This window comes from Eubalaena glacialis, chromosome 18 (assembly GCF_028564815.1).
Source record: "Eubalaena glacialis isolate mEubGla1 chromosome 18, mEubGla1.1.hap2.+ XY, whole genome shotgun sequence".
NCBI classification, from domain to species: domain Eukaryota; kingdom Metazoa; phylum Chordata; class Mammalia; order Artiodactyla; family Balaenidae; genus Eubalaena; species Eubalaena glacialis.
In genome coordinates this window covers 28793008-28865096 of record NC_083733.1, presented here as the reverse complement: position 1 = coordinate 28865096, position 72089 = coordinate 28793008, and the positions used below count along the sequence as shown (strand labels likewise).

Genomic DNA, 72089 nt, shown 5'->3' with positions numbered 1-72089 from the left:
CATTTTGAGGATGATGGCGCTGAGCCCAGAGAAGGGAATGAACTTCCAAGGCCAGCAGAGGAACCTGAATCCAGATTTCTTGACTTCCCAGGATGGGGGAATGCAGCTGACATAAAGATAGGGGGTGCATGCCTCAAATCTGCTGCCAGCCACCTCTGAGCCATTTGCTTCACCTGTAAGACCCTTTTACTTATTCATGAATCTCAGAACTAGAAGAGAAGTCAAGAGATGATCAGATCAGGTCCCTCAGTCTCCAGGCATGTGTGCATCCTCAGCTGTGGCAGCTGGCTTGAGGTCACCTTTCTCTGCCCTTCAGACACCAGAGCTCCTCTCTGCCACCTCTGTGTGTTCCACCACAATGGTCTGCCAGTTCTCCTTGGTGTCTTACTGCAGTCATTACTGTTTCACATTTGGTTTGATTTATTTTAACCTCTAGATACAGGTTGGCTTTGCTGCATTATGCTTTATGACAGTGAGGAGTGGGTTGGAATCAGTGAATTCGCCCTCATTCTCTGTCCTATTTCTGTGGGAAAGGTGGTGGAGGGAAGGCTCCAGCCCTCCACCCCCAGCCCCCATGGATTGAGGACAAGTACATGAGAATGAGGCTGTCCACCCAGGCTCCCCAAGTCCTAGTCAACCCCAAGGCTCTGGAGGGAAGAGTGAATGCAGTGTCCTTCAGAGGGCAGTGGGCTATACAGCCTTGGCCCAAACCCAGGCAAATGAAAGTCGCCCTTTGCTGCTTTGTTACAAATCCCATCACCTCTCCTCCCTCCTCATATCTATAAATGTGGAACATTTTTTTCCCTGTTCTAGATTCTCTTTGCATTTTATTCTCTTTGGGAAAATATGAGCATCTTTCTTTGTTCTCTTTGAGCAGTTTGTGTCTGGAATGGAGAGAAAGAGAAGAACGGGTGTAGCCTTCGTCCCTCAAGGGAGAAGGGGACTCTCTCTGTAGCCAGTGCTACGTGCCTGTGTCCCATGCGGGTGGGGAGGTGGAGAGGCCTCTGTGGGGCACCCTGTCTATTTGGGGAAATCAGACTACAAGTCAAGGTGCTTATGGCCAATACAAGATATAAGATGGACTAAACTGTGTGTGTGTGTATGGGAGGGCATCCTGAATATACACATAGCAAGAAGGGAAAGATCAGTGTGGACTCTAGTAGTTAGAGAGGGCATTATTGGAACAAGAAGTCTCCAATGGGAGGCTGACGGATAGGATTTGGGCAAGATGAGAAGAGAAGCAGGAACGGGAAGCGCCAGTGTTCAGGGGGAAAGGGGAAGAAAGCAGGGGCCCCATGCTTGAAGGAGTAGGAACAAGGCTGGAGAGTTAGGGTAATTTCAGGGGTAGATGGAAAAGGGCTGTGGGAGGGGGCAAACTGGCAAAGAACCAGGCAGGGCAGGGTGAAGGAGGGACATTTAACCAAAGCCAAGTCCAGACAGGAGGCCAGCTAGTCGGCACCAGACCTCTGATGGCCTGGGAAGGTTTCATGGGACAGTGGAACATCCGTGTCCATTTTCCAAGAGCTGTTCAGGGATGGTGGGTGGGGATGCTCAGTGAGTGGAGCAAAAAGAGGGAGGACGGGCAGTTTCTTGTGGAGTGTGATGTATCTCAAACCCCAGGAGGCCTGGAGATGTCCTCACAAATCCCGCAGACCTTCTACACAGCACATCCATGAAGAACAGGGCTAGATGGCAGGGGCAGGGAGGGAGGCTTGTCATGTCATCTCTCCCCCTGCCCCCACCCCAGGAATCCCTGGGATGAGCGAGCCGGCCTTGCCATACCCCGGGGGAGTGTCCTTGTCAAAGCGATGGCGGCCTCACCTGAAAGTAACAGTTGTGGAAGCACTTTGTGCAGAACTCTTCTGTCTCCTGCAGTTTCATTCTGAAACAGGAGAATTACCTGTTGCCCACGGGGTGAAATTCTCCATTCCTTCCCATAGCATTTGAAACTCTCAATAACTTGGCCCTGACCTATTATCCTATTCTCATTTCTCATCATTGTTCTGTATCATCATTGTTGTCATCATCACATGAGTAATTAAAATTAACTAGCTTTTATTAAGCATCTATATGTGCCAGGAATTCTTCTAGGCATTAAAAATGTAATAACATTTCATCTTTTCCACAACCATCTGGGTAGAAACTATTATTCTGTCCATCTCACAGAAGAGGCAAATGAGGCACAAAGAAATGACTTGGCCTAAGGTCTCTCCACCAGCACATGGCTGGACAGTGGAGGCATCAGACACTGAACTTCTTGTGTTGCATGCTTGCCCATGCCCGGCAGCCTTTCCCCAGGCTGTCCCCCCGGCCTGGACTGCCTCCCCACCTCTCAGCTTCTCTCCACCTGATGGACAACCACACAAGACCTACCTGCAAGACCTAGCTTAAAAGTCACCTCTGTGGAAACCCTTCTCCAGCTCCCTGGGGAGCAACTTTCTCTAGGCCTCCCCAGCACACCCTGATTATGATGTCAATCGCATCATGCTTCTGGGTTTTGTTCATGTGCCTGTTATTTCCCTCAAAGGAAGAGACTACTCTTTTTAAAAATGTTTGCATTTTTAAGGAAACATTTAATTGACATACAAAGGAACTAAAGGAGCTACATTTTGTTCAACTTCATGCCTTTCCTCTTCCTCCCCTCCCACCTCCCCAGGTCTGGTATGGAGCAGAGGTGCAATAAATATTCATTAAATGGAGATGTCTTTCTGGCCCCACTCAGCCTTTTTCCTGACCACCCCGTTCCCGACTGTTTGCTGTGTGGGAGAATCCAGACATCTTGTACAGCTGCAGCTCAGTGTGTCCCATTTTGGCTGGAATTCAAGGAGCAATTACAGACAAATAAGTATTATTACAACCGCATCAATCAACATCTGTCTCCTCAAATGCTCTCACCAGGAAACAAGAATGATCTCAGTAAGACACTGTCTTGTTTAAGCCCAAGTGTCTTTTTTGGTGCCTAGGGAGTGTGTGATCCTTGGAGGGACCCCACCATTGACCCTCTGTAACAGAATCTGTATAGTCTGTGCACGCCCCTAGAGGCAGACAGTCCTGAATTCAAATCCAGACTGTCACTTTTTCTCTCTGTGAACTTGGACAAGGGTCTTAACGTCACTGAATTTCAATGTTCTCATAGGTCACATGGAATCAATAATACTTCCCGGGGGTGTTGTTGCAATGATTAAATGAAATAGCACATTTAAAGTGTCAAAAGGTTTCCCAGGCAATTAATAAATAAAAACTTCCCTTTCCTCTTACTTCTCAATTAATTATTGCGTTCTCTCCTCTGTATTGAGGGTATGGTTTGTAATCACAAAGCTTTGTATCAGCAGCTAGATGGTAAATCCCAACCTTACCTACAGTTTGAAGCTTCTTGCAGAGCACAGAGGAACCAGTATAGAGAAGCTTTCCTGGAGAATCGAGGCGTGGTCTGGGCACAGGAGGAAGAATCGTGTTTAACATCAGATTTTTCAGATCTTTTGTGGGGCACTAAGGTATCCTGGAGAAAAGGAAAACTGGGAATTAGAAGACCCCAACCACGAAACTCCCCCTGTTTTATGATACCACCTTGGGAACCATCCATGATTTGTCTGCAGGGGAAGTTGCCTGTGTGATGGAGGCCTGGATGCGGGGCTTGGGGACTGCCATGCGTGGCCAGGGCAGAACTTTGCTGCTGTAGTAACAAGAACTTCTTGTCCAGGGCAACTGGCTCATTTGGCAAACTGTTTGGAAAGAAAGCTTACGAAACTTCAGACTCAGGTGCCTCCATTTGCGTGGAGCTTAGGTATGATAGAATTTGGCTTTTTTGGCCAGTCCATTCAATTCAGTTTAATAAAATATCCTGATACCCTCTTTAGGTCAGACATAGTGGTAGCAGTGGGGATCCAGGGAAGGATAAGATAAATTGCCACTCTTGCAGTGCTCACTGTTTCTAGAATGATGTATGGGGAGGTATGAACTAGAAACATGGGGTGCTGACTTCTGCTTAGGACCAAAGGGAGGCCTGACTTGAGACTTGAAGGATGAGGGATTTGTTGCTATTATGTTGTGTCAGGTGAGTATTTTCACTTTAACAGCCAAGAAAGTGTCATGTAATGGTTAAGGACAGTCAGACATACCTGGGTTCAATCCCAGCTCTGTCACTTATTAGCTGTGTTACTGTAGGAAAGTCACTGAATTTTTCTGAGCCTCAGTTTCCTTTTCTGTATAATAGGAATAGTGATAAAAACTTCTACTTGAAATGTTTTTTTGTGAAGATTAAGAGAGACAATGCATATAGCACACTTACACAGTGCCTGTGTAATCATCTAGTAGCTGTTGGTGGTGATAGTGTAATTAATTTACTCTAAGAGGCCCGGGAATGGAGGAGTTATAATCTTAGAGTGAATATACACTTGGTGCTTTATGATCCTCGTCTCTTGGCCTTCTCATATTTTCTACAAAGCTCATAAATTCTCTCCCCACTCTGCCATCAGGAAAGACTGGTTCTACCAGACTTCAGTTCTTCACTCATCCTGGTGCCCTTCCTCTTCCAGGACTGGTAGGAAATAGGTTAACAGAGAGAAAACACAGGCACAGCCACATTTCATTGCTAGCTTGGACTTTGGCTTCAAATTCCAATGAAACCACAGTGAGCTGGATTGGACCCTTCTCATGATCAAGTCAATCCTTCATCTCCATAGAGAAATTAAAGACCGAAACCTCCTATTCTTCAGGGGTTTTTTTGTTTTGTTTTGTTTTTTTAATTCTCCTCAGTCTCAGCCATGAGAGGCCTCACTCTGGGGTGAGTGAGTCTGGGTTCCTTATTTAGCAGGTGCTGTGTTCAAATCATCTCACTATGAGTATAGATTTTTCAATTTCCCCATAGTTTTCTGTCAGAAAACTTGTTTCCCCCTGATTTTTCTGTCAGGTTGTACTTTATATATTTTGAAGCTATGTTATTGGGTGTGTACAAGTTCATGGTTACATTAACTTCTTGCTGGATTTTTTTAATCATAGAGTGTCCATCCTTATCCCTTTCATGTTTTTCAGCATAAATGCCATATTTCTCTACACTTTCATTTTCAATTCTTTTAAAATTTTGTTTCAGGTATGTCTTTTATAAATTACATGTAGCTAGATTTAAGTCCAATCTGATAACCCCCAACTTTTAATAAGTGAGTTTAAGCCATTTCCATTTATTAAGATTACTGTTAAATTGGTTTTATTTCTGCAGTCTTATTTTATATTTCCTACTTTACATGCTTTTCCTTTTCCCCCCTCTTTTACTGCCTTTGGTTTGATTGTCAGTGTTTTCTTTGTTCTCCCCTTCTTCCTTCTTCTGTTAATATGTATTCTCAGTTTTGTTGAGGTTGTTGGCTACCTTTCTGTGATGCTGTTTGTGTGTGTGTGAGTTTTTGGTTTTTTTCTCTCTGTGCTCATCACTCTCTAGTTGGTGTGTGTCTGTGTATGTGTGTATGTGTGTATGTGCTGCTTTTATTCAGCTCCCTGGGCCCCCAGTTCAGATCCAGACCTTATGTTTGTCTGTGACTGTGTGAAGTCTCATTCTGTATGGATATTGCAAATTTAAGTGACTGAGTTAGCAGATCACAAGTCCTGGTTGCCAGAGTGTCCTATGCCTGTCCAGACCCATCTCAGATAAGCAGTTTAGGATGGGCTGTGGCCCATTCACTCTAAGACAGGAAAATAGCTTTCCTTAGCTCAGATTCAGGTCTGGGAGCCTGACTTTGGTCTCCTACCTGCATGAGGAGTTCACTGCCCCTCCTAGGCTTCAGGAGTTGAACTTGGTTCTTGCTTCAGGTCTGAAAGTACAGTAGGTCTGCAACTTCTCTGTGTACCTTTAAAACAGGTCCTGGTCTAGGGCTCTGTGTCCTAAGGGGTCTTAGTTCAGACTGATGACTAGATAGATATAAAATGACCCTTCCCCAGGCTGACCCTGTCATAATTGTGAAAGAGGCAGAGTTAGTCTTTGTTGCCTTCTCTTCCTTATCTTTCTTTCATCGCTCCTCTCCCATCTTTCCCTCTCCTCCCACTACTTCCATCTTGACCTGGATTCTTCTGGTCTGAAAAACCTATCTCCTCATCTGAGGGTCTTGAGCTTTACCACCCCTTACCCTCTCTGGCACATTTGTGTTGTAAAGAAGGAATCACCAACGGTGGCATTTCAGGAATAGGTAAAGATGGAGTTTTGGATGATGCCCTCTATGTTTTCCTATAAATCAGAGGGTGTGAGGTTGTATCTGGCAAGGACCACACTTTTTTCTCCTGAGTCCCCTTCAAACCCCACTGAGTCCAGGCCTCTGACATCTGTGGATGGTGCCTCTGATAACCCCCACTCCATTGTGAATATCTTCTCAGGAAGGTTTAAATAAACAATGATTTCATAGGATGTTAGTCAGAACTAAGAGATAAAACCAAAATGATCTCTTCTTTCATTTGCCTTCATGTGTCCTATGGAAAGGTCCTCAGAAGGTCAGTTCTGATGGCCAGTGAAGTTGTGCCATCACTTCCCACCTGAGGGTGGAAGACAGCCCTCCTGGGGACTTGGCCAAACTGGACAGAAGGCAACATGTAAGAAAATTTCTACTGCCCATTCCATGTCCCGTTGATCCTTGCCTCCCAAAGTGTCCAGTCACCATTATAGAGCTCACACTTCTCATTCCCTGCCACTGGTGCCCTGGCCTGCCAGGTGATGGAGCTTCTGTTTCATTCTAAATAGAGCAGAGGATGTTGAAAATCTTCCGTGGCTTCTGGCAGGTGAAGGATCAAAGTGGTGCTTGGCAGCCACAGGCACAATCAAAAAGGTTAAGATCAAAGGGGATGGGCTCCGTTTGAAAGTGAACTCTCCTGTTCCTCATTACAGTCCTCACCAAGGCTTCTATCATCCTCTGCTGCAAGGAACAAGGATGAGGAATTTGGGCTGCGGCTGGCTGCTGAAGCCACGTGCTGACAGACAGACAATCCCGGAACAGCTGCAATGTCATTGTAAGCCTTGAAATTAAAATAAAATCCATTGATTTATAAGAGGAAAACAGGGTCAACACTAGTGGGGTCAGAAAAACCAATTCCAAGAGCCCTTGGGTTGGCCTAAATCCTACATATAAAATGGGTGATGGAAGTGTTTGCCATGGAAACCATCAGAGGGAAGCTGAGGGAATCCAGGTCTTGACAGGTGATTGCAGCCGTTGTTGCTGGCACACAGCACACCAGGGGAAATAACTGAGGCCTCAATAAATAGGACATCTGGAGAGGCCAGAGCCTAGGCTCAATGTATTTTGTAAGGGGAAGGCTTCCTCACTGAGGATGGGGAATCTGCTTTGCAAACTGTATGGTCAGCAGCTTTGTGTATTTTGTGTCTGTAGGAGTTTATTTTAGCTCTGTGGTGAAGCTTTTTTTTTTTTTTTTTGAACAAAACTTTGAATAGGGTGCCCACAAGGTATTTGCTTGCTGGCTTTATTTCCCTCCCTGCCTGGGTATGGAGAGGTGAGCAGCACTTCCCCTGACTCAAGCAAACCCCTCCCTCTCTTTGTGCCTCAATTTCCCCATCACACAATGAGGATGCGAGATTAAATGAGCACTTCCCAGATGCACTTTTTAGAGAAGTGTTTGAACAAAACTTGGCTGAGGTATTGGGCGGATGGGACTTAAGTGTCCTAGTACTAAGATGAGTGTGTGCAGGTTAAATTCAAGTTGGCACGCAAACTGCCTCGGCTTTTGGCTGCAGAGTGAGGGCAAGCTTGACTCCTGTTCCTCACCCCAAATCTGCACAACTTGGCTTGCTTCTTCCCCCTGGATGTTCTCCAAGGTTCTTCCCAGCTCTGACAAGGAGAGTGCTGCTGTAGGCTATGTGTCCTCAGCCCTCAGAGGTAGCTGTGGCATTGCAATTTCATTTTTCCTGGAGGACAAGTTCCCCTGGACTATTGCAGACCCCTGCACAGACTTCGTTATGGAATCGTACTGGGCTCCTTCTTTCAGAGTGAAAGCCTCCTTGTCCATCTGAGGCAAAGTTATTATTCCTTAAGAGCAAAGCCTTGTCCCTCCCAAAGTGCTTCTTATCCGCCTTTTCTCTCTTGATCAACGTGAGTATTAATCTCTCTTAATTCCCTGCAGCTGGCCTTACTTTGCATGGCTGTTTGGGAATAAGGCTCTTTTTTTTTTTTTAATAGATCTTTATTGGAGTATAATTGCTTCACAATACTGTGTTAGTTTCTGTTGTACACCAAAGTGAATCAGGCATATGCATACATATGTCCCCATATCCCTTCCCTCTTGCGCCTCCCTCCCATCCTCCCTATCCCGCCCCTCTAGGTCATCACAAACCACCGAGCTGATCTCCCTGTGCTATGCTGCTGCTTCCCACTAGCTATTTTACATTCGGTAGTGTACATATATTGATGCTATTCTCACTTCGCCCCAGCTTCCCCCTCCCACCCTGTGTCCTCAAGTCCATTCTCTATGTCTACATCTTTATTCCTGCCCTGCAACTAGGTTCATCAGTACCATTTTTTTTTTTTTTTTAGATTCCATATATATGCGTTAGCATACGGTATTTGTTTTTCTCTTTCTGACTTCACTCTGTGTGATGGACTCTAGGTCCATCCACCTCACTACAAATAACTCAATATCGTTTTTTTTAATGGCTGAGTAGTATTCCATTGTATATATGTGCCACATCTTCTTTATCCATTCATCTGTCAATGGACATTTAGATTGGTAATAAGGTTCTTTTTTTCCCCCTTTTCTTTCTTTTTAAGCAAACAGATTTTCTTTTGAGTTCTGGATGAATGTCATTCCAAGTTTTCGGTGGGAAGCAGCTCTGTCTAAAACATTCTCCTGAGGCAGGGCATTAGAGCAGTAAATAGGAAAGAAGCCATTTCCTGTGGTTGGAGAAATGAGTCTGGTAGGAGGCTTCTGTGTTGACAGGAAGGGTTATAGGGATGCAGGGGGTCTGTGTTTCAGGTCTGGATCCATGCTTACTTGCTGTGTGACCTTGGAAAATCCCCTTATCCTCTCTGGGCCACATTCTTGCCATCTGTGCAGTCAGGAGTTTGGATTTGATTAATGATTTGCAATACTTAAGAATACTTTGGAATCCTCTCTTAAATTTAAATCTATAGAAACCCAATATGAATCATGTGAAATCGCTATAGGCTATATCATGTGGTTTGGTTCAGGGTTTCTCAACCTCCACACTATTGACCTTGGGGGAGGATAATTGTGGGAGGCTGTCTTGCAGGATGGATAGCAGCATCCCTGGCCTCTACTCACCGGATGCCAGTAGCACTCCTCAAGTTGTGACAACCAAAAACGTCTTCAGATATTTCCACATGTCCCCTGGGGAGAGGGGCAGAATTGCCCCTGGTTGAGACCCACTGCTTTAATCTAATAAAACAATTAAAAGGTGAGAGTCTCCGTTGAAGGGGGATGGGAGGGAGTGTGACATAGATCCATTCTCTGTGGCCCCAGAGGCTCTTCTGACACACCAGTGTTTCAGGAGACACAGTTTAAAAACTTACTGACTCAGAGTCCTGATTGTCTCTTAGCTCAAAACTACTATGTGAATCCAGGGTCCCCTTTCCAAGTCAGATTTTTAATTGGAAAGGCAGAGGAGGGGGCTAGTCAGCAACTTTCTCAGTGCTTCCAGCTCCCATTTCATAAGGATGTGTAGCAGTGCAAGCTGCTTTTTCTAGGCATCCTCATTTGGACACCTTCTCCAGGAAACCTTCCATCATAATGCCAATGAAAGAACATACTCTCAACTCCTGTATCTATTCTGAAAAGGACCTGTCTATTCTGTTCCACCTAACTGAGCTGTCCTTTCCCTGCCACAGGCTCAGGCACTCAGGCTCTTTGAGATGCTGGCATCTGGACCTAGGGCGGGTACTTGAGTATGAGGATCTTCAGAAAGGCAGGCCAAGCCTGTTCTGTGCTTGACCAGGCTTGGGGCTTGGCAGGAAACAAATCTGGTGTATTTGGATCCACACTGAGTCATATGAGGTGCCTCCAAGGCCCCCACCACAGAACCTCCGTCTCAGCCTCCATCTGGTTCTGTCACACCGGTTATGGGACCTTGGTCAAACCTCTACTTCCTCATTTACAAAATGCAGCCATTAAGATGTCCTTATAGGATGGCTGAGAAGAGGAAATTAGATTACCTACTTAAGTACCTACACAGTGCCAGGTACACAGTGTTCTCTTGGAACGTGGTTATGAGTGTGACGATTTCAGTGTTGGCACCCCGCCCCCAGTCTCCTTGCTCAGACTCTCTTCCCAGGAAGCCCCCAGCCTCTCCCATGGTGGTGGAGACCGGCTAGACTGGGGCAGGGGCTCCTGGGCCCTGGGTACCCCCCAAGGACATATCTCATTATGAGGGCAAAACCTTTCCTCCATAATTAGAGATGAGGCTTCAGAGAACTTCTCACTGAATTTTAATTTGCTAGTCTATTGAAACAACCTCCTGGGGTTATACATTCATTCCACTGATTTTTTTTTTTTTTTGAGTGTTTACCATGAGCCATTATACTTTATTTGGAGGCTTCTTCCTTTATTCTCAAGTGTTATTTGCCTTTATTTTGCTTCAATTATGTCTTTCCCCAAATAAAAATAACCATTTTTTTCTGATTATAAAAATACTACCTGCTCATTACAAATAAAGTTTCAAACAATACAGAAAAGTATGAATAAAAACTACTCCAATTCGTATTTTGAAGATCTACCCACTTTCAACATCTTGTGGCCCACCTTTCAGAGTTCCTGGATGCACCTACACATGATTTTACATGCATGCACTCAGGAAATATCCACTATTTGCTTTTAACTTTTTATTGAAGTGTAACCTATAACATGTATGTGGAGAAGTGCACAAATCCTAAGTATACAAATCAAACTTTGACAAATTTTTGCTCATGCAACCACATCACACAGATCAAAATATAGAGCATCCGTAGCACCCCAGAAGCCTTGCAGTCATTACCCATCTCACCAAGGCAACCACTATTCTGACTTCTGCCACCATAGATTGATTAGCTTGACTGTATTTGAACTTTACATCATGGGACTAATGCAGTGTGTAATCTTTTGTGTCTGACTTTTTAAGTTTGACATTGGGAGAGATTTATTTCATGGCATATAGTAGCAGTTCATTCTTTTTATTGCTGTATGGTATTCCATTGTATGGCTAGACCACATTTATTTATCCTACTAATACATTTATTTATTCTACTGATGTCAGAATTTTGAGTTGATTTCAGCTTTTTACTTTTACAAATAATGCTGCTAAGCACAGTAAATTAACTTTCTAAAGCCTAATGGTAAAGACACATTATCATCTGTAAGTACCTCTTAAACCAAAAGGAAACATGGAGATAGCTACCCCATGCTGGGTCTTGATTCCCCTGTTGTACATTGAGAGGCTAAGAGGAAATGCTCTCTTAGGATCCTTCCATCAGGGAAATGAGGGGATTCTGGGAGCGCATCGCTACATCCAAGCACCTGCCTGGTCCCTCTTCAGTTTAAGGCAGATGTATTAGTCAGGGTTCTCCAAAGAAACAGAAACAATAGGATAGATATAGAGAGATATATAAGAGGAGAGTAATTGTAAAAATTGGTTCACATGGTTATGGAGGACAAAAAGTCCCACGATCTGCTGTCTGCTGGTGGTGTAATTCAGTCTGGGTCTGAAGGTCTGAGAACCAGGGGAGCTGATGGCATAAGTCCCAGTTCAAGTCCAAAGGCCAGAAGCTCAGATGTCTGAGGGCAAGAGAAAATGGATGTCTTAGCCCATACAAAAAGTAAATTTGACCTTTCTCCACTTCTAAGATGCCCACCCACACTGGTGAGGGTGGACATCTTTACTTAGTCTACCGATTCATATGCTAGTCTCTTCCAGAAACACCCTCACAGACACACCCAGAAATAATGTCTTACCGCTATCCGGGTATCCTTTAGCCCAGTCAAGCTGACACGTAAAATTAATCATTACAGCTGGCTTCCATAGGACACATCCCTTCAGTTTGAGTGTTGATGGACATCTCCTAAGAAAGACAAAGCAAACCTTCATCTTGGACCCCCTCTAAGACCCTGAGTCACTTAAAGGGTCCCAGGACCATTTCTTCCCCTTCCCTGAAAGCTCCTGCCACCCCCCAGCCTTGGAGGTGTCTTGGCCTTTGGTCAGAATAAAGAACAGATCACTTCCCCCGTGTCCCACTTCCTGCTGGTTCTCCCCTCCCCTGCTTCCAAGCAAAGTGCATTGTTTCCCACAGAGGACAGCAGGGAGTAGTCTGTGGTAGTTAGATGCTCTCGGCATGGGCCTCAGACAAGCAGAACACTTAGCAGTCCCCTGGAGGCACAAGCTGGAGAAGAGCAGAATGAGAGCTCTTTGCACATGAGTGAGCAGGCCGGGCCTTACACAGGGATGTGGGAATGCTCCCGTGACCCCAGCCAACAGAAAATCCACCTCTGTGAATTCATCCCTTGGGATGAGTACCACCCACCCTGGGCAGGCTGATTAGGAATTGAAACACAAGCTTTCTAATAGAGTTTTACTTTCAAATGCTGACTCTACCATTCAGCATCCAGGACCTTGGGCAAGATAATAACTTTTTGAAACCACAGTTTTGTCATATTTAAAATGAAGATAAACCCTATCTCCCAGGGTTGTCATGAGGATTAAATGAGACAATGCATGCCACCCTTTTGGTCCACAGTGCTTGCATATTGTAAGGTTGGCACCCTGGATCTGCGTGGAGAAGAACAGTGGTCAGGAGTCAGGAACCTGGGTTCCGGTCTCAGCCTACCCCCTATAATCCTGGGTGGCCCCATTGCTCTGATGAGAAGGTTGGCTTTGGTCATCTCTAGATCCCTTCTAGTTGTAATTCTCTTGGAATCTGTGCAGCCATAGTCATTGCCTCCAAAAACAAAGTGCAATGTAGAATAGGGGGTGAAACTCAGGCTTAGAAGTCAGGGAACTAAATACTTAGCTCCCCTAAGCCTTAATTCTCTCCTGTATAAAATGGAAGTAATAATACCCATTTCATATAATTGCAGGAAGATTAAATAAAGCAGTGTATGTAAAGCACTTTACACAGTGAAAGCCATGATAATAACAAAACCAGTAAATATTACATAATGATTGTATAATATTAATATGATCACTGATAAATAATTTAAATAATTAATTTCCTCCAGTGGCAAGAAGCTGAACTTGTAAAGCTTGACTTCCACAGCAGTCATTGACAGTAAAAGAGAATGTTGCTATGTAACTACCCCAAACTTAGTATAAAAATATAATGTTCTTTATTGTTTATAATGCTAAGTTAGCATGCAGAGACCTCACTCTACACAAATGGTGAGAGAATTTAGCCTGAACTCTTTCTCGGTTCCCTAACCCCCTACCCAGTTCTGGAGATTGGGTAATAATCCCTGGAATTCAGTGCCAAGGAATGGGTTGCGGTAAGAGGCTTGCAGGGCTATCTACTTCTCAATCATTGGTTCACATGGGGTTCAACATCCATCATCCAGTGGCCCTACAGGCCCAGAAGATCCATGCCCTCTGTGGGTTATATTTGGGGCATGGGATTCGGTTTGTGGGGTCTTGTGCCTGGGTGCGTATTACCATTCCACCTTGGGGCCCAGGTCGCTGCCCTCCAGCTGGGAAGCACGATGCAGACCCCCTCTGTTTAGGACTCATAGATTTCTCCTCTCCACTCTTCTCTGCTCCCTCTGGGACCTGGCCTTCTGGAAACAATAGTCTGGAACTGAAATGCTTGGCAGGAATCGATTCTTTTTCTGCCTTGCCACACACTTTCTTTATCTTATCATAAGCAATAAGAGCATGCTAATGACACAACATTCTGTCTCATGAATTTTAGGTTTTGGATATGGTAGCCTCCAACTTCTACATAACAACTTATGTCTCAGTTATATATTGTCGTGTGACAAACCATCCCAGAACATAGTGGCTTAAAAAAATAACCATTTTTTCAGCTCGTGTTTCTGTGGGTCTGCAATTTGGGCTGGGCTTACTGAGGCAGTTCTGCTGGTTTTAGCTAGACTTAACTCATGCATCTGTGGTCAACTGCCAGTCATCTAGGAGACTCTGACTGTGTGGGTTGGGTGGCTGTCAGTTGGAGCAATGGGGACTCTGGGCCTGTGACTCTTATTGTCCAGCAGGCTAGCCCGACTGTTTCACACATGGGGATGGCAGGGTCTCAAAGGGCAGCAAGAAAAGGAAAATCCCAATATATAAACACTTTTCAAATCTCTGCTTGTGTTATATTTGCTGTTGTTTTGTTGCCCAAAGCAAATCACATGGCCAAGCTCCAAGTCACTGTAGAAGAAGAGTTACCCCTCCTTCTGATAGGAGCTGAAACACTTATTCTCCCTTGACATGGCCCTGCAACTTCCTGGGGTTAGATGTCATGGTTTGAAGCTCAAAGTGGGAGCATAGGATGGAAAGTACCCACGCTCAAGGCTAGGGGAAAATCAGACTAGGGGCTGCGAGCTCCCTGCTCCCTTCCCTGTTGAAGCCATTGGTCCAACAACTATGAGTACAAACGTTTAACTTTATTAGAAACTGCCATGCAGTTTTACAAAGTGGTTTTTACCATTTTAACTCCTCCCAGCAATGTATACTTGGCATCCTTGCCAATACTTGGTATAGTTAGATTTTTTATTTTTAACCTTTTTGGTGGTAAATAATGATACTGGGGTTTTAATCACATTACTCTGATGGCTAATGATATTGAGTGCCCTTTCATGTGCTTATTAACTATTTGGATAGATTCTTTCATGAAATGCCTGTTCAAGTCTTTGAATCTTTCATGAAAGAATTAATTAGGTGATCTGTGGGAATTTTTATACATTCCAGATATTATTTCTTTGTCAGATATATATATTGTGAATGTTTTCTCCCAGTCTGTGGGTTGTCTTCTCACTTTCTTAATGGTGTCTCTTGATGAGCAGAAGTTTTAAATTTTGATGAAGTCCAATTTGTCCACTTTTTTCATTTCTGATTTGTACCTTTTTGTATCCTCTCTCAGGAACGTTTTGCCTATTCTAAGACCATGAGACTATTCTCCTACATTTTCTTCTAGAAGCTTTATAGTTTAGTTTTCACATTTAGGTTTTGATCTGTCCTAAATTAATTTTTGTGTGTGATGAGGTAGGGACCAAGTTAACTTTATAGTAAGTCTTGATTTCTAGTAGTGTAAATCCTCCAACATTTTTAAAGGTCCTTTGGTTTTACATATAAGTTTTAGAATTAGCTTTTCAATTTACACCAAAAAAAAAAAAAAAAAAAAAGACTGCTGGAGTTTTCACTTAGATTGAATTCACTCTATAGATCAGTTTGGGGAGAAATGACATCTTAATAATATTGAATCCTTGAATTCATGAATATGATTTACCTCTCCATTTCTTTAGATCTTTAATTCCTCTTAGCAATGTTTTGTAGTTTTAAGTCAGATGTCTTTCAAATCTTCCATTAAATATATTCTTGAGTATTTGATTTTTTTGATGCTATTATAATTAGCATTTAAATTTTTCATTTTCTGATTTTCATTGGTAGAAAAAGATTGATTTTTCATATTGAAAATGAATATGTTCTAACAGACTAACAGACTGATTTTTGTGTAGCCATGGTAACAAGTCACCACCAGAACTGGTTTTAAACTTGTTCAATTGATCAGTGACAGCTTGCTTCAGGGAATGTGCTTTTGCAAATCAACAAATTGTTGTTAGCTCCTAGCTTCTGAAAATCAGCCCATCAGGGGCAAACTCACTTTAATAAACACACTTCTGAGTGCCAGCCAATCAACAGCAGTCTCACCCAAGTAAGCATGCTCCTATAGATGATGTCAGTACACTTATGTTATCTAAAATCCACCAACCCCTGAACTCCATTGTCTAATTGGTCCTTGTGATTTTTTCCTTTGACCCATGGGTAATTTGGAAGTGTATTCCTTGATTTCCAAGTGTTTGGGAATTTTCTAATTATATTTTTGTTATTGATTTCTGCATTATGGTCAGGGAATATATTCTGTATTATTTTAATACTTTGCAATTTATTAAGACTTGCTTTAGGGCCCAGCATGTGGTCTATGTTAGTAAATGTTCCATGTGCACCTGAAAATAATAATCTGTGGTTGTCCATCTAATATATGTCAATTAGGTCAAATTGATTAATACTGTTGTTCAAATCTATATCTTTACTGATTTTTTCTGATTATTTTATTAATTATATAGATAGAGCTGTGTTAAAACTTCTAATTATGATTGTAACATTTTCCATTTCTTCCTTTAGTTCAATTTTTTCTTTATGTATCTTGAGCCTCTGTTGTTAGGTACATACACAATTAGGATTTTTATATCTTTCTGATCACTGTATTTTCTTTTCATCTACTAAAAAAAATGATATTCTTTATCTCTGGTGATATTTCTCATCTTGAAATCTACTGTACTGAATGTACTGAAAATCTGTCTTAAATTGCAGTGCTTAGTCTGTTTTCATTAAACGTGTTTACTAATAGGGGTAGACTAAAGTCTATCATCTGACTATTGGTTTTGTTTTGTTTTTTTCCCATCAGTTCTTTTGCTGTTTTTGTGGTTTCCCCTTTCCTATTTTCTTTTAGATTAATTGAGTATTTTCTATGATTCTTTTTTTGGTCTCTGCTATTGAGTTTTTTAACTACACTGTATAAGAAACTTAATATAACATAATTATCTTTACCTCCCCCATTTGTGCTATTTTGTCACATATTTTACTTCCGTGCATCTTAGAACTCCATAATACATTTGCATTATATTTGATTTATCATTTTCTTTCAGCCTGAATAATATCCTGTAAGGTTGGTAGTAATGTTTCCACTTTCATTACCAATTTTAGTATTTTGAGTCTTTTCTCTTTTTGTCTTGATTAATCTAGGAAAAGGTTTTTCTTGTTTTGTTTTGTTTATTTTTTTTCAATTTGCTTGGTTTTTTCAAACAACTAGCTTTTGGTTTCATTGATTCTCTTTATTGTTTTTCTATTCTCTATTTTGTTTATCTCCACTCTAATATTTGTTACTTTCTTCCTTCTGCTTGCTTTAGATTTAGTTTGCTCTTCTTTTTCTAGTCCCTTAAAGTGGAATATTAAATGATCTATTTTGGATCTTTCTTCTTTTTCAATGTAGGCATTTATAGCTATAAATTTCCCTCTGAGAACTGCTTTCACTGCACCCCATAAGTTGTGGTATGTTGTACTTTGGTTTCATTCATCTCAAAGTATTTCTTAATTCCCTTGTGATTTCTTCTTTGACCTATTGGTTGTTTAAGAGTGTCTTGTTTAGATTTCACATATTTGTGAATTTTCTGAATTTCCTTTTGTTATTGATTTCTACGTTCATTCCGTTGTGGTAGGAGAAGATACTTTGTATGACTTCAAACCTTTTTATGTTATTGAGACTTGTTTTGTGGCCTAACAAATGGTATACCTTGGAGAATGTGCCATGTGCACTTGAGAAGAATGTGCATTCTGCTGTGTTACATAGAATGTGCTATATATGTTTTTTGTTGAGGGATGGGCCCTTGGAATTCCCTAGTCCATTTTCTCTGATGTCACTCCATATCTCCTGAAGAACATCCTTTAGTCCTTCTTGCAGTGTGGGTCTGCCAGTAGCATAGTCTCTCCTGAATATGTTCTTATTTCTTCTTCATTCTTGAAGGATATTTTCCCTATGTAAAGAATTTTACAGTGACAATGCTATTTTTTTCATCATTTTGTTATCTTTTGCCTTCCATTCTTTCTAATGAAACTAGCCATCATTCTTATTGTTCTCCTCTGGAATCCAATATGTATTTTATTCTTTGGCTGCTGGCAAGATTTTTTTAAGCTTTGGTTTTTAGCAATTGATTGTGATGTGCTAAGGTGTAATTTTTGTGCATATGTTTATCCTGTTTTGGATATGTTGGGATTCTTAGATATGTGGGTTGATGTTTTTCATCAGTTTTTCAACCAATATCACTTCAAATATTTCTTCTGGGTTTGGATTATTCCAGGACACATTTGAGTAAAACTCCCCTTTAGCTATCAAATTGGATAGAAAAGCACATTCATAATTTTAAACTTAACATTTATTAAAGACTTGCTCTGTCAGGCTCTAAGCTGGTCATTGATGGTAAAAGGTAAATCTGATGTGTCCCTGCCCTCATGCAGTCCATATCCTGGTAGGAGAGGTAGATCTGAGGCAATATTAAGATCTGGAAGTCATTCATTGAATGAAAAGGTGACTGAGTCCCTAGGAAAAAGGGCTCTGCAAAATTATGGCAAGTATATACAGTGATAATTTCCTAGTTCTTCTCCAAAAGGACTTATGGCTATTTACTTGGGTGACTATGTCAGCAAACATTTCCAAGATTATTGGACACAGAGTTTGAACTGACATTAATATATGGAGACCCAAAGTGTCATCATGATGCCCTTATCAGAGTGGGGGCCTATAGAGGGACAGGTAATAAATGGAGTTCCAGCTAAATTCTAGCTCATAGTGGGCCCACTGGGTCAATGGACCCCACTCAGTAGTCATTTCTCCAAGTGCCCAAGTACATAAATTGGGATTTATATACTTGGCAATTGGAGTAATCCCCCATATTGGGTTCCTGGTTTATGGAGTTAGAGCTATCACAAAGGGAAGGAGGGAAGGCCAAATGGAAACTTCTGACCTGCAAGAATCCAGGAGGCCCCCACTCCATGGCCAAATAGGAAATAAAAAACAATATTGTATCCTGCAGGAGGGATATGGCATAGATTAGTGCAACCATTAAGGGCCTAAAAGATACAGGGGTGGTAGTTCCTCTCATATATCCATTTAATTCAACTGTCTAGCATCTGTAGAAACTGAATGGAACCTGGAGAATGACTGAAGACTACAGTAGAGTAAACCAAGCAGTAACCCTGATCATAGCTGCTGTGCTAAATGTGGTGTCCTTGCTTGAGCAGACTAATAAAGCCTCAGCTACAAGGTATGTAGCCATTGATTTAGAAAATGCAGTCTTTTCCATTCCAATTTAGAAAGAAGATCAGAAAAAGTTCACATTTTCATAGGATGACTAATATTCATTTATAAGGCTAAGTCTCCACTGTCTGTCATAATATAGTCCAAAGACATCTAGACTGCCAGGTATCCCACAGAACATCATACTCGCCCATTAAATTTACAACTTCATGCTGATTGGACAGGATGAGCAAGGGGTGGCTAGCATTCTGTAGGCCTTGTGCTCCAGAAGGTAGGAGATAAATCCTGTGGAAATTCAGGGGGTGGACACTTCACTGAAGGTTTTAGGAATCCAGTGATTAGGAGCATATGAGGATCTTCTCTCAAAAGTAAAAGACAAATTTATTCAAATTGAAATTCCTAACAAAAAGAAGGAAGCTAGGCTTCCTTGGGTTCGGTAGGTATGACATTTTATACCGAGGCATGTGGCTCCACCGCAAATACCAGGTGACATGAAAGACTGCCTGCTATTTGAGTGATAGGATCTGCCAAGCCCTGTGATGTTGGAGATGTCAGAGACAGGAAAAGATGCACTCTATAGAGTCTATGTCAAGCTCCAGTGGGAGAATCATGATACAGCTTCCTGGAATTCTGGAGTAAGGCCAGGCCAACTGCAGCAGAGAATTATATGCCCTTTGAGAAGCATCTCCTGGTATGTTACTGGTCCTGGTAGAGAAGAAATGCTAGCCCATGGGCACCGAGTGACCGAATCTAAAACTTCCCATTATGAGCTGGATCCTGGCTACAAATTTCTTTAGGGAAGGATTGGGGAATTGCTTATTGGTAGTATCATTGCATAGTTCTTCCTTAAGAGGACCCACATCCTTTATTCAGTGGGCTCAATAGGTTTTGAAAAATGGTGTAGATCTGGAAAGATCTGGTAAGGTATTATGATTTTTCATTGTTATGGCTGACATAAAACGTCTGCTCACCAGCACTTGACTTTTTCTGGTTTTACAAGTTAAATAATGTTCAAATTGGCTGCCCATCTATCTTACTTCTAGGAATACCATTGTCTGTTATCCACTGTCATAAATCTCTATGGGATAAGGCAACCTGGTTGCCACTCTGTCTTTGCTGCCCATTAAGGTAATTATTTCTTCCTTATCTGTAGTGGTTAAGTAGCACTAGCTGGCCTCTGTTATTTCAGATTCATTCACACTGAATCTGGATAAAGCCTATTTTCATGGTAGAATTGATTACGGTCAACCCTGACCTAACAAGGACTGTCACCATCAGGCTTCTCAGAGATGTTGGTGACCTTTACACTAGTGCATTCCTTGTTGCCCTTGTGAAGATAGCTCCTGGGTGCTCTTGGTAAACATCATCAGGTGGTGGGTTCCCTCATTTTAGGAAATAAAGGTATTCTAATTGACCCACAATCCCTAGCTTTCTGATCTCTTCATCAGGACTCTGCCATGGCAATTCTAGCATTCCCATCTCATTTACTATAGGCTGTCATCATGTCCAAGCTTCAAGGAGCCATTCCTGCAGCATGTTAGACCAGCCTGAGGCATTCTTTCCGGACAATACATCCTGAGTCATGAGAATGTGCGTTTGTATTAATCAATTCTCTCCCACACAGTCTTATGTTCTGCCCCATGCCTCAGGTCCACCACCCACAAGAGTCACTCCCACAAATGTTTTTTCAGTTCCTACCAGGACATATTAGCCATGTCATGCAGTTAATTCAGTGAGAAGGCCATTTCCTCCCAGAGAAGGAGCTATTTTCCTTGTTTAGGCTGAAACCTGCCCCTAGTTATTAGCTTGGGGAAATGCATGGAGCAGGGTGATCTTGATGAGGAAAAGCATTTTCATAGGAGACACATGTCATAGATCATGTATGCCCTCTTCTAGTGAGAAGGAGAGAGCTGCTCCTGCTAGTCTGGAGAGTTTAAGAGAATCTGGATGGTCATTTCTGAAATGTATACATCCAAACGTCTCCAACCCATGTCTCAGCGTCTTAATCATTTCTTATCTGGGACCTGACTTTAACATAGTGGATCTTTCATGGCTGCACATTCAACCTCCTTTGTAGCTCTCTCACTCTTATGGTTGAATTTTGGGTCTAACTTTCAGAATGATCTAACTATGGTTCCAGGAGGTAAGGTATCTTTCAGAACTGACAGAAGGCCTTCCAATTTTCATGGCATACTCTGTGTTAATAGCTGAGCCTGTCATTTTCTTTTAGGTTTCCAAGGAACTTAAAAGCTAGCCCAAACCACAATCCTTATAATTACCATTGCCTCTATACTTTAGAGTTAATCCATACCTTAATGCTGCCCCTCCAGCTGGAGAGAGTCTTAGTGACATGATGCCGTCTGACTGGTGAACGATCCAGTTACAGAATCCCACTGAGGGTCTCCTTCCTAGGTCTCCTCCTAGTACTAATTGACTTAGTTTGGTTCCCTGAGAGTAGAGCCTGAGGCAGAGAGGTGAGGAACCCACAAGATCAGTGTGTATTACTGAGACTGCTGCCGTGAGCAAGGAGAGACCAATTTCTCTAGGACTTCCTGCCACCTGAGCAGTGTACAGAATGTCTCCAGATGCTGGAGCACAGGGTTACTCCTGGGGGCTTTAACCGTCCTGTAATTCCAGTCTCACTTGAACAAAGACAAAGGGGAGAAGGTCCTGGAGCAGAGAATAGAAAGTCACGTGGCCCACCCATGCTTCAAGTGGCATGCTGTCCATGCAAGATGAGGCTGAGCCTGCACAGAACTGTCCACTGCAGCTATGACTTAAATCAGAAGTGGGCTGAGGTTATGTGACCAAGTGTGAGTAATGTCATCGTCGTCATCATCATCATCATCATTATTTGTGGCTAAACCAGCTATAGAACAAGGACAGAGTATTATAAATAATATAATAGAAACATGAACAAAATATATAGGAGGAAAGGGAAAAAGGAATCTCACATTTGAGAATAAAGAGGTCTATATGGAGGAGATGGTATTTCCGTGAGATCTTAAAAGAGAAGTAGGATTTCATCAGGTGAAGTCAAGGCAAAACATCCAGGAGAGGAAAATGTAATTAACAAAGACTGTATGCAGTCATGGTGTACAGTGATGGGGATGCAGTGATGGGTGTATTTACGGGGTTATAGGGATGGGGTGTAATGAGGCATCTATCTGGAATGGCAGTGTTTGGGTTTAACATGAATGTGAAGTGAGTTTGAAGGAAGATTATAAGAAGGAAACTCTAAAGGTCCAGCTCTGGGCCCATGTAGGATGAGAGGGGCATTGCCTGGTGACCTGATTCCATCCCCAGACCATCCTCCCTTTGTTTTGTCAACCTGTAGGCCAGTCTCCACTTTGAGGCCACAGGGTTGCTCTGATGCCTTCAGGGTTCCTTCAGCCTCCCCTTATGAGAGTCGGAAAGTGGGCTTTGATCTCCACTACCTATCAGCAGGGGTAGATTAGCACATGTTTTAAGCCATGCCTCAGACTGAGGTCCTCTCTCGTTTTGGTTTCTCCCTCAGGGTTTCAGCAGAGCAATCTGGAGGACAGAGAGAGCCCATCAAAGGTCTCTGTCTCTCTGGGGCCATCCAGGCCACTGGTCTGTGCTACTGATGGGGACATCACAGTCCTAGGAGGTGATATCAAGTGGTTACTCAGCTTCCTAGATGATTAAGTGATTTTTCATAGTCCAAGAACTGCAGAAGTCAGCCAACCTTCCCGATCTTATTGTTGTTCCTCATTTCTTACTTCATCCTCTCTAAATGGCAAAGCCTGCAGCTTGGTGGCAGGAAATCTGGGCTCAAGTCCCAGCTGTGCTGCTTTTCAGCATTGTGATATTTGATAATTCATCCTACTTTGCAAAGCCTCAGTTTCCTCATCTGCAAAATGGGAATCATTGCATTAAATTAGGGAATGGCTGCAAAGCATTTAGCCCTGGGTCTGGCACCTACAAGGCATTCCATACATGAAAGCTAGTACCATTGTTTCCTGACATATATTAGTGTCTCCCAAAGTGGAGGTCCTGTACATTAGGGGACACCTGAGATAATCAAAGGTGACCTAGACAGAACAACAAATAGAAGATATGCAATTAGGAAGCCATATTCTCCACAGTTCTCTTTCAATACTGATTTTGCAGAGAAGATAGACTCAGTTTGGTGGTAGCATATTTCATATATACATATATACATATATATTAGTAAGACATATGTATATATATCTTATATATACACATATATATGATATATACTTATATATCTTATATATTAATAAGATATATGTATATAATTATCTTATCTTAATAAGGTATATATGTATATATATCTTGTTAATTTCCCTTTATAACAAAGAGAGAACACCCTTGTCCCTCCAGTTAATGGGAGAAAATTACATTGCATTTAATCTGGTAAACTCAGTCCTATTCAATACTTTAAACAGTCTGTTTAAGTAACATAAGCTTTTTCAAATAAATGCATGGCCTCTCAGATTTGCTTCCCATCCTCCCTCCTCCTCTCCAAGATGCAGTCTGGCTGTATGAGTTAGGGAAAACATATATGACCATATGAGTAGAAGTGCAGAGGGAGCCTGGACCCACTTATGAAAGTCCTCTTGTTGTGGTGGTCTCCACAGCAACTTCCCTCTGCACCAGGTTCCTGGGAGGATGATGAATTCTAACATGGTGAGTTCGTGGTCTGTCCTCTTGTCTTGATCAAAGTCCATGGGTCCTCCCCTGCTAACTCAGTCCCCAACTTTGGCTCTGACCAGCACTCAGCACTGTGCTCCACCCAGGTCAAATTGTGGTTCCACTTTGTTTTCAAGCCTGGGAAGCACCTCTATAGGCCCCCTGCCCTCTTCCCCCTCCAGCTCCCAGCCAGGTTCTCAATCACCTCTGAGTTCCCTTCAAGGCCGTATCTGGGGTCCTTCCAAGGAATAGCAGATTTGAGGGAAGTGGGTGCATCAGCTGAGATTTCTCTGTCTAACCTCTTTTACTTTGTTGTGGCTGACTCACAGGTGTGGGCACACAGGTGGCAGCCTCCTCCTGGAGATCCAAGGTTGCTTTGAAACTCTCCCACCTCTCATACCTCCCACTTCGGGACTTAAGTCTAAGAGGGGGAATCAAGGCAACTTGTGTCATCCTCTGCTTTCCCTACCTCTGTTTCCTTCTCCTTCCCAAGGTCCACAATGCAGGAGGGGCAGACTATCCTCTTTGTCCTATTTTGAGACCCTCTGCACCACACCCTCCTGCTTCACCATAATGGTTGTCAGGGGAAATGGGAATGATTTTGCAGTATGACAATGCAAAACGTACTGGTTTACTCTTTTTAAAGTACTATCCAATTGCATTAGATATTAAAGATTTCTTTGATAATGAGAAGGTCAACAAAAACTAGAATAAGCCACAAGCAGTTATCCTTCAGAAGGGTAAACACACATGAAATCTGATCAGTTCTTTATTGCACATGGAATAAATTATGAATGGCATTGTAATTAATTCCCATATAGCTCACATATCCATCCCTTTTAATATCCCTTTTAATAAATGTAACATGCAAATTGCTAATGTTTTATGTAAAGGCAACCTTTCTGAATACTGATGCTGTTATTAGGAAAGGCTTTCCATGAATGCTGGCAAAAACTCCAGGCGTTTTGTTCCCCACACTGGGCTTCCTTATTCCAGGGCAATGTCAGAACCTGTTGTGCAGGGTTCAAGGCTGGCTTCTCCCAGTGCCAACCCTGGGATTGTGCATTTCCATGTTCACCACAGGTCAATTTAAATAAAATTTTAAAGGCCAAGGTCAATTAAAAGAAAGGTCAATTTTTTTAAGGTCAATTTAAAGAAAAATATCAAGTGAATTGATAGTCAAGTTAGTAGTGGGAATGATACAAATTGTAAAGTTAGGAGGTCAATGGCTGAGTTTGGGGAAACACCAGGGTACACGGAAAAAGCTGTGATGGATACATGAATGGAAAAGACCTTCTCAAGGAGAAAGGCAGTCATGTACACAACTCATTAGGAATCAGGAGGGGCGGAAAAAGCAAAGCATTGAGTTGTTCAGGAGAACCTAGGACAGCTTCTTGGAAGAGGTGGCAGTTGAACTGGGTTTTAAAGGATAAGAAGCTGGAGAAGAAAGACTTCCAAAATGTGTGGGGAGAGATGTGACAATAAGACAGTACATGTGAAGACACTTTCAAAACTGTTGAATGAGTAGTGGTATAAAGAATTAATATTATTTCTGATTGGATGCAGGGACAGAATTATAGGGCAGGGAGAATCTTTTTGGTGGCAGTGAGGGAGGGCCAGAGTGGGGAGTTAGTCTAAGAATGCTCAAGATTGTAGACAAGGTGGACATTGAAGATCCTGGTTGGCAGGGCCAGGGAAGATGCCACTCTGAACTGGCAAAGTTTGTGCCTAAGAGCCAATCACTTATCCTGTCAGCAGCCTTCTTCCTCTCCTTGGAAACTTCTCTGCCTCTCCACCCTGCTCTGGGTTCTTCTGGCATCACAGGCAGGAATGGAAACCTCATTCATACTTGGGTCTCTAGAATTTATAATCCTAAAACGTCTGCTCAGTTTTCATAAGATGGGAGACTGAGGCCCAGAGAAAAGAAAGGTTTAGATTCTGACTTAGCAAACACTACTGACCACCTACTACTATACGGCCCAGACATGAGCTAAGTGCTTTGATGTCTAAACAGCTGTAATTCCTTTGAACCTGTTACAACAAACATGTCTATAAATATTAAATGAATTAAAATATTTGTATGCTCAATTTTTTTAGTGGCAAATAGTTTTTTTTAATAGTTCATTTTGCAATTTCAGGATGTTCTTTTTTTAAATTTATTTTTTCTTGCAGTAAAGTTGAATTAAAATGTTGTGTTAACTGCTTCTGTATAGCAAATTGACTCAGTTATACATATATACATTCTTTTTCATATTCTTTTCCATTATGGTTTATCACAGAATATTGAATATAGTTCTCTGTGCTATACAGTAGGACTTTGTTGTCTATCCATTCTATATATACCAGTTTGCATCTGCTAATCCCAAACTCCCACTCCTACCCTCTCCCCCCACCCTTGGAAACCACCAGTCTACTCTCTATGTCCCTGATTTTGTTTTTGTTTCGTAGATAGGTTCATTTGTGTCATATTTTAGATTCTACATATAAGTGAGATCATATGTTGTCTTTCTCCCTTACTTCACCTAGTATGATAATCTCTAGTTGCATCCATGTTGCTGCAAATGGCATTATTTTGTTCTTTTTTATGGCTGAGTAGTATTTATTCCATTGTATATATGTACCACATCTTCTTTATCCATTCATCTGTCGATGGACATTTAGGTTGTTTCCATGTCTTGGCTATTGTGAATAGTGCTGCTGTGAACATAGGGGTGCATGTATCTTTTTGAATTGTAGTCTTGTCTGGATATATGCCCAGGAGTGGGATTGCTGGATCTTGTATGCTTAATGTTAAACCAAAATGAGTAAACCCTGCAGACAAGCTGGAAACATTTTAGATTTTTCCACCCCACCCCCCATTCACCTCCTGGGATTTATGGTCACCTCAAAGGTGGGCAGTTTGAACATCCAGACGTCTGAAATGGGCAGTCCCTTTCTTCCTTAACCCCAGTCCGTGGTTCTCATCATGCATAGGGACTGCTCTCCAGGTGTTCGCTGGATTTCAGAGGCAATTTGAGGGATTTTCAATGTTTATTTGAACCATATGTGACTTTTTGCTGAATTAAGAATCAAACCCTCAGATAAGACTCCACTGAAGTCCCCTTTCCATAATTCTTAGTGCTGTCAGTGGCATATCAGAAATGGAGTTGCAGTTAGGAAGAAAGGTATTATTTACTGGAGGACTTCAAATCTGCAAAAGTTTATGGAGCACCTGACTTGAGCAAAGTGCATGAGGCAGCCCCTTGCTCTGACCTTGAGGAAGGCCTTCCCTGCTTGTGCAGAGTTCTGTGCCCTGCTTGTCACTCCCCTGCCTCTTTTAGGAGGTGACTATTCTGGGAAACCTCCCATGCATTAGATTGATGCTTCCCAAACCCACTGTCGCTGTTGTTAAATTCCTTCCCCACATCTCCAGGGGGTGGGGCCAAAGAACACACTTTTCAACAAGTGCCCCTGATAATTCTGACTCCACCTGCCCAGCCCCAAGTATTTGGGAAGCTCTATCCTGGGCCCTTAACCCTAAATGAGGCATGGAGCCTGCGAGGGGCAGGATGGTGATGCTCCTGGGTCCTGAGGCGGATCTTCCATGACCCACCAGTACTGCAATGAGATCCTGGAATGCTGAGGACAGGCCCCAACAGAACTGCTTATATTAATAACTTCACTCCCTAGGCTTGTCTCCTTATATTTACTGTGGGGGGCCTGGGTCTAGATCAGAATTGCAGAGTCTTCATCCACGACACAACTCAAGCCAGTAGAAATGCTGTGTTGGGCTCACATGGTGATTTTTTGTTAATTGAGACCACATTTAAGAATTGAGAGATATCATAGACTTCTGGTTTGGCCCACCTACATTGTCACAAGGCAAATGTTTACTGGAGTTGAGAAGTCATTGCCCCTTTAAACAGAGCATGTGCTGTCTAGTTTTCCACAGTCCCCACGATTCCCTATTGTCTCTCCTGGCCAGCTTCATTCACTGCTTGTTTGCTGCCTTCCTGGCCTCTGTAGACATCTCAGTTGATGTCTCTGGCTTACCTGAACCCAAATGTACTTTCTGTTTCTACCATCCTGTGAGCCCAAAGCCTATCAAATTATCTTTCCCCCGCTCAAGAGTTAATCATCAGCTTCTTATGTAAATCAGAACAAGAAAGTCTTGCTTGGCCAATTCCTCCAAAAATCTTAGTCTGATGCTATTATTGTTCACCGAGCCTGTGTCCTGTGTCTGCCTGCTCAACACTTGTCTCCTAACCGGAAGCCCTTTCTTGTCCCTGACCGAAGATCCCTGAGGCCAACCGTGGCCGCGGATGTCCAGGGAGTTCAGGCGGGCCAACCAGATGAGTGGGGAGTGGGTGCATCCAGGCCAGACCCTGATCTGGGCTGTTTGGGTCCTTGCAGCTGCCACCGAGGGTGAGACACCCAGTGGGAGAGGAGGGCTCCTCAGAAGATGGGATAGGGGATTTCCCTACCTTGGAGGATTTTCCCTGGTGGAAATGAATTTACTTCTCAGGAGTCTCTAGGGGCCCATGGAGGGCTGTGTAGTAACTCAGGGCACCTGACCAATGTCCTGGTATCACTGAGAGCCCTAGGCCAGGGTCTTCTCAGGTGTGGGTAGAGCACAGAAGACCCTGTCTTGTCCTTGGGTTGTTCGCACCTTTGGGAGCTTGGAGAGCCCTCTGTCCTAGGCACTGGAGAGGGACGTGGGATGGAGCCTGTGCTTCTGTAACGCCAACTGCCCAGGGAGGACTGTCACTATTGAAATGACATTAGAATAGATAATGCCAAGAAATCTGGGTCCTGCTAAGTAAATAGTTGAGCAGCTAACTTCTCAAGGCTCCATATTCGATGTAGAAACTGAGAAGCTTGCATTGCCATTCTCCCTAAGAATTATCCTCATACCCCTGGAGGTGGATGAGCTGATTTCAGGTGGCATCTGCAAGAGAATTTTTTATTTTCATTGCTGTATATGTATTTTCATGTGTACTCAAAAGCATATACCTAAGTCATCAAAACCACAATTCCATAGATGTTATTGTTTAGAATTCCTCTAAGTAAACTTTTAAAAGTTTATTTCAATTTAATTTTAAGAAAAGATAAAAGCCAGTAGTCACATGGGTGATACACAGACATGCCAGCAATTGTGCTGGTGGGTATAAAAATGACTGAAATGTGGGAAACTTTGAGCCAGAAGATTTTTGTGGGGTCCTAGGATCTATAAAGGCTGGTGTGTATCAGTTCCATAGTAAGGGAAAGTTTGTGTGCAGCAGAAGGGAGATGGGTTCCTGAATTAAATTTTGGAAGATGGTGTGGCTTGGTGCTGTGCTCCTAGGAGAAATTAAGTGGGTACTCTGATGCAGATGACTACTAAGGGAATGTTGAAGGAGCAGTAGACATGGGTTCATTGAGAAGGAATCCAGACACTTGCGCAGCCTCTGGGTTGAGAAAGAACGTCCCACTGTGGGGAGCACTGAGTCTGGCTTATTCCCAGCCTCTTCCCTGCCAGCTCTTGATTCCTCCCTGTGTGTTTCCCTAGGGCCAGCTGCAGATGCACCAGTGAGGAACACCAGGCTGGGATGGGTCCGGGGGAAGCAAGCTACTGTGCTGGGAAGCGACATGCCTGTGAACGTGTTCCTTGGGATCCCTTATGCTGCACCCCCTGTAGGACTCCCGCGATTTGCAAAACCAGAGCCTGCATTGCTCTGGAATGATTTCCAAAACGCTATGTCCTACCCTAAATTGTAAGAGGTGGCTCGGTCCTATGGGTGGCCTGTGACCTGGGCGTAGGGGCAGAGCACATGATAAAGATCATGCAGCCCAGTGGGAGGATGTGGAGGGTCAGATGTGGGTGAGGCTTCTGTGATGGCATGGCTCCCCGTCTGGTTTAGAACAAGCAGATTCCTTGGGCTCCCTTCCAGACTTCCTGAATCTGAATCCCCAAAGCTGGGCCTGGATAACTGGATTGTAAAGAAACTCTCTAGGAAGTCTGAGGACCAATCAGGTTTGGGAACCACTGTGATGGGCTTACTGAGTCTTTTGGTTAGAAGGGGTTGTTGAAGCGTTTCCATGTGACCTCTCCCCAGGCTTAGTCTCCACACTCAGACTAGGTAAGGGCTTTAGAGTGGAATGGATACATAAGTGTGTCTCTGTGCCCCAGGGGAGCTGGGAGGGCAGGTGCTCCCAGACACTGCAAATTTTCAAACTTAGATGGGCAAGAAGTTCACAGGTAAATTTTGGAGGTGTCTCATGCATTGGATGAGAGGTGAGACTTGGAAATCGCCAAGAATCTTTTGACTCTCAGATTCTGTGAAGCCCTCAGGTTGGGCCATGTTAGTTCTTGGCATTGGGGTCCCAGGCAGAAGGAGTACCCTGGTGCCAGAAAACTCACTAAGCCACAGAAGACCCCATGTGGTCCAGAGACCAAGGACAATAAGCTGAATCTCATCTGCTTGTTCATTCATTCATTCATTCATTCATTCAACTGATATCCACTGAGAACCAACAATTAAAATATAGGGTCTAACTGGAGAAATTTCAGAAGGCTTCGTGGAGGAGGTAGCGTTTTGACAGAATCTGAAAGAAAGGGAAGAACATGAGGAAGAAGACCTGGGGAGAGAGCAGTCCAGGCAGAGGTACCAGCTTAAGCAAAGGCCTGAATGCAGGAATCTCCCTGCTTGTCTACCTCAGTTGGTTCCTGGTAGAAGGCCGGGAAATGTCCTTTTGTTCCTGTAGGGGCAGAAGGGGGAGCCGCCAGAGTAAAACCCTTGATACGCAACCCAGTGTCCTACCTTTTACAGCTTGGGGAATTGTTGAGCCACCTTGAGTCTTTATGTGTGTGTCTGGATTATGGTGATGGGGGTAGGCACGGGTGGGTGCTGGGGGTTAATGGTATAATTATTCTGCATGATGTGCTTTCTTACCCAGGAACCAGATCAAAGAGAATTATAGCTTGTTTGTTTGGGCCACCATAGGGGTTGGGGTATTATTAGACTTTGTACCAAGAGTGCTGTATGCCTCTTCTGCTCAGGCACAGGAGACCATTAGGCCTCCCTGCTGTCACAAGCACTGGTCCCTCCCAGGCAAGTTTGCTGACAGCAACTCTGGGGGTTTCTCCTTCCCTTTTTCAAGGTGCCTCCAGAACTCAGAGTGGCTGTTCTCAGATCAACACATTCTCAAGGTGCATTATCCCAAACTCAGCGTGTCGGAAGACTGCCTGTACCTTAACATCTATGCACCGGCCCATGCGGACACCGGCTCCAAGCTCCCCGTAAGGAGGCCTGCCTTGCTGGGGGCTCCAGTTGGCAGGTTCTGGGCCTGGGACCCAGGCGGAGTGGCAGGATGTCTGGAATCAGATCTAGGCCCCCATTGGGTAAAAGGGAAATGCAATCACTTGACATGTCAATAACTTTCTTAAAAAATCATTCTAATGACAGATTCACTTTATCTCCTTTTCTGATTGCTTCCTCATTGGCAGTGACTTGATCTTTGATTTCTATTTTGTTTTGTTTTTCCCCTCTGTCGGGTATTTAATGGTCTGTAAGCATTTAGAAAAGACTCTGCTTCAGAGGACTCTGATTTTTCGGTTTGGGAAATCCTGTTTTAAAGAGGAGAAATGCCTTTTTCAAATTTTCTGTTTTCAATGAAGACAGTCAGGTAATAATGTGAAATGTTTCACTTAAGAGTGTGAAAGATCGCTGTACAAGTGAGTGGAGAAGGTAATTCTACCATCTAATTTTGAACCACAACCTCTGTCACCCTCTCTCCCCTTGCCACTGCAATGGAGACTCGCTCTATTGTATCGTAACAGCAACACCTATTGAGGGCTGACTATGTGCCAGGCACAGTTCATTATGTCATCTAACCCCCACAATAACCCAGTGGGTGAGGATTATTGGACCTATTCTACAGATGAAGAAGCTGAGGCACAGGAAGGGCATAAGTGACTTGGTCCATGTTTTACACACAGTAAGTGGCAGATCCGGGTGTCAAAGCCAATGCTTTGTCCAGTTCTCCTTTTTCCTCTGTGGCTTTCTTCTCTTTTCTTGCCCCAAGAGTTGTAGTCACTAATATGACCTTAAAAAAGAGATGGGGAGGGATTTATTATTAAGTATATAAATTGTGGTAATACCATTTGAATGTTTGATGTTTCCTGGTCCCAGTTTTTCTAATCAGTATAGTAAAGCTTCCATACTTCTCTTCCCTTTTTTCCCTCCTCTCTTCTCTTTTCTCTGTAAGTAGGGAAAAGTCTTAGAAAAGCAGCTTTTCCTCTCATATATGGCTTACAGTGATTTCCATCCTCCTGTGGGTCACAAGTTCAAAGACATTTAGTTAACATTTTCTGAGCACTTGAAATATACAACATTGTTCTATGGACTTTGGATGAAGAATTTTATTTAAACCTAATGATAACCTCATAAACGAGATACTTTCATTCTTCACATCTTACAGATGAGAAAAACAAACCTCAGAGAGGTTACGGAAGCTGCTCAAAGTCACACAGCTAGTCAGTGGCAGAGCTGGGAATCAAACCCAGGCACTCATATGCCAGAAGCCACATGCTTAATCCTGGGCCTTCTTCAAAAGACAAAAACCTCTGATGCTGTTTGGAAAGGAAAGTGAGACATTCATATTTCCCTAAAGAAAGAATGTCCCAACATGCATGCGGAGGGGATATGGGTGCCTGGTGGGCTGACTGGAGAGTTCCTCTCCCCTCCTTAGGTCATGGTGTGGCTCCCTGGGGGTGTCTTCGAGACTGGCTCAGCATCCATCTTCGATGGGTCTGCCCTGGCTTCCTACGAGGACGTGCTTGTTGTGACTATCCAGTACCGGCTAGGAATATTCGGCTTCTTCAAGTGAGTCTCCCCAAGTGATTGACACCCCTGATCCCCAAGGGGCAGCTGGACAGCAGCCACAGGGGGTTCAGTGCCCAGCAACCTAAGGAGAAATGAGCCTTTAGTGACATTGAACAAATTTGGCCCAAATTAGTTAGGTAATTTTAGCGGCTATAACATGTAAACCCCCAAGTGTTAGTGGCTTAAAACAATAAAAATCTCCTTCTCACTCAATTAAAATCCAATCAAATGTTTCTGACTGACAGATGTTCTTCTGTGTGGTCAATCAGGGACCCAAGCTCCTTCCATCTTGTGGCTCTGCCCTCCTTAAGGGCCCCAGATCCTCTTGGATCTGCTGTACTTGGACAGCAGATGAAGAAAGAGCATGAAGACAGTGGTCTTTCTGGGTCAGCCTGGAGGTGGCGATTATCACTGTGTTCACATACAACTGGTAGAACTCAGTCATAATAGCCACACCCAACTGCAAAGGGGATGTGTGCCCTAGAAGGTGAGGAAACAGGGTGTGTGAGCAGTTCGTAGTCTCTGCCATAGGGCCCACATCAAGGCTCCTCAGGAGCTCACCTGAGAATAATCACTCCATTGCATGGCTTCCCTTCCCCCAGTAACATCGAACATGTTTCAGGTGCTCACTATGAGCCAGGCATGGTGTTGTGCACTCGCTATGCATCCATTATAGCTCACCCTCAGAATAATTCTATGAGAAACATACTGTTGTTATTCCCGTTTTACAGTTGAAAAATAGAGGCACAGAGAGGCGAAGCAGCTTCCCAGAGGTCACAGAATAGAGCTGGGGCTCTTGGCCACTTCCATTATCCTACTTAGAACATGGCAGAACCTAAGCCCTGGCCAGGATGCAGTGTGAGCCAAAGGAGTAGTGAGAGGCCACGGTCAGAAACTACGGGGAAGGTGGCAAGGAGTCCAGTGTGACTCCTACCCTCGAGAGGCTCTCAGTGTCATGGGGGAGATAACACAGGGACACAAATACCCTACCAGGCAGGACATGAGTAATGGTCTGAGGGTGAGAGGTGATGGAGCTGTAGAAACAGAGGGAGCTGCCAGAAACCAGCGAGGCTTCCTGAGAGAGGTGGAATTTGAATTGCACCTTAAAGATGAGGTTGGCTTTGGGGAGGAGGGGTTGGGAGAAAGCACACTTGGCAAAAGGAGCTGTCTGAGCAAAGGCTGGGAAGTTGGAAAGAAATGTAGCAGCACCTGGGCCTGGAGCAATATTTGCAAACTGGGCTTTGAGCACATAGCACGGGGAGGTGGCTACGGGGCTGCGGTGGAGGCAAGAAGGCCTGAGAGGGGTGCCCTGATTACACTTTTAGCAGATCTGTACATTGGGATTCTGCCTAAGATTCCTTCAACAGAAAGGTTTCCAAAAATTGCTTATAACGTCTGGTTCTAGTAGACAGGTAGATGAGGATATAACAGGAGATGGATGTGAAAATGTAGGGACAGGCCTGATTGGGCAAGACCTTGAATGCTAGGCTGTGCACGGTGACTGGTTTTTATTGGATAAAGAAGGAGGGACAAGGGACTTCCCTGGTGGCACAGTGGTTAAGAATCTGCCTGCCAGTGCAGGGGAGATGGGTCTGAGCCCTGGTCTGGGAAGATCCCACATGCCGCGGAGCAACTAAGCCCATGCGCCACAACTGCTGAGCCCACGTGCCACAACTACTGAAGCCTACATGCCTAGAGCCCATGCTCTGCAACAAGAGAAGCCACTGCAATGAGAAGCCTGCGCACCACAATGAAGAGTAGCCCCCGCTTGCTGCAACTAGAGAAAGCCCACGCACAGCAATGAAGACCCAACGCAGCCAAAAATAAATTAATTAATTAATTTAAAAAAAATTTTTTTTAAAGAAGGAGGGACCCAGGAGTGCCCTGCAGATCAGTATAGTAGGAAGGTCACTCCAGAGCAGAGTGCAGGCTGGGCTAGGGGCGCCTGGCCTTCAGATGGGGAGTCCGGTAGGGAGGCTGCTGTACAGCATAGGTGCAGGTCATGGGGTGAAGCAGGCTGGAGGGATTGCTAACACGTACATGGCACTTGCTGTGTGCCTGCACCGTCAGTCTTCACAACAACCATGTGAAGCAGGCACCGTTATTAACCCCATTCAGGCATGAGAACATTGAGGCAAAGCAAGTTAAGTGACTTGCTCAAGGTCACCCAGATCATAAGTGACCAGATTATGAATCAGGATACACAGAAATGGAGGAATGGGGACCAATGTGGGGCCTATGATGGAATGGAGGTAAAATTGGCAGGGCATACGTGGCTCCTGACCAGATGCGGAGGCTGTGGGAGAGAAAGGGCGGAGTTAGGGCCAGCCCAGGGGTCATGGACAGAGAAAGGGAACCAAGGGGAGGAGCAGTGTGGGGGACTGGAGGACAGAAGAGGAGTAGACTATGATCCCGGGGTTACTCTCATACACGGTGGGTACCACACGAATGTTTTGGTCTAGGCGTTTCTTTGATTCTGTGTTTTTCCCCTTGTTTCCCCATTAATTGTCCACTCATCCTGGGAAACAGGCTATTCTGCAGGGGCAGCAACATGGAACATGGTTAGGAGCATGGATCCAAATCTGCAACTTTCTAGCTCCTGGGCAAGGAATTTAACCTCTCTGTGCCTCCATTTCCTGTCTGTGAGAAGGAAACAATGAATCCATCAGTATCCTTAGAACATGCTTGCAGATATCATTGATGGGCGTGGGGGTGACGTGAGCTGTGGCTGCAGAGAAATGCAGCCACTGCCCAAACCACTTCCCAGCAGAGGGTGGTGGGGCATGGGGTGACAGAATAAACTTCCCAGTCCTTCAGTATCCCACCCTGAAGCCCCCAGCTGGTGTCTCCCACTGGCCGCAGTTCATAAAGGTCAGTCTTTTGAGAACAGGGTGGAGAATGGTGAAGAGAGGACCCAGAGGGATAAAGGAGAAAGACCAGCACCACCTACCTCACAGGGTGGGAGGATCATAGGAGCATCAGCTGTAAAGCCCTTGGGACAATGTTGTGCACGATGCTGCAGCAGCTGCTATTATTATCATTATTATTCATTTAGTCATTCATTGGAACCCCTGTGCCCAGGGAGGTCTTGCTTCCTGGTGCAGACCAACTCTCAGGAGCAGGACTTTTCTGGAATCCATGGATGCAGGGGAGCCTGTGATTACCCTGGATTGCACATATAAGATCGTCTGTGCATTTTTCTGGGGTGTGGAGCTATCATCAGATTCTCAAAGAAACCCAAATCCCAGCAGAGGGTGAGAATTAAGCCTGGTTTTCCCAGCTGCCCCAGGCCTCTGACTCTCAGCTTCTTTCCAGCTGAGGTGGCGATGCCCTGACACCAGCCCACGGCCTCTGCAACCCACTCCCTGGGCTGTGAGAAGCAGACAGCGGCCAACTGAGCATTCTCACCCTGCCTCTTGTCCACAGCACAGGGGACAAGCACGTACTGGGGAACTGGGCCTTCATGGACCAGGTGGCTGCCCTGACCTGGGTCCAGGAGAACATTGAGTTCTTTGGTGGGGACCCACACTGTGTGACCATCTTCAGCGAGTCAGCAGGAGCTATAAGTGTTTCCAGCCTTGTGAGTTCTTCTCTTTGGGACTTGAAGGAACCTCGGTGTCACCTCATTTTTGAGGTGACAAAAATGAGGACAATGAGTCATTCACATCTAATTGCTGCTTTCATGTTGAACAAACACTTACAAACACATTGTCTCCCTCGAGCCTCACAAATACATCGTGAGTTAAGGGCTCAATCTCATTTCAAGGACGGGGGGTGAAGGAGCTAGCACTCCCATGGCAGAATGCTTGACCTCCAAGTTCCTGAGGAACCTGGGGCTCGGAGAGGTTAGAAAACTTGCCCAAACCTTTGCAGCTAGTCCTTGAAACCCCCAAACCAGGATTTTTTTCCCTCTAAGTTTAGAGCTCTTAAGAGGGCTTCCTGGGAAGTTTTCTTTAAAGAAGGGCTGGGTTTTGTGTGTGATAGGTGGGGAGCCCCCTGGATAACTTTTCCTGGGTCTCCTGTGTTCTCTATCCAGATTCTGTCCCCCATGGCCAAAGGCTTATTCCACAGAGCCATCATGGAGAGTGGGGTGACCATCATCCCTTACCTGAAGGCCCCTGATTACGAGAGGAATGATGATGTAGGTATATTGTTAACTCTTCTCCAGCTTCCTCTCCTTGGTCAGGAGAGAATGTGGTCAGGTGTCCATAGACCACGTGCTTGGCTATCCTTGCTGACCATGACCAAAGGATCTGATGTTGGCCCAAGGTGACCCTTGTTGCTCCATGGAAGGGCTGGTTCAATAGCAAATCGGTCCAGGTACACAATGCACTACTGCTAGTGTGCATGAGTGTGTGTGTGTGTGTGTGTGTATAAGCATATGTGTAATAATTCTTACATCTTATCCATTACTCTTTGCTTGTGATATATAATTCAGTCCTCTGTATTATGTATGGCTTTTCTCCTGTACTAAATCTACTCCACCTAGAGTACTATGTTAAGAAAGATTCTGAGGTTGTTTCCAGCTCAGTGTGAAATAATGCTGGGACTGATAAATGCTGTCTGGCATGAGATTGTGAGGGGGAAGTGAGGCATATGCCCTAGATATTTGTCATCTATCATCTTTTCTTAGCGTTCTACCAGATAAGAGGACCTAGAGGCCAAGGTCTCTATATCTTTCATGTCCCAGCATAATGTCTGGTGTATATTAGGTGATTATAAATGTTTGCTGAATGAATGAGTTAACGAATGAGCTGATTCATTCAATGAATACTAATTAAGCCCTGGACTGTGGAGCTATCTCCTGGGTATTATTTGCTTTAGTGGTGCATTTTCTTAAACACCTTGTAGAAAATAACAACTTACACCAAGAGTGGGAACATAGAGTTATAATATGGTAAAATAAAATACCCTCAATACACAGGGAATATTGATTTTGGTAACATGATATATCAAGCTTTTTTTAGTTTGTGCATTCGCCACACACATATTGAGTGCTCATTGTTTTCCCGGCTCTGTTTTAAGACCCATGGGTTTATAAGTGGAGAAGACATATACTAACTTGAGAAGACTATAATCTTTTTATGGCAAGGATTTTTAACCTGGAATCCATGGAGAGTTTGAGAGGTGGTCCTAGAACTCCTACAGTTGTATGGAGACTCTATGTTTGTGCATTTTCCAGAGAGAAGGTCTGTAGCTTCCATTGGATTCTCAGAGCATCCATGACTCCCAGAAGAGTAAGGACCACCACTCTCAAGGGACAAGTTCTACACATGTGGGAAGTCCAATGACAGGGCAAGAAGGTGTTTAGCAAAGAGCTAGGTAGAGGAGGTGAGGACACTTGGAGTAACAGGAGTTTAGAAGAGGAAGGGGCTCATGGGGGCTGCAATGGTCTAAAAGAATATCCTGGAAAAGATGGGACTTGGGCCTCAAAGAATGAATGGAATTGGTGTAGAGATAGAAAAAGGATGCTCAGGGCATGTTCAGATGTTCCAGGCTGGGGTGGGGCTGGAGCAGAGCTGATAAGCTGAGATCGATCCAGCTCTGGTGATTGCTAAAGATGACAAGGAGGGTCAGGCAAGAGAGTAAGGATGATGCAGTGCCAACGTGTCCTCAATGTGTGCGTTCCATTATGGTCACATGGGGGTGGGGAGAGGCAGCAGGCCGGACTTCATATATAAAGCACCAACCTGGGGCTGGATTGAGGACATTTTCCAACTTTCATTTTCCTGGAGGCTTTCAGTCCTGTGCGCTGACCTGTTCCTTCTCTGGAAATAGTTGCAGATGGTTGCAGATATTTGTGCCTGCAACGTGTCAGACTCCGTGGCCCTGCTACAGTGCCTGCGGGCAAAATCCTCCAAGGAGTTGCTGAACATCAACCAGGTGAAGAGGGAGGGGAGAGTTTGGGGACAGTGTTGCCCTTTGAATGGAGTGGTAGACAAATCCTACCACTCTCTTATTTATTTTGATTTGGGACTTGGACAGATGGCGGTTGGGGATTCATAATAACGGCTGTAAAAAAACAATGTGGCATATAGAACCCTTATAGGTAATTTAAGGACATTGACAAGCCAGGGTGCTGCTTAGCTTGGATAAGACCCAACAAAATACAAAGGTTGTCTCTACATCACTGAAGGCATCTCACTGGGAAGAGGGACCACATTTGCTCCACAGGCCACTAGAAACTAAAGTCAAGATCAAGAGCTGGAAGTTGGGAAGCCATTTTGGCTTGAAATGACCAAGAACTTTCTAAAAACTCAGCTGTCTGAAAAAGGACTGGCTCCTTTAGAAGGCAGTGAGATACCCACCTCTGTAAGTATGCAAGCAGGGTCTACATGACTGCTGATGAATTTCAATCACTGGATGATTCATTGGACTGGATGATCTTTTATGTCTAATCTTCCAATCTTGAGACCCTCTGGTAGTCCTTGAGAGAATTAGGTCCTTACCTGTTCGATTCTAACATTTGTTAAATAGTTATTTGGCATGGATTGAGAATCTGCTGTGAGTTTTACTAGGGTCCAGGAAATGGGTAATAAGTTCTTGACCCAGTGTAGTGTGAAAGCTCTTTTGTGTGCTCCCTTCTACCCCCACTCCCAGAACAGAGACCTAAAAAAAATCATGAATAGAGCCAGGTGTTACTTCCTAAGACCCAAGAAATATCCATCCAGATCCAAGGCCCAGTGCTGAGGAAGATGCCTCAGGAAGATGCTAACACGAACCCACACTACTCTGGCCATCCCCTCCTCTCACCACTCTGCCCATTGCGTTTGGCCAGTGGTTCCACACTTGAGCATGCATCAGACTCACCTGGAGGGCTGTTTGCTGGGCTGCACCCCCCAGAGTTTTGTATTCAGCAGGTGTGGGATGGGGCATGAGAATTTGCATTTCTAACAAGTTCCCAGGCGATGACGCTGCTGGTCCAGGAGCCATGCTCTGAGAACCGTTGTGCAGGGGTATTATATTTCTTAGGTTATTACTATTATTATCCCTATTTAGCAGATGAGGAAATTAAGGCCCAGAAAAGTTGAGCCCCTTTGCCTAAGTGAATGGCAGAGCTGGCCAGGCAGCACTGATGTGTTGGGATGGGCCAAGAGTGGCTTATTTTTTCCTTCCTAATGCCCTTTGCTATAGTGGGTTGGCTCAGCTAGGCTAGGGTTTGGGGACAGCAGATTTCGTGAAGAGAAACAGCTGCCGATTTTTCTCTTCTTTCTTATTTCAGAAAACCAAGTCTTTCACTCGAGTGGTTGATGGCTTTTTCTTTCCTCATGACCCTTTAGACCTATTGGCTCAAAAATCATTTAAGCCAGTTCCTTCTATCATCGGAGTCAATAACCACGAGTGTGGCTTCCTGCTGCCCGTGGTAAGATTTCCTGCTGTGCCTCCTCCTGCTCCCTCAACAGCGAGGCAGCTGTTTGCTTCACACTGGGCACGCCCATAGATTTCACCCAGCGTTACGAGGGCTGGAGCCCATCACCCAGGTACACAGCTTGGGTGTACTTCTCATCTTTCCTCTCTCTGAAGGAGGAGAACTGCGGATTGAGGGCAGCCGTAGCAAGTGTCCACCCTGCTCCTCGTATAGGTTTAAAGAAACAACTCTACAAAAAAGTAAGAGAGGATTGGACCCATTTGAACTTTGTTCAAAACATTACAAACGATTGTTTCAAATAAGCACTGCTACTACCTCAAAGGTGAAATTCATACAGGTTTAGAAAACTTCAGTCCTTTACACTCTCATGTCCAGCCTTGGTTCTGGTATTTGATTTCCAAGAACGCTCTCTAAGGCAGTGCAAGTTGCAAAATTATTGAATTGTTTCATTCAGTCAACAAGTATGAACCAAGCATTTACTATGTGCCCTGCACTCATAAAAAAACAGCATTCGGCAGTGAGCAAGTCACATGGTTCCTGCTTTTTGCCCGCTTACATTCTCAAGGGGAGAGACGGGTGACATGCAAGATTGAAAGGATGGTTTCAGAGAGTCTAAGTGCTTTGAAGGACATCAACTGGGAAGAGGAGGCTTCTTTAGGGAGGGAAGCAGGGGTCGGGAAAGGCTTCTCTGAGGAGGGATCATTTGAGCTGAGGCCTGAATGCTGAGTAGGAGCCATGATTTCGTGACCCTGTAGTTTGAGAAGACCCTCCCCATTCAAAATAAGCTTTTCGTCTGTCCTCAGAAGAGCAGAGTGCTCAATTCTTAATATATCAAAGCTCACTTCTGCAGACCAACCTCTACCTTTCAAGCTGGGGGAAGTGAGGTTATGAAATACAGAAGTGTGTCAAGTTACAAGGCTGGTTGGTGACACTCTAGAATCAGAATCGGAACCCTGAGTTCACTGAGCTGTTAAAGGCATGTTCTGGTAATTATTAATTTGACACATAGAGCAATGTTTAGGGCTAAGTAGGGTTGGGGATTTTTTCCCTCGTTGTAAATGAGGCAACTGAGTCACAGGCTGTGGCTTAAGTTAGGTCTTCTAATGCTTTCTGGATCTGTGCTAGAAAAAGGAAGGCAGCTGCTACTGATAATAGCCACGCCACCATAACCACTGTGACTGAGTGCCTTCCATAAGCCAAGTGCATGCTGTCGGTACAACTTGCAAACAGGCATTATTATCCCCATTTTGCAGCTAAAGAAACTGAGACTCAAAGTGACTAATGTGACTTTCCTAAGTCTCCTAGCTAGAGAGGAGACAGCAGTGTATAAATTTTGTGTATTTAGGTTCTGCCTGTAAATGCTGAGTTCTCTATTTACCTACTGTGTGACCTTTAGGGAGCTCCGTAACCTCTCTGAACCTCTGTTCCCTCATCTATGAAATAGGGCTAATGTTATTACCCACCTCACAGGTACACATCAGGTAGCCTGGCATATAGTCTAAGTGCTCAGTAAATGTTAGATATTGGAATTATTCAAGTGGGAGAACAGAACTTGGTGCCCAGGTCTGCATGCACAAGAGGCTGCATGGGTGCTGTCATTCTGTGTGACCATTGCTGGTTGTTTGAGACCATAGGAAATCTCCAAAAACCAATCCTAGCTCCTGAACGTACAGAGAGGGTTCTTGTAGTTAAAATGTACTTGTGGATTATTTCAATGACTCTGGGAGAAGACAGATATGTTTAAATATCTGTCATGACTCGTTACCCCAAGATTTTCAGCAGAAAATGTACCAGAGAAATTCATTTGACAAGTGAATACTACTTCTACCCCCTCATGTTTTTAAGCTGTGATATTGGCTAGGGAAGGGTCATTTTAAAAATAATTGCTCGTAGCTCTTACTCTGTACCAAGCAGCCCCTGTGTTTTTAACCATCCTCTCTGCAGCCTCACTAAGCTGCCTGCCCCTGCCAACTGCTGGCTTCTGAGACCCTAATGACAAAGGTCTTTAGAAAGAGAGCAGTAAATAAACCACTAGTTTTGAGATTTTCAACCTCTCTTTTAACTTGCTGTTGAAGCCAAGTGGTGGCCTGTGTTAGTTTCCTAGGGCTGCCATAACAAAATAACACAGACTAGTGGCTTAAACGACAGAAATTTATTTTCTCAATGTTCTAGAGGCTAGAAGTCCAAGATCAAGGTGCCAGCAGGTTTGGTTTCCTCTGAGGCCGCCCTCCGTGGCTTGTGGGTGGCCGCCTTCTTGCTGTGTCCTCACAAGGTCTTTCCTATGCGTGCGTACCCCTGGAGTCTCTGCACTTCCAAATTTCCTCTTCTTATAAGGACATCAATCAGACTGGATTAGGGCCTACCCTACCATCCTCATTTTAGCTTAAAGACCTCTTTAAAGACCCTCTCTCCATATACAGTCACATTCTGGGTGTTCAGCATAGGAATTTGGTAGGGGACGCACTCAGTCCATAACATGGCCTTTCCACAGGGCAGCCACTCAGCTCCCACAAGACTGCAGGTATGACAGGGAATGGCTGCCTCTTATCAAATGTGAGGAGAAGAAACTTTGTTGCTCAACCAACCCACTGAGGCTGCTCCTTACACGTGGACCCCTGGGGGCTGAAAGGGTTCCTGCTTTTGCCAGCCTCCCCTCTGAAAGGCGGGTGCCTGGGCCCTCGGGGAGACCAGTTTCCCTTCTGATGACCTGCTGTGCTCACAGAGGGGGCACCTGCTTCTTTCCACCGAAGGAGTTTCCTGAGATCCTTGGGGGCTCCAACAAGTCCCTCGCCCTGCAGTTGATACACTCAATCCTGGTAAGTGAGCCTGACTCTCCAAGATCCATTCATTTCACAAACCTCCTTGGGTCACACACAGGGGTAGCACTGGGGGTACAGATCTTCCTCATTCATTCATTTAGTAGATCTTTACTAAGCAGAGTTCTGCAATCCCTTATCCACAATCTCAACATCCAAATCACGCTGACAACCCAAAGGCTTCTTGTGACCTACATGGCAGCCCAAATTGACCTAGACTGATACGTAGCCATTGGTCTTTATTGTTGCTATACGTTCATTCACTTTATCCCACCATATGTTTCTCTGTGGGCATATTAATATGGGGGCTGGGGTGCTGCCCCGTCCCCCCACCCCTGAACATATCACATAATATGTAGCATATGTACTGAATTATCTGTCTACGAACGGAAAAGTTCTGAATTCTGAAAACCACTTGGGACTAGGGACCCATATTCACTACATACCTACATACCAGCCAGGCACTGTACGAGGTTCTAGCAATACCGAGGACCATTACTCACTCACTCCCTGCACTAGGGATTTAGAGATATAGTTATCCTAGACACTAGGATATAGAGATGGATTTCTTTCCTTCCTTCCTTTCTTCTTTCCGTAAACATTTATTCAGTGTGTGTTTTGTGGCAGATTCATTTCATTCATTTTTTATTGAACAAATGTTTCTTATGCGTCCACATGCCCCAGAACTTCCCGAGGCACTGGGTGCAGTGATAAGCAGGCACTCCCCCTGCACTTGAGGGACTTAGAGACTGTTGCAGTGAACGGACATGACCGGGCACTTTGGTACGGTGCTGTACACACCAGAGCAGAGATGTGTTCGAGGCCCTGTGGTGCCCGCAGGAGGGAGCAGGTGGCTTCCTCGGGGAGGAAGGCTTTGGAGGATGAATTAAGTTTGTCTGGTTAATGGAGGAGCAGGACTGAGGGGAGCCGGAGGGGCTGAGAGGACCAGTTAGGAGCAGAGAAGCGTAAGGAGATCAGCGGAAGAGGTTGGCTGCAGCAGGGGAGGATGCTGGCAGCTGTTTCGTGCTATGGAAGGAATATAAAGTTTATTCTGGGGGCTGGGAACAGAAAAAGAGAAGCATGCTTTGACTTCCACTTTAGAAATAGCCCTATGGCTGCAGAGTGGCCCAGACTGAAGGCAAGGGATCCATCAGGTCCTAAGGCTTAGAGGGGATGTTTGGTGAGTCTTGGTTGTCTGGTGATGAGAGTTGGGATGAAGGTTTCAGATATTTAAAATATGTTGGACAGAGGAATTTCTCAGGCTGGATTGGAGATGGCCTCATGGAGGAGGAGGCCATTGATCTGGGCCTTAGCGAAGCGGAACATTTGAGCAGGAGGGCATTTCAAGAGGAGAAGGTATCTTGAGCTAGGTCCCAGCGGGTGGGAAGTAGGTGTGTGGGAAGCTGCAGGAGGACCAGAAGGGCATGCAGTCTCTCTTCCTCCCAGTAGCAAGGCAGGAAGTACTTTCGAAATGATAAGTAGTTTTCTCATGCAGAAGCCATAATTTTGCTCCATAACCCTAGGGGTCTGCACTGTGACTGCCCAGCTGGGGCTCGCCAGAGGCTCCACATGGCATATGTACCCCCCTTGGATACCTCAAGCACCGAAGTGTCTGCTGGTCCTATGGGCCACGCAGGGGAACTTGCACCAGAACCTGGACCTGCTGCAGAGCCCTCACTTGCTCTGGGCCTGATTAAAAGCAGTTGGCCTTCAGAGGACCCAGTGAATGTGTCCAAGCAGCATTCCCTGGCGTGGTATACGCTGCCTCCAAATCCCAAAGAAACCTATGAAGGGCTGTGCCTCTGTCTTAGTGTTAGGGGGTTGAGGTGCAGTAACTTCTCCCAGTGTTCCCCAGAGCACCAGACTCCCAAGAACATCACCAATGTGGCAGACCTTGAACCTTTATGATGTTTCCCTTCCATCCTCTGGCATTTGTGCTGGGGCCACACTGAAGGACTGAAGACTGGGAGGCAGCCTGGTGTCAGGTCAAAAAAGCATGGGATGCTCTGTTAAAGGACTTGGCAATGGGTTTCAGAGGGAACTGACAGAACTGAAGGCCTGCTCTGTGCCAGGCAGCATGCTTTTCTTTTTGTATCTTGTGTGATCCTCTGAACAACAATTGTTGTTGAACAACAACAATAAATAAACAACAATTTTTTTTTTTTTAATAGAAGAGGTAACTCCAAGAGACCAGCTCGCTTAGATCAAAGAGCAAAGGTCTGGAGACAGTGCTGGTACCAGGAGCAAGGCCAGCCTCAGGAGTGTGCAACCTGTGTAGTTCAAAGGGCCTCATGCTTAGAAGAGTCCTATACTTGGTTGAATGTTCTGTTGTCACTATCTTAAAATTCTTAGAGTTTTTGAACAAGGACCTCACATTTTTCACTTTGCACTGGGCCGCACAAACAACGTAGCCAGATCTGCCCAGGGGTGGCTGTTTCTGAAATATTTCAGAGAGGCGTGCATACTGTGATTAGAGCATGGGATTTGGATGCAGATAGACTTGTGAAGGAATCATGGTTCCACCACTTTGGACAAACCATTTAACCTCTCTAAACCTCAGTTCCCTCACCTGTCAAATGGGGCTGATTTTGATACTTGCATCGTAGGGTCACTGCGTGGATTAAATGAGACAATGCATGTAAAGCACTCAGAATTTTGCCTGCACAGGCAAATGTTTGACTGTTGTTGCTGTGTGTTGGCTATTGCTGTTGACCTAGATCTCTTGCAACCATGATGTTTTACAGCACATCCCTGTCCAGTATTTATACCTTGTGGCTAATGAATGTTTCTACAACAAGCACTCTCTGATTGATACACGAAATTGCTTCCTGGATTTGCTTGGAGATGTGTTCTTTGTGATCCCTGGGCTGGTCACAGCTCAATATCACAGAGGTGAGTCTCCTAGCACCGCTCCTCCTGCAAGGCTGGTGGCTGCAGGGACCCCTGTCGCCTGCTGACTGTCCACCTGCTCTGCCCTTCTTTTGTTTTGTTTATGGTTTTCTGAGAGGGAGTTCCCAAGGCTGTCTGGGATATAGCCCTGCATGCTGACCTTAGCAGTTCCCCTGCCTTTCAGAGTTCAGGAATGTTGATCAGTCCTTGTTGTTTATATTCCTTCCCCTTCTTCAGGACCATGTAGAAAAGTTCTACCCCTCCATATTTTCTGGGGCCTGGCCCCCACTTTCCTTCCTGTTCGGAAGTGTCTTCCCAAATATCTTAACTAGAAGGAGTAGTGGAGCAATCAGAAAGAGAAGATTACTCGTGGGGAAGCAAACCTGCCCTTCTTTCTTTTTAAAAAATTTTTATTTTTATTTATCTTTTAAATTGAAGTATAGTTGATTTACAAAGTTGTGCGAATTTCTGCTGTACACAAAGTGATTCAGATATATATATGTGTATATATATATTCTTTTTAATATTCTCTTCCATTATGGTTTATCACAGGATATTGAATATACTTCCCTGTGCTATACAGTAGGACCTTGTTGTTTATCCATTCTGTATATAATAGTTTGCATCTGCTAACCCCAAACTCCCACCCCATCCCTCCCCACCCCCCTCCCGCTTGGCAACCACATGTCTATTCTCTATGTCTGAGTCTGTTTGTTTCATAGATAAGTTCATTTGTTGTCATATTTTAGACACCACATATAAGCGGAATCTCATATGGTATTTGTCTTTCTCTTTCTGACTTTCTTCACTTATTATGATAATTTCTAGGTCCATTCATATTGCTGCAAATGGCATTATTTCATTCTTTTTATGGCTGAGTAGTATTTATATATATATATATATATATATATATATATATATACACACACACACCCCACATCTTGTTTATCCATTCATCTGTCGATGGACATTTAGCTTGTTTCCATGTTTTGGCTATTGTGAATAGTGCTGCTATGAACATAGGGGTGCATGTATCTTTTTGAATTATAGCTTTGTCCAGATATATGCCCAGGTGTGGGATTGCTGGATCATATGCCAACTTTATTTTTAGTTTTTTGAGGAAATTCCATACTGTTTTCCATAGTGGCTGCACCAATTTATATTCTCACCAACAGTGTAGGAGGGTTCCCTTTTCTCCACATCCTTTCCAGCATTTGTTATTTGTAGACTTTTTAATGATGGCCGTTCTGACCGATGTGAAATGGTATCCCATTGTAGTTTTGATTTGCATTTCTCTAATAATTAGTGATGCTGAGCATCTTTTCATGTGCTTGTTGGCCATGCGTATGTCTTCTTTGGAGAAATGTCTATTTAGGTCTTCTGCCCATTTTTTGGTTGGGTTGTTTGTTTTTTTTGTTGTTGTTGTTGAGTTATATGAACTGTTTGTTTATTTGGGAAATTAAGCCCTTGTCAGTCACATCATTTGCAAACATTTTCTCCAAGTCCGTAGGTTGTCTTTTTGTTTTGTTTATGGTTTCCTTTGCTGTACAAAAGCTTGTAAGTTTGATTAGGTCCCATTCATTTATTTTTGCTTTTATTTCCATTCCCTTGGGAGACTGACCTAAGAAAACATTGTTTTGATTTGTGTCAGAGAATGTTTTGCCTATGTTGTCTTCTAGAAGTTTTATGGTGTCATGTCTTATATTTAAATCTTTAAGCCATTTTGAGTTTATTTTTGTGTATGGTGTGAGGGTGTGTTCTAACTTCTTTGACTTACATGTGGCTCTCCAGCTTTCTCAATGCCACTTGCTGAAGAGACTGTCTTTTCTTCATTGTATATTCTTGCCTCCTTTGTCAAAGATTAATTGACCATAGGTGTGTGAGTGTATTTCTGAAACCTGCCCTTCTTTCCTTTCTCCCTTCCTTCCTTCCTTCCTCCCTCCCTCCCTCCCTCCCTCCCTCCCTTCCTTCCTTCCCTCCCTCCTTCCTTCTTGCTTTCTCTCTCTTTCCTTCTTTCTCTCTCTTTCCTTCTTTCTTTCTCCCTTTCTCTTTCTTTCTTTCTTCCTTCCTTCCTGCCTCCCTCCCTCCCTCCCTTCTTTCTTCCTTCCTTCCTTTCTTTCTTTCCTTCTTTCTTTCTTTCTTTCTTTCTTTCTTTCTTTCTTTCTTTCTTTCTTTCTTTCTTTCTTTCTTTCTTTCTTTCTTTCTTTCTTTCTTTCTTTCTTTCTTTCTTTCTCTCTTTCTCTCTCTCTCTTTCCTCTTCCCTTTATTCCATCCCCCTTTCCTTTCCTTTTCACAGATATTTTTTATCAAGGGCCTGCCATATGCCTGATACTATTCTAGGCCCTGGAGACATAGCAGTGAACAAAACAAAGACCCTGCAACCATGAAACTCACATTCTAATCAGGAAGACTGAAAACAAATAAACTAGTAAATATAGAGTACCTACTTGTTAGATGGTAATAAGTGCTATACAGTAAAATAAAGCAGGGTAGTGGATAGTAGTGACAGGGTGCTGTGGGAGGATACTGTATTATAAGGTCTATTAAACTGACAGGTAACAACCAACTCTTAAATTTGGCAGCTTGGAGGTCACTGGTAACCTTGAGAGGAAACATTTTGATGGAATGATGGAGGTAAAAGTCTGATTAAAATGGATTCAAGATAAAATGGGCAAACTGATCTCTATACTCAATACAATCCCAATCTCAATGAAAATCTCAGCAGTGGTTTTGGAAAAATGAACAAGCAGATTCTAAAACTTTATCTGGAAACGTAGGGGTAGAGAAAACAATCTTGAAAAAGAATTACAAAGTGGAGGACTTACAAGTCACCTGATTTCAAGACTTATCTTTGAGCTATAGTAATTAAGACAGCCTGCTATTGGCTGAAGGATAGACAAATAGAACAGAGTGGACAGTCCATAAGATGGACAGTTAATCAATTTTCAACAAGGCACTTAGATAATTCAGTGGGCAAAGGAAATTCTGTTCAACAAATGGAGCTGAAATAAATGGATATCTTAACATAAAAAGTGAACCTCAACTCCCTAACTCACATCATACACAAAAATTAGTTTGAGACAAATTGTAGATCCAAATGTAAAAGGTTTCATTGTATTTAAGCAAAATTTTTGCTTATCAAAATACACTGTTAACAACATCAGCAGGAATGGTGGAGGAGGGAACTTGCAAAGACTGTCCCATCACAAAAGCAGTGGATAAACTGGCAAGGACCATCAGAATCAACTTTATCAGAACTCTGGAAACAAATTGAGAATTTACAGCAAGCAAGGGAACATTTCATCAAGACATAACCTTAAAGAACTTTGTGGCATTTTAACTTACTCTGCACCATCCCCTGCTACCCAGCTAGGTGGTGGTCTTGAAGACAACAGCCCACACTTATAGTATAGGTTCCTAGTACTAGAGGGAGAAGAATGGGCCTTATTCTCAATGAATTGTGGTTGCTTGTTTTGACCTGTGTGGTGGCTCCCTAAACAGCTAAGCTCAAAAGGCTTGGTTTTTGTTTTGCCAAACTCAGAACTCTCTCAGGGGCTGAAGCAGCTACCTGATGGGCATTTTTCATAAACATCTGCAGGTGCCACTAGGGTCCAGGGATAACAAGTCGGAACAAATAATAGACAAGAAGAAAGACTGGGCAATGAGATACTTTGGAGAATAAAGGCTTGAAAAGCCCCCTCATGTTCCTGAGAATCTAGAAAGCCATGTATATGTCCATAGTGGGGAGCATGCTCAGAAAAGGCCTGAGAAGGCCTTAAGCTCTCACATCTGGCTGACCCTCAGGCTCTGCTCAAAGAGAACATGAATGCTAAAGGAACCTAATAGAAATTCTGGCATTGAAAATACAATAACTAAAAATTCACTAGAGGGAAACAGTGGTAGATTTGAGCATAGAGAAGAAAGAATCAGAGAAGTTAAAGATAAATCGATTGGGATTACCCAGTGTGAGTATCAGAAAGAAAAAGGAATAAAACAATAATAATAGAGAACCTAACGACCTGTGGGATGCCACCAAGCATGCCAACATATGCATAATAGGAGTTCCAGAAGGAGAGGAGAGAGAAAAGAGACAAAAATAATATTTGAAGAAATAATGATCAAAATGCCCCATATTTGATAAGAGACATGAATATACCCTGCCAAGAATCTCAGTGAATCCTAAGTAGGAGAAACTCAAAGAGAACCCACACAGAGACATGTTATAATCAAACAATAAAAAGCCAAAGACAAAGAGATATTCTTTTTTTTTTTTAATTTTTGGCTGCGTTGGTCTTTTTTGCTGCACACAGGCTTTCTCTAGTTGTGGCGAATGGGGGCTACTCTTCGTTGCGGTGCGCGGGCTTCTCATTGTGGTGGCTTCTCTTGTTGTGGAGCACAGGCTGTATGTATGTGGGCTTCAGTAATTGTGGCATGCAGGCTCAATAGTTGTGGCTCTCAGGCTCTACAGCTCAGGCTCAGTAGTTGTGGCGTACGGGCTTAGTTGCTCCACTGAATGTGGGATCTTCCCAGACCAGGGCTCGAACCCGTGTCCCCTGCATTGGCAGGCAGATTCTTAACCACTGCACCACCAGGGAAGTCCCAAAGAGAAATTCTTGAAAACAGTAAGAGAGAGGAGACTAATAATGTACAAAGTCTCTTCAATAAGACTAACAAGTGATTTCTCATCAGAAACCATGGAAGCCAGAAGGCATTAGAATGACATATTTAAGGTGCTTAAAGGAAAAAAAACCCTGTCAAAAAAGAATTCTACATCAATCAAAACTATAATTCAAAAATGAAGGGGAAATCAAGATATTCCCAGATAAACAAAAAATAAGGGAGTTTGCTACTAGTAAACCTGCCTGAGAAGAAATGCTAAATGGTGTCCTTAAGGCTAAAACAAAAGGACACTAGACATTATCTCAAATCCACAATAAGAAAAAAGAACATCGTTAAAGGTAACCACTTTACTTATGCTATGTTTACTTATAATATAAAAGAAAGTATTAATGTATTTATTATTTCTAACTTCTCTTTTTTCCCCATATGATTTAAAAGACAACTGCGTAAAACAGTAATTATAAATCTGTTACTGACCCACAATGCACAAAGATGAAATTTGTAAAAATAACAACATAAAGGGTGCAAAGCTATATAGGGGGAAGTTTTTGTATCCTACTGAAACTAAGTTGGCATTAATTTGAAATAGATTATTAATTGTTAACTGTAATACCCAGGATAACCACTTAAAATAACTTAAAAATATGTAGTAAAAAGAAACAGTAAGGAAATCAAAATGGTACACCAGAAAATATTTATCTAACATAAAAGAAGGCAGTAATAGAGGAATTGAAAAACAAAAAGTATATAAGACAAAGATAGGAAACAATTAGCAAATGGCAGAAATAAGTCCTTCCTTATTTGTTATTACATCAAATGTAAATGGTTAAGATCTCAGAAGGCAGAGATTACAGAACGAATGGATTAAAAAAAGTAATCCAACTATATGTTTTCTACAAGACACTCACTTTAGAATCAAAGATACAAATAGGTTGGAAGTGAAAGGATGGCAAAAGATACATTCCATGCAAACAGTAACCAAAAGAGAGTTGTAGTGGCAATACTTAAATCAGACAAAATAGACTTTAAGACTAAATAGTTACAGAGAAATTGTTACAGGCTAAAAGAGACAGAGAAGCACATTATATAAGGATAAAATAGTGAATCCATCAAGAAGATATAGCAATTAAAAACCCAGATGTACCTTACAAAAGAGCCCCAAAATATATGAAGCAAAAAATGACAGAATCAAAGGGAGAAACAGACAGTTTTACATTAATAGTTGGAGACTTCAACCCCACTTTCAATACTAGAACAACTATACAAAAGATAGACAAGGAAATAGAAAACTTGAACAATACTATAAACCAACTACATCAAACAGAAACATAAAGAACACTTCACCTAACAACAGCAGATTGTATATTCTTCTCAAGTACACATGGAACATCCTCAACTATAGACCATATACTGGACCATAAAACAAGTCTCAGTAACTTTTAAAAGGTGTAAATCATACAGAGTATCTTTTCCAACCACAGTGGAATGAAGTTAGAAATCAATAATGAAAGGAAATCTGGAAAATTCACAAATATTTATAAATTAAATGGCACTTTTTTATAGTTTAGAAAATTGTGGCAAAATATGCATAACAAAAATTTTACCATTTTAATAATTTTTAAGTGTACAGTTCAGTGGAATTAAAGTTCATTCACATTATTGTGCAACCATACCACTGTCCATCTCCAGAACATTTTCATCATCCCAAATTGAAACTCTGTACCCATTAAAAAATAACTCCCCACTCCTTCTGTCTCTATGAATTTGACTGTTCTAGGCACTTCATATAAGTTGAATCATATAATATTTGGTCTTCTGTATCTGGCTTAATTCACTTAGCGTAATGCCTTTAAAGTTCATCCATGTCATATCATGTATCAATTTCATTCTTTTCTAAGACTGAATAATATTCTGTTGTATGTATATAACACATTTTGTTTATCCATTCGGCCATCAATGGACATTTGGGTTGTTTCCACCTTTGGTTGTTGTGAATAATGCTTCCATGAACATTGGTATACAAATATCTGTTCAAGTTGCTGCTTTCAGTTCTTGGGGTGCATACCCAGAGGTGTAATTGCTGGATCATATGGTTATTCTATGTTTAATTTTTTGAGGAACTGTCCTATTGTTTTCCACAGTGGCTGCACCATTTTACATTGTGCATTTATAATGCACAGGGTTCAAATTTTCCACATTTTTACCAACACTTGTTATTATCATTTTTAAGTAATAGCCATTCTAATAGGTGTGAAATGGTACCTTATTGTGGTTATGATTTGCATTTCCCTAATAATTAGTGATATTGTTGATATTGAATATCTTTTCATGTGCTTATTACCCATTTGTATATATTCTTTGGAGAAATGTTTATTCAGTTCTTTGCCTATTTTTGAATTTAGCTGGTTTGTGTTGTTGTTGCTGAGTTTTAGCAGTTCTTTACATATTCTAGGTATATTAATCTTTTATCAGATAAATGATTTGCAAACATTTTCTCCCATTCTGTGGATTGCCTTATTATTTTGTTGATAGTGTGCTTTGCTACAAAATAGTTTTTAAACAACAAACTCTTAAATAATCAATAGGTCAAAGAAGAAATCACAGGGAAAATCAGAACATACTTTGAGATGAATGAAAACAAAACCACAAGATACTGAAACTTATGGGGCATGGTGAAAACAGTGCTTAGAGAGAAATTTCTAGCTGTAAGTGCATACATTAAAAAGAAAAAAAGATCTCAAATCAATAACCCAACCTTCCACCTTAAGGAACTAGAAAAATAAGAGCAAAGTAAATCCAAAGCAACCAGAAGGAAGAATATAATAAAGATTAGAGCAGAGATAAATGAAATAGAGTATAAAATCAATAGAGAGAATGGATGAATATAAAATTTGGTTCTTTGAAAAACAACAGAGACTTCCCTGGTGGCGCAGTGTTTAAGAATCCGCCTGCCAATGCAGGGGACACAGGTTTGATCCCTGGTCCAGGAAGATCCCACGTGCCGTGGAGCAGCTAAGCCCGTGTGCCACAACTGCTGAGCCTGCTCTCTAGAGCCTGTGAGCCACAACTACTGAAGCCTGCACACCTAGAGCCCATGCTCTGCAATGAGAAGCCACCGCAATGAGAAGCCCACACACCTCAACGAAGAGTAGCCCTTGCTCGCTGCCACAACTAGAGAAAGCCTGAGCACAGCAACGAAGACCCAACGCAGCCAAAGATAAAAGTAAATTAATTAATTTAAAAAATAAAAATAAAAGAGTGTTTATTGAAAAAAAAATAAAAGAAAAACAACAAAATTGACAAACTTTTAATCAGACTGACCAAGAAAGAAAGAAGACTCAAATTAGAAATGAAAGTGGGTGCATTACTACAGACATTACAGAAATAAAAAGGATTATTATGAACAGGTGTATGGCAACAAATTAGGTAGATGAAATTGAGAAATTCCTAGAAACACAAAAACTACAAAAACCAATTCAAGAAGAAATAGAAAATCTGAATATACCTATGACAAAAGAAATTATTGAATCAGTAAGCAAAAACCTACCAACAAAGGAAATCCCAGGACCAGTTGTCTTCACTGGTGAATTCTAGCAAACATTTAAAGAAGAATTAAAACCAGTCCTTCTCAACCCTTTCAAAAAAGTGAAAGAAGAAGGAATACTTCGTAACTCGTCCTATGAGACCAGTAGTACCCTGATAGTAAAGCCAGACAAAGACATCACAAGAAGAGAAAACTATAGACCAATATCCCATATGAGCCTAGTGGCAAAAATCCTCAACAAAATCCTAGCGACTGAATCTAGCATATTAAAAGGATTGTATACCATAATCAATTGGGATTTATCCCAGGAATATAAGCATGGTTCAATATATGAAAACCAATCAATATAATATACCTTATTAATAGAATACAGGAAAAAACACACAATTATCTTATTAGATGCAGAAAAAGCATTTGACAAAATTCAACACACATTCATGATGAAGACACTCAACAAACTAAGAATACACAGGACCTTGTTCAAACTGATAAAGGACTTATGTGAAAAACCCACAGCTGATATCTTACTTAATGGTGAAAGACTGAAATCTTTCCCTAAGATCAGGAACAAGATAAAGATGTTTCCTCCCACCATTTCTATTCAAGTTCTAGCGAGGACAAATTAAAAGGAATCTAAATTGGAAAGAAAGAAGCAAAACTGTCTCTATTCACAGATGGCATGATATTATGTGTAGAAAATTCTAAAGAATCCACAAAAAACCATGAGAGTTAATAAATTCAACAAAGTTTCAGGATACAAGATCAGCATACAAAAGTCGGTTTTATTTCTACACACTAGCAGTGAACAATCAAAAAATGAAATTAAGAAAACAACTTCATTTAGAATAGCATCAAAAAGAATAAATTACTTAGAAATTAATATAACCAAGGAGGTACAAGATATGTGCACTGAAAACTATAAAACATTGCTGAAAGAAATGAAAGAATAAATGGTTTGGAAGATTTAGATTTAAGATGGCAATACTCCCAAATTTAATGCAACTCCTATCAAAATTCTGACTTCCTTTTTTGCAGAAATGGACAAGCTGATCCTAAAATTCATATGGAATTTCAGGGGACCCAGAATAGCCAAAATAATCTTGAAAAAGAACAAACCTGGAAGACTCATATTTACTGATTTTAAAACTCACTTACTACAAGCCAATGGTAATCAAGGTGGTGTGCTACTGGCATAAGAATAGACAAACAGATCAATGTCCAGAAATAAACCTATACATATCTATGGTCAATTGATTTACACAAGGCTGCCAAGACTATTCAATGGGGAAAAAATAGTCTTTTCAACAAATTGTGCTGGGACAACTGAATAACACATGCAAAAGAATGAAATTGAACCCTACCCTCACACCATAATCAAAAGTTAACTCAAAATGGTTATTTGTAGTGAGGTGGATGGACCTAGAGACTGTCATACAGAGTGAAGTTAAGTCAGAAAGAGAAAAACAAATACCGTATGCTAACACATATATATGGAATCTAAAAAAAAATGGTTCTGAAGAACCTAGGGGCAGGACAGGAATAAAGACACAGACATAGAGAATGGACTTGAGCACATGGGGAGGGGGAAGGGTAAGCTGGGACGAAGTGAGAGTGTGGCATGGACTTATATATACTACCAAATGTAAAATAGATAGCTAGTGGGAAGCAGCCGCATAGCACAGGGAGATCAGCTCGGTGCTTTGTGACCACCTAGAGAGGTGGGATAGGGAGGTTGGGAGGGAGACGCAAGAGGAAGGAGATGTGGGGATATATGTATATGTATAGCTGATTCACTTTGTTATAAAGCAGAAATTAACGCACCATTGTAAAGCAATTATACTCCAATAAAGATGTTAAAAAAAAAATTAACTCATAATGGATCAGAGACCTAAATGTAAGAGCTGAAACTGTAAACGTCTTAGAAGAAAACAGGGTACATTTCCATAACCTCATATTTGGCAATGGATTCTTAGATATAACACCAAAAATATAAACAAAAAAGAAAAAAATTGGACTTCATCAAAATTAAAAATTATTGTGCATTAAAGGACAATATAAAGAAAGTGAAAAGAAAACCCACAGAATGGGAGAAAATATTTGCAAATCATATATCTGATAAGGGTCTATTATTCAGAATATATAAAGAACTCTTACAAGTAAACAAACAAACAAACAAACAAAAAGCCCAAACAACTCAAATAAAAATTGGGCAAAGGATTGAATGGACATTTTTCCAAAGAAGATATACAAATGGCTAATAAGCACATGAAAAGATGATCAACATCATTTGTTATTAAAGAAATGAAAATCATAACTACGAGATACCATTTCACATCCACTAGAGTAGCTACAATAAGCAAACAAACAAACAACAACAATAAATCCAGAAAATAACGTGTTGTTGAGAATGTGGAGAAATTGGAACACTCGTACTGCTGATGGGTTTGTAAAATGGTGTACTCATTGTAGAAAACAGTTCGGCTGTTCCTTAAAAAATTAAACGTAGAAGTATCAACAACCCAGCAAATACACTCCTAAGCAACTATACTCCAATAAAAACTTTTTAAAAATAGGTGGTCAAACAAAAATCTTACATGAGTGTTCATAGCAGCCTTATTTATGGTAGCCAAAAAGAAGTAACAACCCAAATGTCCATCAATTGGTGAATAGATAAACAAAAGGTGGTGTATATATATACAATGGATTATAATTTAGCCATGAAATATTGATACGTGCTACAATATGGATGAACCTTGGAAAAACTGCTAAGTGGAGGAAGCCCATAAAAGGCTATATGTTGTGTGATTCTATTTATGTGAAATGTCCAGAGTAGGCAAATCTATAGCACCATAAAATTTCCAAGGGCTAAGGGGAGGGGTGAGTGAGGGAATGACTGCTTGAATGGGTCTGGGTTTCTGTCTGAGGTGATGAAAATGTTCTGGACCTAGATAGTGGTGATGGTTGCACAACATTCTGAATGTGCTAAAAGCCACTGAATTACACATTTTGAAATTGTTAAAATGCTGACTTTTATGTTGGTGAATTTTTAAAAATTACTGTGAAGAAAATGCAAAAGCAAGCCACAGACTGGAAGAAAATATTCACAATACAAATCTGACAAAAAATTCATATCCAGAATAGAAGAACTCTTACAGTTCAGTAATGAAAAGACAAATAATCCAATTACAAATGGGTAAAAGGCTTGAAAAGACACTTCACTAAAGAGGATGAATGAAAGCAAAAAGCACATGAAAAGGTGCTCGACATTATTTGTCATCAGGGAAATGCAAAGTGAACCCAAAATGAGGCAACCATTTACACCTGCTAAAATGGCTAATATTAAAAACTCAAACCATGTACCAAAAAGTATTGCCAAGGATGTGGAATGTTCAGAACTTCTGGTGGGAATATGAAATGGTTACAATCACCCTGGAAAACTGTAAGTTTCTTATAAACATACACCTACCCTGTTACTCAACCACAGAAAAGACTTGTATATGGATATCCACAGCAGCTTTAATCATAATAGCCCAAGATTGGAAAGAACCCAAAATGTCTATCATCAGATGAATGGATAAGTAATTTATGGTATATTCATGCAGTAGCTTACTACTTGGTGATTAGGAGTCAATTATTGATACAGGCAAAACATGGATGAACCTCAAAAGCGTTATGCTGAGCAAAAGAAGCCAGATACAAAAGAGTACATATTGTGTTATTCCACACAGAGTTCAAGAACAAACAAAATTAATCAATTGTGATAGGAATAAAAACTTTGGTTTTCTCTTGGTAGAGTGACTAGAAGGAGATACAAGGGAACTTTTGGGGCGATGGAAATGCTCTGTATCCTGCTTGGGGTGGTGTTTACATGAACGTGCATGCATTTGTAAAAACTCATCAAAATGTACACTTAAAATCTGTGCTTTTTATTGTCCATACATGATATGTCTATTAAAAGAGAAAATGAGAGGAAAGGAAGCAGAGATAATAAGGCAACTGCACTGTAAGTCTTGCTAGAAGGGATTTAGAGAAATAAGCCAGTAACTGGAGGGGAAGTTGAGACCAAGAGTATGTATTGATATGTTTGTGTGTGCTTCTGTGTGTGTGTGCCCATATGTGTGTGCACACGTGTGTGTGCTTTAATGAGAGACTTTGTAAGCATGTTTGCTACTGATGGTGATGATCCAATAGAGAAAAACTGATGATGCAGAGAAAGAGGGGAAATTACAGAGCAAAGACCTTTAGAAGAGAGGTGAAGAAACATAGGATGCAACAGAGCATCTTGGTAGCAGGAAATAATTTTGTTCTGTTTTCCCCAGACAGTTGAACCAGGGTCAAACAAAGGAAGTCACAAGGAGGTAGATCTCGGATCGGTATAAAGGGTTTTTTTTTGAGAAGTAGTACTGTTGCCCTCTCAGGCCGCCCTGAGGGGTAGTGAGTTCTGTCTCCAGGGGCATGAGGGGCACTGTAGCAGGAAACACTAGCCTCACATTGTCTCTGGGCTGTTCCACATAAGAGTCTGTGGATCCCAGACTAGATGGACGGAAATGCAGGGCCAGCCCCTACTGCCCCCTGCATGCATGCCTGCCACAAACCCTTCCTACCTTTCTGCAGATGCTGGTGCACCCGTCTACTTCTATGAGTTTCAGCATCGGCCCCAGTGCTTAAAGGATAAGAAGCCGCCTTTTGTCAAAGCTGATCACACTGATGAAATCCGCTTTGTCTTTGGAGGTGCCTTCCTGAAGGGCGACATTGTCATGTTTGGTAAGAAACTGGCTTCAGGGGCTCCTGCTCTTGCAGGAACACGAGCTTGGGATGAGTTGGGGAGAAGATGAGAATCTCCACTGTTAGCGCAAAGCCTCACCAACCACAACACTATGCAGGGGCTGGGAGGACTGGCAGGGTGGTTTACAGACACAACCTTTCCCTGGAGAACGTCTCCACTCGTAGTTTTAGAAAAAGAGGCCATGAAAAAGAGGGGCCAACATTTGCTTGATGAGTGTTTTTCTCTGGACTAAAGCCTATAGGGGTGGGCACTTGGGGGCATTCACGCAATCTGATTTTTTTGGGAAAAAAAAACAAACCACTTACTTCCTTCTCTTTGACACCTGGTCTCACCCTCCCTGCCCTTCCCAGAGCTCCCGTGAGGCTACCACCCAGGGCTTTCAAAGGCAAGAACCACATTTTTCATAATTGCAGCTGAAAGTGGTCTGGATCCAGGTGATCTAATGTAAATGCTTGTGAACTGTTTCTGGTGAGGTTAGCTCATTTATTCCTGAATTTATGACCTGTTCAGTGCCTAAAATAATAAGCCAATCAGATGAGGTTATCAAAATTTAAAAAACCATAGGAACTACACACAGGAGTTATGACTAAACTATTTAGTTAAAAAATTGCACAATATAGGCTCTTAACCAGTTTATGCTAGCCTCTCCGTGAAAAGGACAGAACCTCTCCTCTAGAGTATGTCTGTGCAATGTGGTTTGTTCATTGTTTTATTTATTATTTCTTATCTTATAATGCCAATAATAACAGAACTACCTCCTAGGTTGTCATAAGGATTAAATGAAACAATTCTCATAAATCATATGGTGAGTGCTTAAGAAATATTACTATTATTATTACTCAGTAACCATCACTGAACCTGTACTATGTGACGGGCACATGGACTCTCAAAAATGGAAAAAATGAACAACATATGTATGTATCAAAGGGTTAAATTCCTTGATATCTAAAGAGCTCATAAAATCAATGAGAAAAACACAACCCAGTCAAAAACTGGGTAACAGATATAAATAGTTTATGGAAAGGGAAACATGTGGCTTTTAAACATAGAAATCCATTCAACCTCGCTCATAGCAAAGAGGATTAAAAACTAACCTTGACCAAGGACTCATTTTTCATGGATCAAGGTTGGGAAGAACATTTTACATAATGTATTTGAGCAGGTGGGGGAAAATTGACAACCTCATATGTCAGTGGAAAACTCTATCAAAATTTAAAATGCATGGGGCTTCCCTGGTGGCGCAGTGGTTGAGAGTCTGCCTGCCAATGCAGGGGACATGGGTTCGAGCCCTGGTCTGGGAAGATCCCACATGCCACGGAGCAACTGGGTCCGTGAGCCACAATTCCTGAGCCTGCGCGTCTGGAGCCTGTGCTCCGCAACAAGAGAGGCCGCGACAGTGAGAGGCCCGCGCACCGCGATGAAGAGTGGCCCCCGCTTGCCGCAACTGGAGAAAGCCCTAGCACAGAAACGAAGACCCAACACAGCCATAAATAAATAAATAAATTAATTAATTAATTAAAAAAAATTTTTTAATGCATGTAGTTTTTAGCCCAGCAATTCAACTTCTGGGATTTTTTGTGCAATTATACTTCCACATGTGCAAAAATATACACACACACACACTAAAACATTGCTTTTACAAGTAAAAGATTGAAAAAAATGTCAAGACCCATCAATACAGTACTGGATACATGAATTATATATTTACATATGTATATTTATGTGTTATATATTTATAGAGCAACAAAGAACAGTAAATGGAAGGTTTATAGGCAGCAATATGGAACTAACTCCTGGATACAATTTTAGTGAAAGAGAAAGATGTATAATGTGTGTCCACTATAGCACCAAGTGTGTTAAAAGTGTCTGCTTAAACCCTCATGCACGTCTAGACTCCTTCGGAAGTGCTCTCAAGAATGTGGTAACAATGGTTGCCTCTGAGGCTGGTAACTCGGTGACTAGAGGGAAGAGACAGGGAGAAACTTACTTTCATTAGATATACTTCCTGCATTTTGAATTTTGTGCTTTAAGCAGTGTTATATTTTCAAATAAAGAAGTACAATAATTGATTGATTGATCAAGAGAGAGAGGTGGTCTCTGTCCCCAAGGAACTTGCAGTCCCGTGGAAAGGGCAGGAAGAGCGTTGGATGGTCAGGGAAGATGTGTGTTCAGCCTCCACCATTTGGAACCATGATTCCTCAGGCAAGTCAGTATCTGCAAATACACGATGAGTGCAGTGACTTGGTAGGCTGTTAAGGATGAAATGGGAGGAAAGGTGTGAAAGTGATTCATCCAATGTGAGGCCCCTTGGGCTTCTGGCGAATCATTGTGAGAGCGGGATTTTGTGCTTATCTCCTTCAGAAGGAGCTACAGAGGAAGAGAAACGGCTGAGCAGGAACATGATGAGATATTGGGCTAACTTTGCTCTGACTGGGTAAGTGAACCTCCCAGCTTCCTCCATAACCAGGTGTTTGAGGATGAAAAATCTCACCGGGTGTTTGAGGCTGAAAATCTCTCACTTCCAGGAATCCTAATGGGGAAGGCCTGCCCCTGTGGCTGGCCTACGGTCAGACTGAGGAATACTTACAGCTGGACTTGAACATGAGCGTGGGACAGAGACTGAAAGAGCTGGAGCTGGAGTTTTGGACGGACACCTTCGCCCTGATGATGTCCTCTTCCGGAACGCTCCTTGCTTCTCTTTCTTTCTTAACCTTCCTTTCTCTGCTCCTGCCTTTCATTTTCTCTTTTGCTCCTTGACAGGTTATCTTTGTGTGATTCTGGTTTTCCTTCTCCTTCTGCGGTTTCTCCCACAATCATTAGCTTCATCTGTGTTTAGCTACTTTATGGAATCAACTGCTTTAGCTGATGTTTTGGGAACTTGGGGATGATCCTTAAAGAATTATTTTCAACGTCAAAAAATGCAATTTGCCTTGGAAAGCTACCAGATTTGTTCAATAAATCTGCAGGAGTGCTGGCCTATTAGTTGGCATCATAATGATCTTGTTACTCATATAAAATAAAATAAGAATGCAAAATATGTACAGGGAACAGAATTTAATTATGGGCTGAAAACTCTCCCCCTCTACCCAAGCATCCAAGATGAAGTGAACTTTCTAACATGTCTTGGTGTATGTTACCTGAATTATGAGTCCTCCAACCCCCATCTAGGTGGGTTTTAGCCACGAACCAAGCATGGATGTCCTGAACATCACTGCCTTGAACTGGCTCTCTTCTCTGGCTCAGGAGGTATGTCGGGGAGAGGGACATACCAGAGACCCTGCTCAGAAATGGAAACCAGACGTCCTCCAAGTTCTGGAATGCAGAAGTCAAACACCAGGCAGCAAGTTCAGTCAGAGATACCAAGAAGAAAGGATGTTTTACTGATGGGGTGGAGACTAATCCATCATTCAATAAATCTACATTGGGTGCCTGATATGTACCAGCAATAGCCCCACTGGGGATACAACGGTTAATGAAGACATACTCTCCACCAAATGGTGAGCAGACAGTAAGCAAACATTCACACAAGTGACTATCTTAAGATATAAAGTTGACGAGTTCACTCAGTAAAGGAAGGTGTTTTAAGAAAGTGTAAGAGGGGAACCTAATTTAGGTGAAAGTCTTAGGAAGCTCTCTCTGGAGAAATAACATTTGTAATAAGAAAGGATGAATTAAAGTTAACCAGATGATAAGTAGGGAGAATGTTATACATACCCTCATTCAAAGGATGCACTTTTACTTTTTATATCCATATAATTCCTGTTACATCCATATAATTTACCCAGGTAATTAGTATTTATTTCTGATTCCTTCAAAATTACACGAGGTACATAGACTAGGAGGGTCTCTGAAATGTCAGTAACTTACAGTTCTTCTGGGTCAGAGATCTTCAACTTATAGCCTGAATCTGACCCCCAGAAGAGTTTTGGTTAGCTCACACAATGTCAAATATGTTTTGGAATTAGTTTCCACCTAATTTTAAATTAGGGACGTTTCACATTAAAAGCCATATTTCCAGCTTCTCAAAATCAACAACAATAGATCCAGCAACATTAGAACTATATTCCCACATGGTAACTAGGGCTTCTGAAAGCCCATATAACACCTTCGTGCAAATTAGAAGGTATCCTTTCCTCAAAACCCTCTACAGAAAATATCTACATCTATGATGTGAATGACATGTCCTCTGAAATAGTGTCCTTGTGCAGTGCACAACCTTCATAACTGTTCCCAGCAACCCTGATAAAACAATCTGCAGGAGCTGAGGAGTGGCTATCCCTTTACAAAGGCATGAACTCTCAACTTTCCCCAGTCCTCACTATTCTCCATTGTCTTGGTCCTGGCCCATTTCACTCACTGATATTACCTGCCCCCTGAAGGTGTTTAAGTTTGGACCCCTTACCTCTCATTTTACAGTAATCTGCAAGGGTGAAGGGACTCACCCAAGATCACTTGTGAGTTAGCAGCAAGCCAACACCAGGCCTTGAGTCTCTTGTCTCTCCAGCGCAAGACTCTTCCTGCCATGCTGCCTGCCTCCCTCAGCAGATGGTCCAAAGCTGTTAGATTATCTCTAGTTTAGGTGATTTTGAGAGTTATGGATCAGTGATGTTTGAGACATTTTATGGCTCTTAAAAGAGGGACTGAGCCACATACAAGCAAGCTGGAAATTCAGTTGCCTCTGCAGCTGCAGAAGGCTAATTTCTACATTGGTATTTGGCAAAACTAACAGAACAGCTAGAAAAATACCACTCAACTCATATTTTTAAATATTATTATATTAAATGAAATTACACATTATTTATATACTGCTTGCAGTCCTAGTGTCATCAAATATGGTTCTTATTTTGGTTGGTACCTTGCAGGAGGGAGCATATATCCACTTCATCCGGATACAGGGCCCTCTTCCCTCCTTGTTCCTGTCCACATGCAATCAAATGTTTTATCAAATTAAAGTTGAAATATAAATGACAGTTGGCATCCAGGTTTCTTCATTTAATTCAGAATTTTATATGGGGTGTAAGTAGAAATACACTTGGAGGGTTTTTCCAAAATTCAATGCCCTTCCACACCCAGTCCAACTTAGGCATAATCTTCTTGGGTAGGACCTGGGAATCTATATTTTCAGTTTTTACATGTTCAGTGCACACCCTGAATAAGAACTGCTGAGCATTAAGCATGTGTCATATGTATTTTCCAAGTTGCCAGAGGGTCTTTAAAAAATCAGCTTTTATGGGGCATGCCCAAGATAGCAGAGTAGGAAGATCCCAATTTCACCTATTTTCATGGGCACACCTAAATTACACCTATTTACAGACCAACTATCAATGAGAATGACCTGAAGACTAGCAGAAAAGATCTTGTATAATTAAAGATATTAATTTTAAAAGGAACTACAATGAGATGGGTTGGAGGCGCAGAGATGTTATATAGTCAAGATCCATACCCCTGCATAGGCAACCCACAAACAGGATTATAATTACAATTGCAGAGGTTCCCCTCAAGAGTGAGGGGTCAAAGCCCCACATTGGGCTCCCCAGTCCAGGGGTCCTGCACTGGGAAGATGAGCCCCCAGAACATTTGACTTGGAAGGCCAGTGGGTCTAACTTTCATGAGAGACAGAGGGCTGTGGAAAATAGAGACTCCATTCTTAAGGGCACACACAAAATTTCACGTGCTTGGAGATCCAGGGCAGAAGCAGGAATTTGAAATGACCTGGGTCAGACTCATTACAGAAGGCGAACATCACCCTGATACTGAAACCAGGCAAAGATATCCTGGAAATGGATATCTGGAAATGCAAGTCAATATCACTAATGAACATAGATGCAAATTCCTTAACAAAATATTAGCAAATTGAATTCAACAATGCATTAAAAGGAACATATACCATGATCAAGCAGAATTTATGCCAGACATGCAAGGATAGTTGAATATCTGCAAATTGATCACTGTGAAACACCACATCAACAAATTGAAGAATAAAAATCATATGATAATCTCAATAGATATAGAAAAATCTTTTGACAAATTTTGACATCCATTTATGATAAAAACTCTCAAAAAAGTGGATGTAGAGGGAACAAATCTCAACATAATATAGGCCATATATGACAAACCCACAGGTAACGTCATACTCAATAGTGAAAAGCTGAAAGCATTTCCTCTAAGGTCAGGAACAAGACAAGGATGCCCACTTTCACCACTTTTATTCAACTTAGTACTGGAAATCTTAGCCACAGAACTTTGAAAAGAAAAATAAATAAAAGGAATGCAGGTTGGAAAGAAAGAAGTAAAACTGTTACTGTTTGCAGATGACATGATACTATATATAGAAAATCCTAAAGACACCACTGGAAAAAAATTAGAACTCATCAATGAATTCAGTAAAGTTGCAGGATACAAAATTAATATACAGAAATCTGTTGTGTTTCTATACACTAACAATGAGCTACCAGAAAGAGAAATTTAGAAAACTATTCCATCCCCAATCACATCAAAAAGAATAAAATACCTAGAAATAAATCTAACTAAGGTGATAAAAGACCTGTACTCAGAAAACTGTAAGACACTGATGAAAAAATTGAACATGACAGGCAAATGGAAAGATATACCATGCTCATGGATTAGAAAAATTGACATTGTTAAAATGGCCCTACTACCCAAGGCAATCTACAGATTCAACACAATTCCTATCAACATACCTATGGAATTTTTCACAGAACTAGAACTAGTATTTCCAAAATTTGTATGGAAATACAAAAGACCCAGAATAGCCAAAACAATATTGAGAAAGAAGAACAAAACTGGAGGTATCATGTTTCTTGATTTCAAACTCTGGTACAAAGCTACAGTAATCAAAACAGTATGATACTGGCACACACACACACACACACACACACACAAAAAGACACAGAGATCAGTGGAACAGAAGAGAGAGTCCAGAAGTGAACTCACACTTATATGGTCAATTAATGTAGGACAAAATTAGCAAGAGTATACAATGGGGTAAAGACAGCCTCTTCAATAAATGGTGCTGGGAAAACTGGACAGCAACATGCAAAAGAATCAAACTAGACTACTTTCTTACACCATATACAAAAATACTTTCAAAATGGATTAAAGACTTGAATGTAGGACCGGAAACCATAAAATTTGTAGAAGAAAACATAGGCAGTACATTATTTGACATCAGTCTTAGTAATATTTTTTTTTGGATCTGTCTCCCCAGGTAAGAGAAACAAAAGCCAAAACAAACAAATGGGGCTACATCAAACTAAAAAGGTTTTACACAGCAAAGGAAGCTATCAACAAAACAAAAAGGCCATCTATTGAATGGACAAAGGTATTTGCAAATGATATATATGATAAGGGGTTAATATCCAAAATATACAAAGAACTCATAGAACTCAACATCGATAAAACAAACAACCTGATTTTAAAATGGTCAGAGGACCTGAACAGACATTTTTCCAAAGAAGATATACAAAGGCCAACAGGCACACGAAAAGATGTTCAGCATCACTAATCATCAGGGAAATGAAAATCAAAACCACAATGAGATATCACTCACACCTGTTAGAATGACTATCATCAAAAAGACAACAAATGGCAAGTGTTGGGGAGGATGTGGAGGAAAGGTAACCCTTGGCACTGTTGGTGGGAATGTAAATTTGGTGCAGCTACTATGCAAAACAGTATGGAGAATTCTCAAAAAACTGAAAATAGAACTGCCATATGATCCAGCAGTTTTACTGCTGGGTATTTTTCCAAAGGAGACATAAACACTAATTTGAAAAGGTATATGTATCCCTATGCTCATTGCAGAATTATTTATAATAGGTAAGATATGGAAGCAACCTAAGTGCCCATCAATAGATGGACATAGAAGATGTGGTGTGTGTGTGTATATATATATATATATATGGCTGAGTATATATATATACTCCGCCATAAAAAAAGAATGAAATCTTGCCATTTTTGACAATATGGATGGACCTAGAGGTTGTTACGCTAAGCAAAATAAGTCATACAAAGAAAGACAAATATCGTGATTTCACTTATATGTGGAATCTAAAACACAAAACAAATGAACAAACATAACGAAACAGAAACATAGTCGTAGATACAGAGAACAAACAGGTGGTTGTCAGAGGAGTGGGAGTTGGGGAGAAGAGAAGAACAGGGGAGGGAGATTAAGAAATACAAACTTCCAGCTGTAAAAAAATGAGTCATGGATGTGAAATATCCAGTGTGGGGAATATAGTCAATAATTATGTGTTATTGTATGGTGAGAGATGGTAACTAGACTTATCATGGTGCTTTTTTTGAAATATATAGAAATAACAGATCACTATGTTGTGTAACAGGAGCTAACAGTGTTGTAGGGCAATTACACTTCAAAAACAAACGAGCGAACAGAAACTAGCAAACTTATATAAGAAGAGATTGTATTTGTGGTTACTAGAGGCAGGGGTGAGGGAGGGGAAATTGTATGAATGTTGTCAAAAGGTACAAACTACCAGTTATCAGATAAATAAGTACTAGGGATATAATGTACAGCATAATAAATATAATTAACACTGCCATATGTTATAAAGAAAGTTGTTAAGAGGGTAAATTCTAAGAGTTTTCATCACAAGGAGAAAAAGGTTTTCTGTTTCTTTAATTTGGTGTCTGTATGAGTTGATGACTGTTCACTAAACTTATTGTGGTCATCATTTCATGATACATATAAGTCAAATCATTATGCTGTACACCTTCAGCTTACACAGTGCTATATGTCAATTGTATCTCAACAAAACTAGAAGAAAAAAATCAGCTTTCATATCTGCCTGATGTGGATATATCACAATCTCTTTAGCCAATAGTGTGCTCCTGGATATTTATGGGCATAATTTGATGAGTAACTTTGGGAATGAGTACTTTGACTTTTTTACTTTTTTTTTTTTTTACAGTCCAGGTCTTTTATTTTCTTTACATCCATCATGCCATGAATTCATAGGGAATGGGCTCCAACAGTTCAGGCTCCTTTCCGTTGGTTCTCATGAAGTGTGCTTCTCTGGGTGGAGCAGGCTGGCGCTTCAGTTGACCCCAAATACCTTTCTCTTTGGCTTCCTTCTTTTTCTGACCATTTTCCTTCACCCGTTTCAGGAAGCTATGTCGGCTGTTAGAGTGCTTAATATGCTCGATATGCACATTAATTCTCTTGGCAAGAATCTTGCCCTTAACTTGTTTATTTATAATGATGCCAACAGTATGCTGGGTAACATTGTAGGCTCTCCCAGTTTTACCATGGTAACATTTGTGGGGCATTCCTTTTTGAACAGTGCCCATTCCCTTGATATCTACAGTATCACCTTTCTTGTAGATTCGCATGTATGTGGCCAAAGGAAGAACTCCATGTTTTCTAAAAGGCCTAGAGAACATGTAGCGGGTGCTCCTCCTCTTTCCCTTTGTGTTGGTCATTTTGGAGAATTACTGGAAGATGGCAGTTCCGGCCAAAAGGTGAGTACTTTTACTTTTTAAAATTACTTCTGGCTTCTGGATTTGCAGAAGATCAACTGGATCAAAGGCCGTCTGATTTTATTTATTTTTTAAATTTTTTATAAATTTATTTATTTTATTTATTTATTTTGGGCTGCGTTGGGTCTTCGTTGCCTCGCCTGGGCTTTCTCTAGTTGCGGAGAGCGGGGGCTACTCTTCATTGCGGTGGGTGGGCTTTTCACTGCGGTGGCTTCTCTTGTTGCAGAGCACGGACTCTAGGCACATGGGCTTCAGTAGTTGTGGCTTACAGGCTCCAGAGCGCAGGCTGAGTAGTTGTGGCGCACGGGGTTTAGTTGCTCCGTGGCATGTGGGATCTTCCCGGACCAGGTCTCGAACCTGTGTCCCCTGCATTGGCAGGCGGATTCTTAACCACTGCGCCACCAGGGACGCCCCAAAGGCCCTTTTAAAATTACTCTCCTTACGTTCTACAAATTCAATTCCGTAGGGTCACATCACTTCACACTCATCAACAATACAGGTACATGTATTTCACAATCACTTCTGCTTTTTCATCATTGTAAAAACATAAAATATTTAACACTTTCTTGTTGTAAATTTAAAAAATTATTTATTTACAGAAAAATCCTTTATTTTTTTCAAACAATCTTGAATTTGAATTACTAAATCAAACCCAAACAAAACTTTAGAGACAAATTAGCCTTCTCCTGTGAATTGCCTCTCATCCAGCAGAGGTCAGCAAAGTAAAAGGGGAAAAAAAATTCCCTTCCCTCAGGGATCCTGGGATGCAGGTGATATGATACCCTAGAACTTAGAAGGAAGAGAAAACCATACAAAATAGTTAAGTTACAAACCTATACCATTAATCATTGTCCCTTTTCCCTGTAATATTTGGAAAGGGGAAAAGTACAGTTCATTACCTCAAAAGACTGAAATGACTCACAGGCAGAACAGAGTTTGGGGCCAGCAGTTTTTTTCTTTCCTGTTTTTTCTACTTTCCCATCAAATCCCTAGGAGCCTGCCTCAGATGGGCAGAAAGTAGTTCCTTCCCCTGTGGGTCCCTGTTCTTTCTACTCTTGCCTCAATGGCCCTTTGGGCTCTGGACCTTTCTGCGTGACCCCCAAAGCCCGATTCTCCTCCCTCTCAGCCTCTGGTCTTGGCTGAAAGTCACGGGTTTCCTCTCCTGGCAGAGGTGGAACAAGGTGCAAGGTGGGCTTAGGACCTGCACCTGGGAAGCTGCCCTGCCTGGCACTGCCCCAGGTAACAAATCTACAAGATGAACCCCCTTCCCACAGCTGAGACTGACCCAGCCCACCATAGCCCTTCTGCTCTGCTAAAAGTTTGTATGTGTGCACCTCATTTTATTCCCTGGGAAGGGAGGAGTGGGGAGAGAAAAACCTGTCACTTGATTATGTCCAAATACAAGGGAATTCCCGGGCAAAGAGGTTGCTGTGCTCATGGATGGGTTGGGTCTCAAATTGGGACCTAAAGAATGGATGGGGGGATAAAGGCCAGCAAAGGTGTGTGGAAACTCGACCATAAATGTGCAGGGCGGGGAGAGGGCCAGCCCAGTGGGCAGCATGGCTGGTATTGTCACAGTTGCTAGAGCACAACTTTGAGGCTTAGGGAACAGCTTTCATACCTTGACCTGTAGGAAACAGATTTCTTTGTTTAGAGTGGGATGATTGATAAGAGGTGAATTTATCTACCCATCCATCCATTCATCCACTATCTATCATCTCTGTCTATCTATCTATCTATCTATCTATCTATCTATCTATCTATCTATCTATCTATCTATCTGGGCTCCTTTATAGGCATACCTCATTTTATTTCACTTGACTTTATTATGCTTTACGGATATTGCATTTTTTACAAATTAAAAGTTTGTGGCAACCCTGTGTGGAGCAAATCTATTGGTGCTATTTTTCCAAAAGAATTTGCTCACTTTGTGTCTCTATGTCACATTTTGGTAATTCTCACAATATTTCAAACATTCTTCATTACTATATGTGTTATGGTGATATGTGATGAGTGATCTTTGATCTATTGTAATTGTTTTACGGCGCCAGGAACCATGCTCATATAAGATGGCGAACTTAATAAATGTTTTGTGTGTTCTGACTACTCCATCGATGGACCATTCCCCTCTGTCTCTCCCTCTCCTCAGGCCTCCCTATTCCCCAAGACAAAACTATATTGAAATTTGGCCAGTTAAAAAGCCTACAATGGCCTCTCAATATTCGAGAGAAAGAAAGAGTTGCACGTCCCTTATTTCAAATAAAAAGCTAGAAATGAGTAAGCTTACTAAGGAAGGCATGTTGAAAGCTGAGATAGACTGAAAGCTAGGCCTCTTGTGCCAAACTGTTAGCCTCATTGTGAATGCAAATGGAAGGTTCTTGAAGGAAATTAAAAGTGCTGCTCCAGTGAACACACTAATGATAAGAAAGCAAAACAGCCTTATTGCTGATATGGAGAAAGTTTTAGTGGTCAGATAGAATATCAAACCAGTCACAACATTCTCTTAAGCCAAAATCTAATCTAGAGCAAGGCCCTGACTTCCTTTAATTCTGTGACAGCTGAGAGAGGTGAGGAAGCTGCAGAAGAAAAGTTTGAAGCTAGCTGAGCTTGGTTCATGAGGTTTAAGGAAAGAAGCTGTCACCATAACATAGAAGTACAAGGTGATACAGCAAGTGCCAAAGTAGAAACTGCAGCAAATCATCCAGATTATCTAGCTAAAATCATTAGTGAAGGTGGCTACACTAAACAACAGATTTTCAATGTAGGTTAAACAGCCTTATATTGGAAGAAGATGCCATACTAGGATTTTCATAGCTAGAGAGGAGAAGTCAATGTCTGGCTTCAAAGCTTCAAAGGACAGGCTGACTCTCTTGTTAGGGGCTAAAGCAGCTGGTGACTTTCAGCTGAAGTCAATGCTCATTTACCATTCTGAAAATCCTAGGGCCCTTAAGGATTAATCTAAATCTCCTCTGTCTGTGCTCTATAAATGGAACAACAAAGCCTGGATGACAACACATTTGTTTGCAACATGGTTTGCTGAATATTTTAAGCCCATTGTTCAGACCTATTGCTCAGGAAAAAAAGATTCCTTTCAAAACATTACTGCTCATTGACAGTGCACCTGATCACCCAAGAGCTCTGATGGAGATGTACAAGATTGTTATTGTTTTCATGCTGCTAACACAACATCCATTCTGCAGCCCATGGATCAAGGACTAATTTCAACTTTCAGGTCTTGTTATTTAAGAAATACATTTCATAAGGCTATAGCCGCCACAGATAGTGATTCCTCTGATGGATCTGGGCAAAGCACATTGAAAACCTTCTGGAAAAGATTCATCATTCTAGATGCCATTAAGAACATTCCTGATTCATGGGAAGAGGTCAAAATATCAACACTAACAAGAGTTTAGAAGAAGTTGATTCCAACCCTCATGGATGACTTTGAAGGGCTCAAGACTTCACTGGAGGAAGTAACTGCAGATGTGATGGAAATAGCAAGAGAGCTAGAATTAGAAGTGAAGACTCAAGATGTGACTGAATTGCTGCCATCTCGTGATAGAACTTTAACGGATGAGGAGTTGCTTCTTATGGATGAGCAAAAGAGTGACTTCTTGAGATGGACTCTACTCCTGGTAAAGATGTTGTGAAGATTGTTAAAATGACAACAAGGATTTGTGATACTATTGTACATAAATTTAATTGGTAAAGCAGCAGCAGAGTTTGGGAGAATTGACTCCAATTTTGAAAGAAGTCATACTGTGGGTAAAATGCCATCAAACAGCATTGCATGCTACAGAGAAATCATTCATGCTACAGAAAAATCATTCAATCAATCAGTGCACAGACTGCATTGTTGTCTTATCTTTAAAAATTGCTGCAGTCAATCCAACGTTCAGCAACCACCACCCTGATCAGTCAGCAACCATCAACATCGAGGCAAGACGCTCCACCAGCAAAAAGATTATGAGTTGCTGAAGGCTCAGATGATTGTTAGTGTTTTTTAGCAATAAAGCATTTTTAAATTAAGGTAT

At 42.1% G+C, this 72089-nt stretch overlaps 2 protein-coding genes across 3 annotated transcripts; one reads left to right on the top strand and one right to left on the bottom strand.

The window, feature by feature from the left end:
- Positions 1 to 27997: 27997 nt before the first annotated feature.
- On the top strand, positions 27998 to 61338 carry CES5A (carboxylesterase 5A). Of its 2 annotated transcripts, XM_061173976.1 has the most exons (14): positions 27998 to 28070; positions 29194 to 29398; positions 30786 to 30924; positions 32376 to 32509; positions 35936 to 36089; positions 36546 to 36650; positions 38288 to 38392; positions 39732 to 39869; positions 42067 to 42072; positions 42629 to 42694; positions 45439 to 45586; positions 58362 to 58511; positions 60895 to 60967; positions 61059 to 61338. In XM_061173976.1, the coding sequence occupies exons 1-14, from the start codon at positions 27998 to 28000 to the stop codon at positions 61288 to 61290; spliced, it is 1728 nt and encodes a 575-aa protein (XP_061029959.1). In that variant the 3' UTR covers positions 61291 to 61338. The 2 variants fall into 2 exon arrangements, with proteins under 2 accessions (XP_061029959.1, XP_061029960.1); XM_061173977.1 differs by lacking the exon at positions 58362 to 58511.
- Positions 61339 to 67476: 6138 nt separating this feature from the next.
- On the bottom strand, positions 67477 to 68001 carry LOC133078806 (large ribosomal subunit protein eL21-like). Its single transcript, XM_061173978.1, has one exon. The coding sequence runs from the start codon at positions 67996 to 67998 to the stop codon at positions 67516 to 67518; it is 483 nt and encodes a 160-aa protein (XP_061029961.1). The 5' UTR covers positions 67999 to 68001; the 3' UTR covers positions 67477 to 67515.
- Between the last annotated feature and the right edge of the window lie 4088 nt (positions 68002 to 72089).

What these genes read in the sequence shown, in the direction of transcription:
- CES5A (XM_061173976.1), top strand. Translation starts at nt 27,998, where the DNA reads ATGAGTGGGGAGTGGGTGCATCCAGGCCAGACCCTGATCTGGGCTGTT. An exon ending in ATTACGAGAGGAATGATGAT is followed by an intron (nt 36,651 to 38,287) that starts GTAGGTATATTG and finishes CTCTGGAAATAG; the next exon opens with TTGCAGATGGTTGCAGATAT. An exon ending in GCTAACTTTGCTCTGACTGG is followed by an intron (nt 60,968 to 61,058) that starts GTAAGTGAACCT and finishes TCTCACTTCCAG; the next exon opens with GAATCCTAATGGGGAAGGCC.
- LOC133078806 (XM_061173978.1), bottom strand. Translation starts at nt 67,998, where the DNA reads ATGACCAACACAAAGGGAAAGAGGAGGAGCACCCGCTACATGTTCTCT.